Source organism: Gastrolobium bilobum, unplaced genomic scaffold, assembly GCF_033153095.1.
Source record: "Gastrolobium bilobum isolate Gb01-03AN ecotype WA unplaced genomic scaffold, APGP_CSIRO_Gbil_v1 utg64434, whole genome shotgun sequence".
NCBI classification, from domain to species: Eukaryota; Viridiplantae; Streptophyta; class Magnoliopsida; order Fabales; family Fabaceae; genus Gastrolobium; species Gastrolobium bilobum.
Window position 1 is genome coordinate 139365 of NW_026896291.1, and position 71864 is coordinate 211228.

General features: G+C 37.0%; 6 protein-coding genes and 1 pseudogene across 9 annotated transcripts; 4 read left to right on the top strand and 3 right to left on the bottom strand.

Moving 5' to 3' along the window:
- Window positions 1-8126: 8126 nt before the first annotated feature.
- On the bottom strand, window positions 8127-10416 carry LOC133298696 (transcription factor MTB3-like). 2 transcript variants are annotated; one of them, XM_061498024.1, is made up of 2 exons: window positions 10288-10416; window positions 8127-9969 (listed from the first exon to the last, which is right to left on the bottom strand). In XM_061498024.1, the coding sequence occupies exon 2, from the start codon at window positions 9928-9930 to the stop codon at window positions 8416-8418; it is 1515 nt and encodes a 504-aa protein (XP_061354008.1). In that variant the 5' UTR covers window positions 9931-9969; window positions 10288-10416; the 3' UTR covers window positions 8127-8415. The 2 variants fall into 2 exon arrangements, with proteins under 2 accessions (XP_061354008.1, XP_061354007.1); XM_061498023.1 differs by having other exon boundaries at window positions 10192-10406.
- A 3722-nt stretch (window positions 10417-14138) lies between these two features.
- LOC133298692 (probable myosin-binding protein 4) lies at window positions 14139-16750 on the top strand. Its single transcript, XM_061498017.1, has 2 exons — window positions 14139-16152; window positions 16571-16750. Exon 1 carries the CDS (start codon window positions 14139-14141, stop codon window positions 16116-16118), a length of 1980 nt encoding a protein of 659 aa, XP_061354001.1. The 3' UTR covers window positions 16119-16152; window positions 16571-16750.
- Window positions 16751-17513: 763 nt separating this feature from the next.
- LOC133298693 (cytochrome P450 94A1-like) lies at window positions 17514-19128 on the top strand (annotated as a pseudogene).
- A 1622-nt stretch (window positions 19129-20750) lies between these two features.
- Window positions 20751-21652, top strand: LOC133298694 (uncharacterized). Its single transcript, XM_061498018.1, has 3 exons — window positions 20751-20861; window positions 20931-21234; window positions 21555-21652. The coding sequence occupies exons 1-3, from the start codon at window positions 20751-20753 to the stop codon at window positions 21650-21652; spliced, it is 513 nt and encodes a 170-aa protein (XP_061354002.1).
- Window positions 21653-21831: 179 nt separating this feature from the next.
- LOC133298701 (O-fucosyltransferase 36-like) lies at window positions 21832-30797 on the bottom strand. Of its 2 annotated transcripts, XR_009749843.1 has the most exons (4): window positions 29566-30797; window positions 28553-28802; window positions 27662-27917; window positions 21832-21901 (listed from the first exon to the last, which is right to left on the bottom strand). XR_009749843.1 is itself a non-coding variant. In XM_061498030.1 (3 exons), the coding sequence occupies exons 1-3, from the start codon at window positions 30777-30779 to the stop codon at window positions 27741-27743; spliced, it is 1641 nt and encodes a 546-aa protein (XP_061354014.1). In that variant the 5' UTR covers window positions 30780-30797; the 3' UTR covers window positions 27531-27740. The 2 variants fall into 2 exon arrangements, 1 of the variants encoding a protein (XP_061354014.1); XM_061498030.1 differs by lacking the exon at window positions 21832-21901 and having other exon boundaries at window positions 27531-27917.
- A 16593-nt stretch (window positions 30798-47390) lies between these two features.
- LOC133298703 (cytochrome P450 94A1-like) lies at window positions 47391-49067 on the top strand. The gene has a single exon (XM_061498031.1). The coding sequence runs from the start codon at window positions 47475-47477 to the stop codon at window positions 49011-49013; it is 1539 nt and encodes a 512-aa protein (XP_061354015.1). The 5' UTR covers window positions 47391-47474; the 3' UTR covers window positions 49014-49067.
- A 1909-nt stretch (window positions 49068-50976) lies between these two features.
- On the bottom strand, window positions 50977-56350 carry LOC133298697 (flowering locus K homology domain-like). 2 transcript variants are annotated; one of them, XM_061498026.1, is made up of 7 exons: window positions 56289-56350; window positions 55554-56080; window positions 53831-54071; window positions 53291-53439; window positions 52796-53074; window positions 52497-52691; window positions 50977-51328 (listed from the first exon to the last, which is right to left on the bottom strand). In XM_061498026.1, exons 2-7 carry the CDS (start codon window positions 56064-56066, stop codon window positions 51152-51154), a joined length of 1554 nt encoding a protein of 517 aa, XP_061354010.1. In that variant the 5' UTR covers window positions 56067-56080; window positions 56289-56350; the 3' UTR covers window positions 50977-51151. The 2 variants fall into 2 exon arrangements, with proteins under 2 accessions (XP_061354010.1, XP_061354009.1); XM_061498025.1 differs by lacking the exon at window positions 56289-56350 and having other exon boundaries at window positions 55554-56274.
- Between the last annotated feature and the right edge of the window lie 15514 nt (window positions 56351-71864).

A 71864-nucleotide genomic window follows, 5' to 3' on the forward strand; every position in this document is an offset into this window, starting at 1 on the left:
CATTGTCATATCCAAGTCAAAGCATCAAGCTCAAGTAAAGTTCCAAGACACAAGACATGAAGCTAAGTCTAATATCATATTTAGAATATATCTTTAGGACTTAGAATATATGTGAGGGTATACCGTAGATTGGATTGCATGAGCTCAAAGTTTTTCTCAAAGTAAACGTGTTTTTCGAATTGCATAATCAAAACCTTTATATACTTGAAAGAAATTTGAAAAACCCATGAAAAAGATCATTGACATGTTTTATAACTACAAAACATATTTATCAAGTCAAGATCTTTCATAAAAAGTGGTTGGAAGCAAGTTAGAACAAATTTGAACTTAGAATTTGCGGAATAATTTTGCTGCTGCCTTCAATAAAATTTTTCGTATCCAAGATGATGGATTTAGATCTTGTGTTCTTCATAAAAATTGTAGATCTTTCTTTTATCTTTCCAACGAGACCAAGATCGCATCAATCCGACAAGAATAGCTCAAGTTATGCGCAAAATATGAAACAATATTATTGTTGTTGTATTTCCAACCTTTCTAGCAGGTTAGGAATCGATTCCCACTCTCTAGAAAAGTTGGGAATCGTTTCCCACTCATTGAGAATCGATTTCCCCTGCGACAGAAAGCCTATAACGGCTATAAACGGCTAGTTTTGCTAAAAATCACTATAAATACATTCCTTATGACCCTAAAACGTTAAGATCACTATTCCTACACATCCTAAGGATGATTTGAGAGCTTCTACACCATCATTTGCATATTCTTTCATATATTTCAAAGAACAAACATATTTGAGCTCATATCTTGAAAATCCATATACCCATAGTGCTTCAAGTTGTATATCCACACTTTGAGAGTGTATATTCATTTCCAAATATTTCTCTTTTTATATTCTTGAGTTGAAAGGGTTGTGAGACCCATTGTTTGAAAGGTAGTCAAATACCTAATTAAATTTGGAGTGAATTGTAAGGTTGCCAAGTATCCATAAACTTGGAGATTGTAAGGTATCCAAGAACCTGAAGTCTTGGAAGATTGTAGAGGTTTGTCAAGCACTCGTGAAGCTTGACCATTAGTGAAAGAGTTGATCGAGCGGCTTCAGTCTGGATGTAGGTCACAAGTGGTGGTGACCGAACCAGGATATATTGTGTTTGCAATTTTTTAAACTCTAAACTCTTTATTTATAGCACTTTAATTACTTCCTTGATATTTTGTATGTGCTAGAATAAGTTCTATAATTGTGATATAATATATATTATGGATTGTTTGAATGTATTGATTAGTTTTTCACATATCAAAGATTGCTTGAAATAATTATTTAGAAACTAGAAAGGAGTTTTTGCGAAAATCTTGTAATACTCAATTCACCCCCTCCTGAGTATGGAAGCCATATTCCTAACAATAATTTAGCGATTTGGATTTATTATGGACCTATGTAAGAGGGACACACTATAGAAAAGGCAATTGAAAGAGGAAACTAAAGTAAATAAAGGAAAGTACCAATCAAGGATGTCAATTCTAATACGACAACAATAAACTTGGACATGAGCCCTCAGAAGAGTCAACTAAGGTCCATAATTCCACTACCAACAGGTAAATCCTTTAAATAAGAGGTAAAACCTACAGGTATAACATATTCTTTCTCTATTATTGTTATGTTGTTATTGTACACACACCACTCATTTGGCTAACACCGACATTCTTAGTGCACAGTGATTTGTCCTACTCAAGGGTGTCTACCCCTTAGATATATGAAAAAGCCCTTAGATTCAATAGAAACTCACTAGTCTCTGACTAGACATATAGTACAAAACAACGTTGCTAGTAATAGTGTAAAAATATAGCATATTACTGCTTTATATTTTTAGAAAAAAATTGCATGACCTATCGGTTTAACCAATTTAAAGAAAACCGGTCAGGTCATCGATTTTTGCCAAAAATGACTAGGTTGAATCAATTCTCATCAGTTACCTTATATAGTCGATCCATTGACTCACTCGAATAGATTGTATTATTGATTTATTGGTTTCAAGTTCAACTGACCGGTCAGTGGCGAAGTCACGTTGAAACCAACGATAGTGCCAGCTTGTTGTGGGTTGCAAGCACTCTGATGTGGTCGAAAGTGTTTGTTTTGTTGTTTTGAAAAAATTCACAAAGCAACAAATGAGGAGCTTTCTCTGGATAGCATGTGTGACATGTGAATTATTAGTTGCAATGGCATTCTGATATACTGCAACTTCTTCATATCCACGTGTATCAACGCTAGTGGTCCCTAGTTTCATGGAGTCAGTTAGCTTCTGTTTACAGTATAGTTTCAATTAGTTATAGATGCTGTTATAGTTAGTTGTATATCTTCCATATAGTTTTTATTCTTCTCTCCCTTCACCGTGTACTATATAAATGAACTCATGAGTTCCTGGTTCATCAAGATTCAATAATATGCATTTCACTAAAACCTTCTCTGATAAGATGGTATCAAAGCTTCTCGAGAAGCTCTGATTCTCCATTGTCTAGATCAAGCTTTTCTTCCGTTTTCTTTTTGATTTCTTGTTACTTCATCAATGGCGAATCAGAGCCTAGCCTTTGATTTTGTTTCAAATCCTTCTCACCCATACTACCTCCATCCAAGTGAAAATCCATCTCAAGTGTTAGTATCAACCTTACTTGATGGAAGAAACTACCATGTGTGGTCACGGGCCATGTCAATGGCTCTACTGTCAAAGAACAAAATTGGCTTTGTTGATGGAAGCCTACAATCACCTCCAACAATGGATCCAACATATGCTGGATGGCAACGATGCAATACCACAGTGTTGGCCTGGATTCATCACTCCATTTCTCCATCGATTCTTCAATCGATCTTATGGATAGACAAAGCAGAAGATGCTTGGAAAGACCTGAAGCAGCGTTTCTCACAAGCAGATATCTTCAAGATCTCAGACTTTTAAGAAGATATATATAAGTTGAGACAAGGAGATCGAAATATAGCTGATTATTTCACACAGTTGAAAGGTTTATGTGATGAACTGGAGAATTTGAGGCCACTGCCTGCATGTCAATGTTCTATGTCTTGCAATTGCCCTGCACTCACCGAGATCCGAGTTCGTAGGGATCAAGATCACACTATAAGGTTCTTGAAAGGTTTGAATGAGCAATATGCTCATGTCAGATCTCAGATCATGTTGATAAATCCTATGCCTGATGTAAATAAAGTCTTCTCCATGCTGGCTCAACAAGAAAGAGAATTTCATCTAAATATCTTAACTGATGATGCTTCAAAAATTTTCTTGAGCCAATCGGATGAAAACAGAAGAGGTTCCTTCCAAGGCAGAGGCAGAGATCGATCTAACTACAATGGAGGTAGAGGACAAATGCGTGAATCAAAGTATTGCACTCATTGCAAGATGAGCAATCACACTATAGAGACATGCTACTTCAAGCATGGTTTTCCCCCAGGGTACAAAAAGAGAATGGCAAATTGTGCTATGATAACAGAGAATGAGGATCAAGTCACTGATATGCAGAATGTCACTATGTCTTCCAAGCAATTTCATGATCTAATGCAGACAATTCAATGCTTCAAGGATTCAGCCAACATTTCTACTCATTTGAACTCTCCACCAAACCTTACACCACACACAGAACCTAGCCATCTCAATCTTGTGTCCACTTCAGCACTAAATGCTACCACCAATAATTCTGACTCAGGTAATCAGTTGCACTGGATCATCGATACTGGTGCAACTGATCACATAACATCCTCTATTTCAAACCTTGTTTCCTTTCATAAAATTCATCCTGTGTCTATCAATTTGCCAAATGGCTCCAAAGTTGTTTCCTGTTTTGCAGGAAATATTCATTTTTCTGCTGATTTTATATTACATGATGTGTTATATGTGCCTGAATTTTTTGTCAATTTGATTTCAGTTACGAAATTGATTTCCACTTTACATTGTTATATCATTTTTTCTAATTTTTCTTGTATTATTAAACAGATCCATACCAAGAAGGAGATTGGTATAGCTGAACAACATGGAAACTTATTTGTCTTGGTCGATCCTCCTCATACCACAGCATCAAATAATACAGAAAGGAGTTCTACTCCTCATAAACCAGCATGCCATTCCATTAGTTGCAAAACCGATAACCATCTACTTTGGCATCTTAGACTAGGTCACATTTCCTCCACTGCCTTAAAACAAATGTCTATAAAATTTCCCTTTATTCCTTCTACAGTTGTATCCCCATGTGATGTATGCCATTTTGCTAGGCAACGCAAATTGCCATTTCCTGTAAGCACCTCTAAATCGAATAAATGTTTTGATCTTTTGCATATGGATATTTGGGGCCCTACACAACAAGTTTCTGTACATGGCCATAGATATTTTCTTTCTATTGTTGATGACCATTCTAGATATACATGGGTAATTTTTCTTAAATCTAAATCAGAAGCCAGATCTGCCATACAAAATTTTATTGTCTTTCATGAAAAACAATTTGATACTCATATCAAATGCATTCGAAGTGATAATGGTGCTGAGTTTCTTATGCACGAATTCTTTAAAACCAAAGGGATTTTTCATCACACTACTTGTGTTGAGACTCCTGAACAAAATGGCATAGTGGAAAGAAAACATCAACATATCATGAACATAGCTAGAGCATTGTCTTTTCAATCTAATGTTCCAAAACCATACTGGTGTTATATTATTGCTCATTCTGTTCATCTTATCAATAGACTTTGTACCCCACTCCTTGCATCCAACACCCCATATGAGATTCTACACTGTAAATCACCTACCCTCATTGAATTAAAAACATTTGGTTGTCTGTGCTATGCATCTACATTACATTCTCATCGCACAAAATTTGAAGCCCGAGCCCAAAAATGCATTTTCCTTGGATATCAGGAAGGAACCAAAGGATATCTTCTCCTTGAGCTGACTTCCCAAAAATTATTTTTATCACGAAATGTCCAATTCTATGAACTGGTTTTTCCTTATACACAGTCCTCCTCTGTCCATAACCATCATTCTCCTATACTGCCATGTGCTTATTCTCCCATTTTTGATGATTTCCTTCCATTCAATCATGTCCCTCATATCCTTCCCATTCCAACTACACAACCATCATCTTCTGCTACTACACAACCATTACCTTTAGTTTCTAACAATGATGCTGCTACTCACCTTCGTCGATCTTCCAGGACAAAGAAGCATCCAAATTATCTTTTGGACTATCACTGCAATCATGTTGTCTCAGCTATACAATCTCCTTCAGGTATTCCCTATCCCTTGTCCAATGTTCTGTCATATGATAAATGCTCTCCTTCTTATAAACGTTTCTGTTCTAACATCACTACCATCACTGAACCCAAATCTTATACTGAGGCCTCCAAATTTAAATGTTGGCAAGATGCTATGGATGCAGAATTATCTGCATTAGACATGAATCACACTTGGAAGCTAGTACCACTACCCCCTGGTAAACATACAGTTGGTTGTAAATGGGTATACAAGGTAAAACATAAGGCTGATGGCACAATTGAGAGATGTAAGGCAAGATTAGTTGCCAAAGGCTACACCCAATTGGAAGGGGTAGATTACTTTGACACTTTTAGTCCTGTTGCCAAGATGACTACTATCCGCACTCTCATCTCCATTGCAGCTGCTAAGAATTGGATCCTTGAACAATTAGATGTCAACAATGCATTCTTGCATGGTGACTTAAATGAGGAGGTGTTCATGGCTTTACCTCCTGGCATTAAGGCACCTTCAGGAACTGTTTGCCACCTTCATAAGTCGCTCTATGGCCTCAAGCAAGCTAGTAGGCAATGGCATTCCAAATTGACTACTTCCTTGCTCTCTCTTGGCTACTCCCAATCTGTTGCTGATCCTTCCTTGTTTATTCGTCGTCAGGTTGATAGCTTCACTGCTCTTCTAATTTATGTAGATGACATTGTTCTGGGAGGTGATAGTGCTACTGAAATTCAACGGGTCAAGTCTGCTTTAGACACTCAATTTCGCATCAAAAACTTGGGTTCTCTGCGATTCTTCTTAGGACTGGAAATTGCACGCAACAAGTCTGGGATTGCTGTGAATCAGCGAAAGTATGCGTTGGAGATTTTGTCTGACTCTGGTCTTCTTGCTGCTAAGCCTTCCTCCACTCCAATGATCCCTTCTACCCGTCTCTCTCGCACTGCTGGTCCTCCACTGTCTGAATCAGATGCTTCTTCTTATAGACGATTGGTTGGACGCTTACTGTATTTAACAACCACTCGTCCTGACATCTCTTTCCCAGTTCAGCAACTAAGCCAATTTGTCAGTGCTCCCACTTCAGATCATTCTACAGCGGCAACCCGAGTTTTGCGTTACATCAAAGGCTCTCCAGCTACCGGTTTGTTCTTCTCTTCCACAAACTCTCTCAAGCTCAGTGGTTTCACTGATTCTGATTGGGCTTGTTGCCCAGATACCAGGCGCTCGATCACTGGTTTATGTGCTTTTCTTGGCTCCTCCTTGATCACTTGGCGTTCCAAGAAACAATCCACAGTATCACGTTCCTCTAGTGAAGCTGAGTACCGTGCTCTTGCATCCATGACTTGTGAGCTTCAGTGGCTTACTTATTTGCTTCGTGATTTTGGCATAGCCTGCTCTTCTCCTGCTCCTGTTTATTGTGACAATGTGTCTGCTATTTATCTAGCCAAGAACCCCACTCTTCATGAGAGATCCAAGCACATTGAGATTGACATTCACGTCACTAGGGAGAAGCTTCATTCTGGTCTCTTGCGTTTGTTTCCTGTTCCTTCTGCTGCTCAGTTGGCTGATCTGTTCACTAAAGCTCTCCACCCAGCACCCTTTGCTGCTATGATTAGCAAGCTCGGTCTCTGTGATATCCATCGTCCTGCTTGTGGGGGGGTGTCAAATAATACAGCTTCTTCTGATAGCATGTGATCCTATTAGTTGCAATGGCATTCTGATATACTGCAACTTCTTCATATCCACGTGTATCAACGCTAGTGGTCCCTAGTTTCATGGAGTCAGTTAGCTTCTGTTTACAGTATAGTTTCAATTAGTTATAGATGCTGTTGTAGTTAGTTGTATATCTTCCATATAGTTTTTATTCTTCTCTCCCTTCACCGTGTACTATATAAATGAACTCATGAGTTCCTGGTTCATTAAGATTCAATAATATGCATTTCAATAAATAAAAATAAAAAATAATAATAAAGAACATTTATAATTTTTGATGATGTTGTCATTGTTACCATTTTATGTATCAACAAAAAATTTTGGCACTGCTTCATTTTTGCTTTTGGCTCTGCCACTGTGACCGGTTAAACAGTTAGCTCTACGCCGTAAAACCTTCTCTGATACACAATATTTTATATTGGTTAACGATGACTTAATTCTTGGGCAACAAGCTCCAAAAATGTTGGTTAACGAATTGATAATATCTTTTAACTTATAGTAATAAGTGGTTATTTGACCAAAATAAGTAGCACTTTGCTTCTCTTCCAAAACATTTCACCAATTTTCCTCTTTTTGACTATTGACCGACGCATATACTCGAGTACATGACCTTATATTTAAGTATATTTCATATTATGGATTTTTTTGAACATTTACTCGAATATAGAATCCAGATACTCGAATATTTGTTGTTCCACGCAATATATTCGAGTATATGGGTCATGTACTCAAGTAAATGTTCAAAAAATTTCCTCCTAAAATTTTTAATGTGTAACTCTCGAAAAATTGTCGAATAAAAAAAACACCTGATTCGTACACTCGACTCAAAAGTTATAGCTTTTCAAAATTTTACTTTAAAATTTTCAAAATTTTGTAATGCCAATAGATTTTGTGATACCTACAAAGCTCCCCTTCAGGTTACTCGAGTCATGTCCACAATATTATGAGCATATGACTATAGAAACTTGTTTGATCCATAAAATCTCATAAAAAAACTGTTTATGTGCCAATAGTTTTATGGTTAAAAAATTTCCATAAGGTCTTAGTGCGCAGTTAGGGATGATTGTGAGTATTGCAGAGCGGGAAAGAATCGTGAGTTTGAACCCACGATCCGGGCTCATAGTCTATGGCGCTGGTTGGATGTATGTATCCGAGTGAGGGGGCCTTAGATCTCAGTGGGCCTAGTCTTTGGGCTTGAACCCGGTGGGCCTAACCGGGTAAAACTTGGAACAGTATATTACATGAATTCAACTCATAAGCAGTAAGTTTTTATACACGTAAACACATAATTCAAAGGGATTCCACTAGACCCATATCTAACAAATTAGATTCTACTTAACAAAGTGCCCTAAAAACACTGACATGTTATGTTAGCCAGCATGACAACCATATAATTTTTTGCCGTAGTTGGAATTGAGATGCTCCACATAAAATATAATTTCAAGTTTCACTATCAATTTTTGGAAAGAGATGCTTCAAGCTTTTCTTTCAACTGTACAGCAGCAGCCTCCCCAGCTTGAGTTCTTATGGAGAATGTGTGTATTACCTTATCCTGTGCAGTTGAAACACTAGACTCTTGAGCTACAATTTGATGCTCTCTGAACATTTTAACAACTCCAGAAACTGGATGAATATCCAAGGGGCAGCTCACTCTAACAACTGCATCATCCTGTCTAGACTGAAAATCAATATCTGGAAATGGCAACTGGTGGTCCTTATTGTTAACCATGTCTTTCTCAGCTTCCAAAACCTTGATCTTCTTCTGGAGATCAGTGATATGAGTAATAGCATCACCAAGCAGAGATGCCTTGTCCATTTTAGATATATTAGGAACAACAGCTCTTAGGGCATAAAATCTTTGGTTAAGCTTCTCCCTCCTTTGTCTCTCTGCTTCAACATGATTCAGTGGCTCCTCTCTCCCATTGGCAGGCTTTCTCCCTCTTTTTCTGGGCTTCCGCTCATCTAGATGAGGCGAGGATGAGTCTTCAATACCCATATCTATACAAGAAAACCTTGCTTGAGGATTAAAATTCCCAGGAATCATTTGATTTAACTGAGGGAACAATTTTGCCTCATTACTGTCGCCTATACATCCATTGGAAGAATTTCCAAAAGCATGGTTTGCCCCTAGTGCTTGTACTTCATAGGAGTCTGAAGTGAAACCAGAATCATCTTCCACCTTTGGGGAGAAACTAATAGTTATGGACTGAGATTTTGAATCCCCCAGGCTTAACTCATGCCCAAAAATCTTGGGTAATACCTTTGACTGTCCAGGACTAGATTCCCCAAATGTTGTTCTGACCATCTCCAAAACACCCTGCTCTTCAGGCATCATTTCCATGGCACCAAGCTCTACAACCCCAGCCTTGAAAGGTACAAAAACAACTGTCTGAAAACCAGCCAATTTCACCAGAAATAATCTTGATTCATATTGGTTTAAACAACCAGCAGTCTCAGAAGCCCAAATTGATTTACCACACTTAAAAGAACTGGCAGGGCCAAACTGGGAATTAAAACCAAATACATAATACATTGAGGTCAAGTAAAACATATGCACATCTGAGACCCTATCCAACCTTGTAAAAATGGCCTCTTTTGAGTCAGATCCACCAAAGCAGGCATGAAGCTTCTGCAGCACCCGCCTCTTGGCACCATCCTTCTCCTCCTCCTTCTCATTCCAATGACCCCCTTTGGGATTTTGACAGTGTCCATCACCCCATTTCAAGGCATAGCCACCAGATTTCAAGCCAGCAACTTGCCAGAAAATGGCGTAGTCCCACTTGGAAACATCAACAAGGTGGCACAATCGCTGGTGGATACCACCCAATTCAGGACATGGTTGAACAATAACGTCGGAAAAGACATCATTGGAAATCGCCGAACTAAAGAAGGCAACAGCTTCTGTACCCAATACAGATTCCAACAGAGCCTTGTCCTCTTCGTTCTCACAAAATCTCTCAGCCGTCATCTTTCTGTTCCTTTCCCACAATTAATATATCATGAATCTCTACAAGTTTAAAAGAAAAAAAAAATAAAACTCAATAAAGATCCGAACTTGAGCCTGAATTTATTCTAACTATTCATCAACAAAAAGATAAAAAAAAAAAATTTAGAGATAAGCTTCGAAGCAGATGCTTGAAAACATCCAACGCAGATACTCGATATATAAATATTTTTATACTCAATAAATATTAGAAAGAGTCTAAGCTGGTGTTGAGCTCAAGCTTACCGGGCACACACAATCTGAAGGAAAATTTGATCAGAGAAAGGGTAGTTGGAACATAGAAACTCAGCAATATGCATAGAAAGAAAGGGCGAGGGTTACCTGGAACATGTAAGTGTGATACTTCAAGAATCAACAAGAGTGACAGAAATTGTATAAATCTAAGATTCAGAAGAAGACGATTTAATTTCACTGATTTCTAGCTCCAGATCTGAAATGTTAATACTGTAGCTAACTTTTTTTAATATTTAATATATTTCTCACATGGACGTTTGGCCACGACACCCTTTTTAGTGCCGAGTTGGCCACTGCAAGGGTGTAAATAGGCTAGACTTTATCTTCAATAGGTCAGGTTTGTATAAAAAATATGGGATTTAGCATGGTCTGTTTAGTTTGTGTAGGTCTCAAATTACACATCTGGTCTAATCTATATTTAAAAAATAAAAGTCTTGACCTAGCCTGTTAGTCTGTTTAAGCCTATTAAATATTCAATAATTAAAAAATAACTAAAACAATATTACTTTATTATTCAAAATTATTATTTTAATAATTTTATTTAAAATAAATAATATGATATAAGTAAATAATAATTTTATTTAAAATAAATAATATGATATAAGTCGGCCTGTAGGCTTATAGATCTAACATGTACAAAAAAATCTATAGCCTGTTTTCTAAATAGATTTTTTTTAAAACCTAGGCCTATTTTATTTTACTATTTAGGGGAAAGTTCACCAATGCCACTGTGGTTTACTCTAGAATCACTTATGTTCCTGTAGTTTTTTTTATCACATATACCCGGTGATTTGTAAAATGGTATGTTTTTGTATCTCAAATACCTCTGGTTTTTTATTTTTTACAAAGCACAGGAGCATATGAGATAAAAAAAATCACAGGGGCATTAGTGAACTTTTTCCTACTATTTATAATAGGTCAAGTCTGACCTAATATAAGCTAGGCCGTAGGTCCCTATAGGCCGACCTAGCTCATTTACACCCTTACACGCTACTCATTCCGGGTTATATAACTATGTATTCAAAGAAGTATTCAAGTTGCCCATGACACCCTTTTTTATCATCATTAATTTAATGATTATAGTTTATTAAAAATTAATTATTAATTAATTATTAAATTTTAATAAACTTAATAAATTATAACTATTATATTAACAGAAATTAATGATGATTAAATTGGTTATAAAAGTGATAAACATTTTTAATAGTAAATATATCTTGTCTCATAGTTATAATATTAAAAAAAATTGTTATTGATAAATTTTTGAAAAAAAAATTAATAATATAATTATGTACTTATCAAAATACGTAATTATAATAGTATCGTCGAACCGAGTACTCTATTCAACCCATTCATGTATGATGATGTTAATCAACTAGTCTTCATTGGGAACAGTGGACAAAGTGTCACTGTTGGCAAAAAAATTTACCAAACTGTCACGTCAACAGTAAATTTTACCAAAACGCCACGTGACATATTTCGCTACACTTGACTTAATATATATTTAAATTAAAAAGTTTGATATAAATCTATTGAATTATTTAAGCCTATCTTTATATTTATTCAGAATTATATAAATATTAGTTTATATTTCAAAATTTATTTTATTTTATTTTAATTAAAATATAATATAAATCCACATATAACTTTAACTTTATAATAATATAATAATAACCTATTTTTTAAACATGTTTTTTATTTTTTAAGTCTAAGACGTCAAATATCACCTTATGTCTTACGCTGTAATAGTTCGTGTAAGCCATTTATATCCATAGCCACGTAAAATCTATGCATCAAATTTTTTCTATAAATATTCTCAACATGCTTATTCATACCTGTTTGTGAGGTATTTTGACGGTATTAATATTTAGTAAAAAAAACTATTAGTTTAATTATTTTTAAAATTATTTTCTCATATAATGCAGTTAGTTTCGTGGGACGGAGTTGCCAGTTTATTCCTCTACGAGAAGGATGCTGGACTTAATTTACATAATCAGAAGTCTCGCACGGGGGAGGTGTGAGACTCATTGGTTCGTTGAATGAAAGTGTATCTACATTCATGTACCCAAAACAAAGTGTATCTACATTTTGTTACACAGATTACTAAAAAAATTTAGTAGAAACCTTTGATCTTAGAGTATGACTTTAAAAGTTATCTTCCCGTTAAAACAGCGGATGCATTAGGTTATCTCATAAGAAGAAAGATGAGACTAATCTTCCATCAAGAGACAACCTTTTTCCTCATACTCTAAAGAGGTATTTGGTAGATGAATTTTTTTCAGAATGCTAAAAAAATGATATATGGAATTTACTAAAGTTTTCCAAGAATCGAATCGTGAACAATGCAAATGGCGTTCCAACTCCCCAGTTGAGCTACCCTGAGAATTTTACTAAATCTTAAGTAGTACATCAATACTCAAGATATTTTCAAATTAAAGGTGGATACCGAAAGGTAACATTATTTTTCACAGACATTCCCACTTTACTATCAACGGTCACTGCGCGCCATTTCTTATTTACTATTTCATTTCATTTGTATTTTAATTTTAATATCGGTTCTGTCTTATCCGTATTTTATTTTTTTTACTTTTTTATTGGTCAGAAAGAAAAACTCTGCCATTTTGTTCCGAAGTTACCTTTGTAGTTTGTACCTCTTTTCTCTACCTCGCGTCAAGCTGCAGAAAACAGGATTGCCACATTTTTTTTTCTGTATTTACCAAATTAATATCATTATTTTATTTTATTTTTTGAATTTTCCATAATTTTTAATACAATTTGGGTGGACTTTTGAGTTTTATTCTTCTAGGCCCCAAATTGCCGAAGATTGTTTGCTTTCTTGCACTCGTGATGAGAATCAGATTTTGTTCTCTTTATTTTCATCTTCAATCAGGATTCGTAATCCTGAAAATAATTCTCATTTTATGGTTCCACAATTTGCTCGTTGGTTCATAACTGTAACTAAATTTGTAGTTGTTAGTTGTTAGATGTTAGTTGTCAGTTAATTATGCGGCACAGTGGGGTTGGTTGAAATTTATTTTCCATTTATGTTTTCGGTTATTGATTCTGTCAACGTAGTTCGAAGAGGAAGTGTAGGTATTGGAAAGTGTTGGGTAAGGGTGGATGATGCCTTACCTAGAGCCGCGGCTCGGCGGGCTAACCCGTCAAACGGAGCACGGCGGGCTGAGTTTTTCAGCTCATTTCAAAAGCGGGACGGACTCATTTTTTGGCGGGTTGATGGCGGGTATAGGCGGGCCAAGGCGGGTAAGTGTAAAATAGGCTCGAGCTGGCGGGCCAACCAGCCCAACCCGCCAAACGGGACGGAGCGGGGCGGGCTGGCTCATTTTTTGACGGGTTAATGGCGAGGTGGGGCGGGCCGTCCACTTTGCCACCTCTAGCCTTAGGGCGGCCTACGTTAAAAAATTTCACAAAATTTAATTAATTATTAATTAAATGGGGATACGATCGAACACTGTATCGAAACTATGATATTATGTAAAGAATCAATTCAACTCAAGTCAAGCTTAAGCTGCTCCGTGATGCTACGATAATGGTTTCATTTTCATCATTTCCTTTCTTTCTTTCTTTCTTTCTTTCTTTTTTGTTGGGTTCCTAGGATGGGAAGTTGTGAGGATTTCAAGTCCACTGGGTGGTCACATTTATCTTCCAATTCTTGAACATGCAAACTCTGGTCGTGGTTGCTTTTTTTGTGTGGTCTTCAAAACTTGTGTTTGGTGAACTTGTTTGATGTCGTTCTTGGGCAGTATACGATGTCTTTAATTTAATGGTGGTTGTTTATGACCTGCTTCTGGCGTTTTAGCCCTAGCACGTTGGGATTTGTGATATAAAAGATGCTACATTAATCTTGGTATGCAATTTTCTGCTTTGAATTGAATGGCTGGGACTTGATTATGGATTTGTAGAGAAAATTTGTGGTGGAGATGGCAACAGGTGGAAATTCATATGTCAAAACATGGAGGTATCAGGGTTTTATTGTCCTTCTTACATCTGCAGCTTGTGAGTGGTTTTTGATATTTCTGTTGCTTGTGGATGCCTTGCTATCATATCTGCTTACAAAGTTTGCAAGTTATTGCCAATTGCAAGCACCTTGTTTGTTATGCTCTAGGCTTGATCGTGTCTTCTTAGGTGGTGAAAATTCAGAGTTCTATCATTTTCTACTTTGCAGCAGTCATAGATCAGAAATTTCATCTCTTATATCATGTCAAATTCACAATAAGGTTGCTCATGGTCATGGGATGTGTGATGATTGCCTCTTGTCTGTCACCACAAAGACTGAACCGAACCCAAAAACCCAGAGGTTGTTGATGGGTAAATTGGGTGTGGATCTTGGTGGTTGTGGTTTCCAAAGCCCATTGCTAAGCAAAGCGTTGTTTACTGGCTCTAAGGGCTCAAGGACATGTACCTGTTGTGGTATGCTTTGGAAGTTAGAACAGAATACCCCAAAATCTATCCTACTAAAATCACCGGGGAGAGCTGTTCATAACCAATCCAGTTTTGAACCATTGTCTCATGTTGGGTACACTGAGGTGGAACTCACTTCTGATTCTGAGTCTGACTTTCCATTTTCTGATGATGATGGTGAAGGTAGTGTGTTTCGTGAAAACATTGAAGCCAGCAATGATCCTAGAGCAAAGTGTCTTCCGAGTGATCTGAATCCAGCAAATCCAAACAATGATTCCCTCAATCCTGTGCCTTTGCTTTTAGATCCATGTATGGTGCCTCACATCAGTAATCACCATGGTGTGAAGTTCCTGAGCTCCGATGCTGTTAATGTCCATGGTATGGATGAAGCTGAGGCTTCTAGCTCTGATGGAACTCAGGTACTTCAAAAGTCAGCCTCAGTGGGATCTGGCCTTGAATCTATGGATGGAAGCAATATCTCTGAAATTGAAGGGGAGTCCTTTGTTGATAGATTAAAGCTACAGATTGAGTATGACAAAAAATGCATGAATGCTTTATATAAAGAATTGGAGGAAGAAAGAAATGCAGCTGCAATTGCTGCAAATCAAGCAATGGCTATGATTACAAAGTTACAGGAGGAGAAGGCTGCATTGCATATGGATGCTTTTCAATATTTAAGAATGATGGAAGAGCAGGCAGAATATGATGGAGATGCATTGGAGAAAGTTAACAATCTACTGGAAGAAAAAGAAAAAGAGATAAAAGATTTGGAAGCAGAACTAGAATGGTATAAGGAAAACTTGACTGACGAACCTGTGGTCCAGAGTATTCACAATGAAATTTGTGATTTGAAAGGAGACAACATCACTGTACAAAATGTTAGTGTACCTGACATCACAAGTACTGTGGAAATTTCTTCTGATGCAAAGATCACCGAGGTATCCAAAGTCAGTGATGAAGCTGTGGTTGTTGAAACCTCATCTATAGAATTTGAAGAGGAAAAGCTAGACATTTCACAATGTTTGAAAAGCTTGGAAAAGAAGCTTCATCAAATCTATTGTACCGGGATTTCCTCCAATATGCCAAATGGTAAATCGAATCAACAAGGATACTCTATTGTGGAAAGACCTCAATTAGATGGTCTGATTGAAAAGACTGATTTCTCAAAACAGAAAAATATTTGTACAAATGGAAGTGTTACTGATCAGGATGACTCAGTTGCTTCAGATAGTGATGATTGTTCTCTTGATAAAGAAAACATTCTTTCCACCTCTGTTGGACCAAAATGTTCGACGCCCAGAAGAAAAGTTGATTTGGTTTCTTTAGAAAATGAAATATCAGACCTTAATGACAGGTTGGAAGCACTCGAAGCTGATCATGATCTTCTTGAGCACATATTAAATTCTCTTCGGAATGGAAGCAGTGGACAACAATTTATTGAGGATATAGCTCATCAATTGCATGAGCTACGGAAAATTGGGATAAGATTAAGGTGGTAAGCATATAAACAGAAGTCCTTTTCCTTTCTTTTAGGTATACTTTGTCTACGCTCATTTGACTAGATCTTTAGTATGAACCAACCTGAAATCTTCTTGATTTTCTCTGAGTAACACATATTGTTCAATGATTGTGAGGTTTATTAAAAACTTCTAGAAATTTTCTTCGTCTGATTTAAGTGTCTGTCTTGCTTTAAAATCTAACGACAGTAAATTCTGCCGAAGGTTGTAACTCTGCATCCAGCCAAATTCTTAAACTTGGTTTTTGCAAGTTTTAAGCTAGGACGCTAGCATTTTAAGAGATTCCAAGGGATCTTTTAACATTTTAAGAAATATTTTTAAATTTTCTAAAATGAAAAACTAATGTATTGTGAATTGAAAGTCTATTTAGCAATTTAAAGTCTCTTCTTGATATTCTAACCACTTTCTTTATATAACGTTTGTAATTTTTGCAGATGTATGCAAGATCAGAATGCAGCTTAAAGAAAAAAATTGTAGTCTATGCCACTAGGAAATGTTTGGGCAAACATGACAGAATCATATTTTACTTATTTGGTTTGCCTGCATATTATAGAGAAACAGGACAGAATCTCAGGCATGGGTATCTATGTACCTGCTTGGAACAAGATTATAGAATACATAATAGGAATAGTGAACTTTGGCTTTGATATCTTGACCTGTGGGTATTTCTCTGTCCTTAGTATTTTGTTAATTAGTCTCATTGTATTGACAAGACACTAACACAAGTGAGTAGTTATTTCTGCAAGTTAATGTTAAAGAAAACACTTGCTCTCAAATAGATCATACATATATAAAACTTTGAGGGAGGATATCCCACACATATAAACACATGAATAATAGATCATACATATATGAGAATGAATTTTTTGTGTAGAAATTTCTTATCTTAAATATTTAAAGCAATATTTGACATAATGTAAACAATGCAGACACGACTTTATATTCAGTTGAATATAACTTCATTTTATTTTCAACGACAAATGAGAATGGAGTTATATTACTTTCTGTATCATACTCGCCATGTTAATCAAAGTACAAAAAATATAGCACAGCGCACGCGGTTGCCGTGATTGCCTTTGTCAGATGACAAGTTAAAAAATGACGGATTTGCTTGCGTAAGTAAATCACTATTCTAACTGAAATACGGGTAACTAGTAATCCAAATTCCAAATCTATCTGCACATCACCAATGCACGCTGGCTATGGGTAACGAGTAATCCAAATAATCTACAATACAATCCTATCAAATATCTGCATCATGCCACAGAAAAAAACATATGCACTTAATTTCTCATACAAAAAGATACAACTGAACATTGAAAAAATGCAAAATGCATCATGCCACAGACACAGTATATATACACTTAACTTCTCATTGAAAAACCTACAGATACAACTGAACATCTCCACACTACAGTTTAATACTAATTTCCAATATTGTAAGCTGTTATACTCAGTCAGAACTAACGAGAATGATTCAGATGCTTTTGCAGTTGCTACCTCCTTTCTTCATCTTCTTCATCCTTCCAGTGCTCTTTTTCTTCTTCCTCAGACCATCTTCTCAGAAGAAGGAGATAGGTCCTTCACCCACCGTTGCACTCCCAATAGCGTACCCACTGATTGGTTCCTACTTAGCCCTCAGAGCACAAGGCAACCGCCATTTGCAATGGTTATCCGATATTGTCCAAATCTCACCCGCTGCTACATTCACCCTCCACAGCCTCTTGGGCTGCCGACAAATTATCACCGGCAACCCCGCCACCGTACATCACATTCTCTAGACAAGGTTCTCCATTTACCAAAAGGGAAACAACATTCTTCAAACCCTCTCTGATTTTCTTGGCACTGGAATCTTCAACGCCGACGGCGATAACTGGAAGTTTCAGAGGCAAGTTGCCAGCCACGAATTCAACACAAAGTCACTGCGCAAATTCGTCAAACATGTGGTGGACGTGGAGCTCTCTGACCGCCTCGTCCCCATTCTCGATTCAGCAGCAGTAGCCCAAGACCAAACTCTTGATTTCCAAGCCATCCTTGAACGATTCGCGTTCGACAACATTTGCAAAATCGCGTTTGGGTATGATCCAGAATACCTAGCGGCGTCCGTTGAACGTAGCAAGTTCGCACGAGCATTTGAAGAAGCAACAGAGATCAGCGGCCAACGGTTCCGCGAACCGTTACCCATTGTCTGGAAAATCAAGAGAAAACTAGACATAGGATCAGAAAAGCGAATGCGAATCGCGGTCTCGAAAGTGCGTGAATTTGCCAAGAACATAGTGAGAGAGAAGAAGCGTGAGCTGAAGGAGAAGGCTTCGCTTGAATCTGCGGACATGCTATCGCGTTTCTTGAGTTCGGGTCATTCCGATGAGGACTTCGTGACGGACATAGTCATAAGCTTCATATTGGCCGGAAAAGACACGACGTCGGCGACGCTCACGTGGTTTTTCTGGTTGCTGTCGAAAAACCCGCGAGTGGAGAACGAGGTTGTGAAAAAAGTGACGGAAAAATCGGAAGAGACGGTGTACGATGAAGTGAAGGACATGGTTTACACACACGCTGCGTTATGTGAGAGCATGAGGCTGTACCCGCCAGTTCCAATAGACATCAAGGAAGCGGTTAACAACGACGTTTAGCCGGACGGAACTGTAATCAAGGAGGGGATGATGGTAGCGTATCACGTGTACGCAATGGGGAGGATGTGGGGTGATGATTGGGCTGAGTTTAGGCCTGAGAGGTGGTTAGAGAAGGCTGGTTCTGGTAAGTGGAGCTTCGTTGCGAGGGATCCCTTCAGTTATCCCGTGTTTCAAGCAGGTCCCAGGATTTGCTTGGGGAAGGAAATGGCATTTTTGCAGATGAAGAGGGTGGTGGCTGGCGTCCTGAGGCGGTTGTGGTGCCGGCGGCGTTGGAAGGGATGGAGCCCAACTTCATTTGCTTCTTGACATCCCAAATGGAAGGTGGATTCCCAGTGAGGATCCAAAAAAGGGTTGGCTGACACATGGTCAGTACACAAGAGTGTTTTGTTTTTTCACGTTGGAATGTTTGTTTAAAGTGTTATGTATTTCGTGATGAGAATGGCAATACAGTTGTCTGTACTCTGTAGGATCCTAGATTAAATGGGTCAGGTCAAGCATCCAAATAAATTAAGGTTGGTTTTTTTTCCATAAATGAAAATAAGTTATTTATTTGTATTGAGATCAAAACGCCGTTATTTTTTGGCAGAAATTAAGATAATTTTGTAATTTTAATTTATTCTAAGGTTATAATAGTCTTTATGATTATAATTTTTTAATCTTTCAACTCAAAACGATATCATTTTGAGAGTAAATGTAGATAACTTATCTACATTCACTGTAAAAATATTAAAGCCATAAATTAAATTATATAAATTATTTAGATTTGGTTTCTTCTATATTTAAAAATTAAAAACATGGCCAATAAAGATGGGCACAATTGGCTAAGGATTTGGTTTGTACTCCACAAAGGTATTGGTTCAAACCCCACTCCCAATACGAGAACCTTATTGGTGGTTTTACAAAGTGGTTGCAAGTACTACGCAAGAATGAAATCGGGGCATGTGACCTTCGGGTCACAAGAAGCTACCTTACCGTTGCTTTAAGGCTCGCTCTCAATCAGGGCACTGTCAAATGAAATCAGAAAGATGAGACAGACAGACATGAGCAGTAGAAAATCCCTGATTAAGACAGCAAAACAGATAAATTAACACGATTGACAGGAGGTGGAAAAGAACTGATTGCAAGTACTACGCAAATTTAGCAATAGTATACGGTTGAAGAGCTCTCCAATGAGAATAATTGCGGAATAAAACCCAGAAGAATGGGAAATTAGGCAAAGGTAAAACCTGCAATGTAAAATTAAGAACAATGGGTATCAATAGAAGCAATGAAAGAATTAAATATTAAAGAGCAATAATACATCAGTAGTTAACATTCACTCAACACATTCGTACGCTAAATGCAGAGGTCAATGGAATCAACGAAATTGAACCATATAAGTATTTCCGGTGGATAATTGTTCCCCTGTAAACAGATAACAGTTCACATGCAGACAATGATTAACATTTAGAATTAAGAGTAAATACTCTTTTTGATCCCTAGCAATATTAGCGAAATCCATTTTAGTCCCTGACAATGTAAAAGTACCAAATTGGTCCCTAAAGTTATGAAAAAAGGGCCACGTTAGTCCTTCTGTCAACTCCTCCGTCACGGTCAAACTAACGGTGCTCATGTGGCACGTTATCTGCTGACGCGAACTCCACGGTGGACACGGTGGAAAGCTGGACGACGACGGTGGACACCCATGGAAAGCACGACGTCGTTTTACTTGAATGCAATTAATTGATAAAACCCAAATAATGAACCCTAAAATTGAAAAAAACCCAAATGCCTTCAATAGAACCCTAAACCGGAAACTCCATCCCCCAAATTGATGAGCAAATCTGTAAACAGCAAAACGCCGCCAGAAAGTTTGCACTTTGATGATTGAAACTCGACGAAAGACATTAAGCCATCAACCGGATTTCTGGGCGTGGGAGAAGATGAGTGTTTCTTCTGGCATGGGGGGTCAAGTGGGAGTAAATCAATGGGGGGAAGAACAATGGCAAGGACCACTGGTTGGAGGTGCAAATGTGGGAGACAAAGTATTGTCTATACCTCCAAAACTGAGAGGAACCCAAACAGGGCTTTCCTTGGGTGTCCTAACTTCAAGGTACGAATTTGTAATCTACTCCTTTATTGAGTTGGAACACTTGCTAACCATGGTGTTTATTTTTTTCAGGTGAAGAAGCCCTATTGTGATTTTTTTAGATGGGTAGATGACATGTGTAATGAACCCATGGAACTGGAAGAAGCAAGAATTCACACTGTGGAGTTGGATGTTGCTGAAATTAACTTCAAGTTGAAGTATGTGGAGATGATGATGAGAGAGCAAGATGTGAAGATTACTGAGCAAGGAATGAAGCTTCATCAGCAGGAAAGAAAACTGAATGATGTATACCTGAAGATGGTGGAGGAGTTAGTTAGGATGGACAAAAAAATTAGGACAGTTGATAGGTCAGCTAGGGTCTTAGGTGCTTGTGTGGGTATGATCATGATCTGTATGTTTGTTGTTAGTGTGGTAAAAGTGAAAAAAGTGACCCAAATGTATTTTTGCTTCAGTGAATTGTAATGAGTACTCCTTCATGTTGTTATACAAATTATGTGTTAGTTCAAATTTGTTTGTGTGTATTATCATATGGCCTATTATAAAAAAGCCTTGAATGTATTCCTTAATATATTATGGCATTATATATTATTGCATAGTTAGGCATCGAATGAAGGATAAAAGATTGCTACATTGTATCACAAACAGATATAGATTGCTACTGATATAGACACATAACTCATGACATTGCTGATACAGAAGTTGCATACTGTTATGCATATTTTGTTACTGATTGCAAAACACGAGAACCAATTAGGTCCCTGGCAATGTTAGTCGAGGGTCGTTTTGGTCCCTGACAAAGTGCACGGGGCACTTATTGGTCCCTGATTCCAGAATTATAGGACATGAGTTGTTGATGTCCAAATCAACAAAATGCAGCACTCATTTTAAAAAACAGTAGTGCATTACATCAGATACACTTGCTGTCCCTGACTTATATGCTTTTGAATGCAGTCCAGATCAACAAAATAGAAGTATCACAAAAATGCAGCATGTAGAGGTCCAAATTGGTCCCTGACAATGATTGTCGGGTTCCTAATTGGTCCCTGCATCCAGAAAATTGGACATGATCTGTTTAATCAGTAACACAGCACAAACCTGCACCAGAATGCAAATATGGCAGCTAAATGACCAACAACAAGCTAACTCAGTTAAAAAACATAAAATGGACATGAACTTATCACATTCATCAACCCTGCCACATAACATGCATGTCTAGAAATAAACCAGTTACATATAATTGTCTTCCTACAACTACAAACCAGTAGTGCATTACAAATAAAAGCCAACTGATAGAAATTACAAGTGAGGCCTATAAATACAATCTTGGCCATGCATCAAAATGATTACATTATATCTGTAAAAGGCCTCCCAAAAAAAATGGCCAGAATGTACAAAAAAAGGGCATTATATCCACTCATTTTCAGTTGGCTCATGCACTACTCCCTTGTTCGTCTTCATCAGCAGCTCATTTTCTTGAGGATCGCCTTGGTGGCATAAAATCAGGTGTTGTCATGAAGTGCATAAATCTGCTTCGTGTGCCAGTGCTGGCTGCCTTAATTGTCTCTTCAGTCAACACTGCATTTGCTTCTTCTGGATTTGAAGGAGGTGGGCTGCATCCTCTCAAGTTGATTTGTTGTGCCTGAGAACTACCAATTTCTGACGGGCCTCCTTGACTTAATGGGATTTCATTTACTGAGTCTGTGTCAATCCTCACAGATTGTGGTCTTGCTTGGCTCTTGTCTGTTTTGGAAGCTGCTGGCCCCTTACAACTCTTGCCATAGTGTCCAGTCTGACCACACTTACTACACTTGGCTTCATATGTCCTTTTAACTTTCTTTGTCATGCTCCCTTGGTCTTCAGTTGGGTCCTTCTTCCTGTGTTTCTTGGGTCGCCCAATTGGCCTTTTCAGTTTTGGTGGAAGAGGTTTGGGTTCATCAGATGCAGGCCAATACTTGTCCGAGTTCACTGGGTTTAAGGTGTGCTCATATGTGGCATGCAATGCATCAACTGTAAGCCATTGATGGACATAGTTCTCGGCTGGCTCGTTTTTGTGACAAATTGCTGCTATAGCATGCTCACAAGGCAGTCCAGTCAACTGCCATACATTGCATGCACATGTATATGTTGTTAAATTGACTCCAACTCTATCACCTTTCCCACTGACCTCATACATATCTTGCTGCAGATTTCCAGTCCAAGTGGGTGTCCATGAATTGCTAAGAACCTTTAACTGATCCAGTTTCAATTGCTGAGCAGGAGCTATTTTACCCCGAACAGTTCCTAACACCCTCTGATGTGCAGCCATCCTCCTCATAATGTAGCATCTCAGTTCCTCCAATAGAGTGATAATCGGTTTTGACCTATATCCAACGATCTTGGCATTCCATACCTCTGCCATGTTGTTTGTGATATTATCACATTTAGACCAGTGGCTGAAATAAGCTTTCACCCAACTTGAGGGCTGGATGCCATCCAAGTACTTCCATGCAGCCTCATTCTTTACTTTCAACCGTGCCATGCATTGCTGGAACTGGGGGACAGTGGTGCATCTTGAACACTCCCAAACCATGGCTCGAATTGCCTTGTCTTTCCATTGCTTTATGAAATTCTTCCAAACGTGCTGCACACAAAAACGATGATATGCACAAGGCATCACCTCTTGCAGTGCTGGAATCAGCCCCTACACACAGACACACAAAAAAAGGTATCACAAAAACATATATAGATTGCCACAAAGTGTTGCTGACTCAAATAGACGAGGATCAAATAGGTCCCTGGCAATTGCCATCGAGGGTCGTTATGGTCCCTGAAAAATTGCACGAGGGACTAATTGGTCCCTGACATTATCAGGAATGCACTTAACATCAGAAATGCACTAAACATCAGCAATGCACTTAACATCAGCAATGCAGTTAAAAATGCAGTTTATGTAATCATGATAGGGTTAATAAGCAGGTAAATAACAGCAGAAAAAAATCATTCAACAATTGGATCAATCTGAATACTTAAGCAAGTTGAAATGAAACAAGCTTAACACACCTTCTGTTGGTCAGAAATAAAATTCCATCCAAACACTGCGTGAGGGCCAATGTCTTCCTGTAATAGGGTTAAAAACCACTTCCAGTTCTCTTTTGTTTCACTATCAACAATTGCATATGCAATGACATAGAAACTTTTGTTGGCATCCTCACCAACTGCACTTAACAATTGACCTCCATAATATCCTTTCAAGAAACATCCATCCAAACCAATTAAGGGCCTGCAGCCAGCTTTGAACCCTTTCTTGCATGCATCCGGACAAATGTACAACTTAGAAAATATGGGAGAGGAGTTCGGATCAGGTTGTGGGATCACTTGCATTTGACATGTAGACCCTGGATTGCTTCTCAATAGCTCACCTAAGTAGTCTCTCAATTTTGCGTACTGTTCTTTTTCGCACCCTTCTATTTTGGCCTTGGCTTTCTGAAGTGCTTTGGTCACTTTCTTCAAATGGACATGAACTTTGTACTCCTCTTTCATGTGGTCGTAGGCCTCAGCCCTTGTCATGTTCGGCTGTGTCATTAGCCTTTTTTCTAACTTCTTCGCAACCCAATCCCTACTTGCCCCCTTGTTTCTAAAAAGTCTGCAGCAAGTGTGTATGTTATTAAAAGTCTTGATTTGGAAAGCTTTCATTTTGTTGTTCCACGAACAGTAAATCGTCCAATCACATTCATCATTACTACACTTTGCTCGGGCCCTTACTTTGTCATTCTTCAGCCACTTGAATTGTCTTCCTAGATCAATACTGTAGTCTTTGACAGCATTTTTAAATAATTGAAGACTCGCAAACTCCATTCCTACCTCTAAGTGCACATGACCAAACTCCTCATGCACATTAAATTTTGGATTGACAACATTTTCATCCTCTTCAGCACCACTTGAAGGAGGCGTGTTCAACTCTTCAGAGTTATACCCATACCCACCCTCCTCGAAAGACATTGACTTCTCCTCCTCTTCCATTGTATCTTCCCTTGCCACATCTTCAACCTTCTTTTTTTTCGTTCTCTTTTGCTTTTTTTTTCCAGCAGCTTTACCCTTCCCCTTGCACTCCTCTTCACTCTCTGTTTCTGTATCATACATAGGTGGAGGAGGATTATTTGCCTCATCCTCCACACTATCTTCTGAATCAGTAGAAAACCCATCACCACTGCCACCCTCATCCTCCAACCCATCACCACTGCCACCCTCATCCTCCTCTCCACCACTGCCACCCTCATGTGCATGTGCAATAACTTCTTCTGGTGAAACATAGACAGGGGTTGCAATGCAATCTTCAAAACAAATTTCTATGAGATTGCCATTACTCAATGCAGCCTTGACCATCTCCACAATATCAGCGTCCGTATTCAAAGGCCTTAAACCTACATCTAAATCCGTTGCGTTTGGCATGAGCCACAACATTTGCTTACACGTCTCATACCCATAACCCTTGAACAAAGTATCAAGGTCACGCAGGTTGACGAAGTCAGCATCCATCTCAGGTAAGTCAACCATTTTGCCATTTACATAGGTTAGGACCCCTTTATCATCTCTCCTCAACACACCCCCATGATGATACCTTATCACTATGTATTCATCCATCTGGAAAAAAAAGCAACACAGGGCTGTAAATTACAATATATTCATGCGAACATCAGGGGCCACAAACCAATTTAAAAAACGGCAATAACCATGTACATCAAACTCATCACTGCCGAGAGGGGGGACAAGCCAATAACGTGGAAAAAAATTGCACCTTTACAAATTATGCATGCTCTAAAAAATTGGTGACCACAATGCACTAAAAAATGGCAATATACTTTACAAACCGGTAGTGAAGGGGACCACATACATAAATGGGTATTTTTTTTTTAACCCTAACCATGATAACTCACAATGGAGCGCACATGGGGGACCATTCTCCAACAAAGAATAGACAACATCAGGTGATGGGGGACCACAAATATTGAAGATTTCCTAAAAAAACACTTACCTGCATGTAAGAAAACCAGCACACTCGAACTTCCCTTAACCACCACAGGACCAGCCTTTCGACAACCTTCAAAGTCCACGCTTGATTGCCTTCCCTGCAACCACCGTCTTCGACAACCCTCACCGTTCAACGAAGCTTCCAGTGGAGGTCAACAATGGTCTTCCAATCATATGCAATAACTTAGTGAAAAAAATGAGTCTCCACGGTTACTTGCAGTGTTGGTGCCTCTTCATTTCTGAAGAATAAAACGACGTCGTTTGTCCTTTGGAAAGCTTTACTATCCTTTTCATTCAAAACGTCGTCGTCCAGCTTTCCACCGTGTCCACCGTGGAGTCCGCGTCAGCAGATAACGTGCCACATGAGCACCGTTAGTTTGACCGTGACGGAGGAGTTGACAGAAGGACTAACGTGGCCCTTTTTTCATAACTTTAGGGACCAATTTGGTACTTTTACATTGTCAGGGACTAAAATGGATTTCGCTAATATTGCTAGGGACCAAAAAGGGTATTTACTCTAGAATTAAATCACAAGCAGAGTAAATTCCACGTTAAGGAGAAAAAGAAAGAATTACCTCATAGCAATATGATAAGATACCACCCTTAAGGGCACTTTAGGAAAAGCAATTGATGGGTTATTAGGTGTGACTAAACAGAAAACGGTTATCAAGAAATGGAGGAAAAAGCTGAATAAATAGTAGAGGGCAAGGAGCGTGAGAATCATCTGAAATTAGGAGTGTGGGTCATGGGACTTGGGAGAGTGTACAGCCTCTTCAATTGCTCTACTGTATCATTTCTTTTCTCTGCGTTGTTATCCCTTATCACCATTCTGTCATTGCTATTCCATTTTACTTTACCTTGTATCAGTTGCTGATTTCCAGTGTAGTAGTTTGTATCAATTCTCTGTACTGTTGATATATCAGTGATACACGTTGTTTTCTCTTTAAATCTAAGTTTTGTATTCTGTAATTTCTCTATTCTTGGGGTGGGTTGTATCACAATATGTCTTAGTCTTCGACGAACAAGTTGAGCATTCAAACTGCAAATACATTGTAATTGTCATAAAAGCTAAAATAAGCAAAACTGTCATGCCAAATTTTCTTATTCTTTTCATCCACATCATGTTCCCACATGTGCTTTTCAAATGGAAATTATTCCACAGACATAAAATAGGGAATAAAGCTTTAATAAAATCTATGAATAATTACAGAAAAGCAACTCTGGTTCTGTCAGACAGGGATGGATAGCTGCAATATTAAAAATGAAATTCTAACCAAGAAAAAACCACCGAGAAAAGCCTCATATATGGAAAGCAGGCACAAGTCTGTCTCTCATTTCACAGTTCACAGTGTTAAATATCAAATATGGTTTTAAGTATTTTGATTCTTTCACTTTGATATATGAATCAACAACCAAACTGCCAATAGTAATAGTCCACAGCAGTCTCCAATTATGTTATGATATAGTAGTTCTTCGCACTTCTTCATAACACCAAGTTGCCCCTTTTTCTATTGCCTAAAATGAAATGAGTGAAATCATATGAGGTAGAGTTTGACTAGGGAGGAATAGTGCCACAAATCTAAGATCATTCTTATTAATACAAAGGTTCCAATGATAGGTTCCATTTACACTGAGAAAAGAGAAATGGGATGTTGAAATGCCACAATTGCTTTGCAGTCAATTCAAGATCGATGTGTAGATCTTACAAATTATAATGATTGTGATAAAAGAATATATATAACAAGCAAACCTTATCAATAAAATCGCTAATTCTATTATTATACATGAGTACTCACATTGACAACCAATAAAACCTATCATTGGCCAAATACGTGTCTGGCCCTGAGTCACAGCACAAGAAAACCGTCTTTATCTTCATTCATTTTCCGCTACAACATTTGGTTCTTCACCTTGGCAAAGGTACTCATCACACAATGATGCTGATCCCCAGTCCTTTCTCAGCCGCAGGATGTCTTCGGTGAAAGTGGAACCGGAGGCTCCAATGAATACACTAGACATGGCACATATAGTCTTGTCCAACATAGCTTCCACCTTCAGTTTTAAAATATTCATAATGCACGTCAACAAAAAGATATTAAACAAGAGCAGTCAGCACATAAAAAGGATTAGAGCAAGTTGTTGGGAGGAAAGAACCATGTAATTAGAAGTTTGCAACTAGGATTAGAGTATTTTATTATAAGCCTATGCAAATTTTTCAGTGATTACACTAAATAAACAGAAATTGTGGCCCAGTGTTTTTAAACCTCTATTCCCAAGCTGAAGCCAATACTACTGCAGGACAAGTGGACAACTGAAACCAACAAAGTTGAATACCATAAGGCCTAAAGTTCTTAAACTTTCATTCACCTGAAAGTAAAATGTTGATGACTTGAATGATAGAATGGGAATTATTAAATTCATTTACTAACTTCAAAGGGTGTCTTAGAGCTTCGGATAATGTCAACCTTAAGGCCAAAAGAAAAGGCCAAGAATCTTTCCAGAAAATGCAGCACACAATTGAAAACACAATGGAAGCATGACTAAAAGATATACGTAATCTTATTAACACTTTTATTAATTTATTTTTAACAATCGAAGGACCAGATATGAATGGTGAATTGAGGTCATTACAACGCTGACTTAAGTTTAAAACCACATGAAAATAGAATGAAGCACTGTCATCTCACCTGTGAATCTCCCTCAATACCATGCCTGTATAACAAAGCATCCCATTTTTCTGCTGAATTACGAGCTGGGCGTATTACAAGTGGAACAGGCCTGTCATTCAGCACAACTAGTGACTGAAGCAGACCAGTTTCACTTTCTGCTGCATCCGTAGAAAGATAAATAACAGGTGCATTGGCCCTTTCAACCACCCTCAAGATGCAATCTGCAGCTTGAGGAATGGGGTAAAAGCAACTTGGTTTTTTAGCATTACTGTAAACATTAAAATGGATCATTAGAGGCAATATGATGGGAAAAGGAAAAAGGGGAAAAAATTGCAGGACAAATTCTCTGAGGCAGATGCCTTACATGCATAGATTTTAGCAGGCAGATGCCTTACATGCATAGATTTTAGCATTTAATTCAAGGAGATTACGTTGAGCATGAAAATATATATATATATAGGGTCAGGATCATTTTACACCAGTGTAAGTTACACTCTTAATCTTGATCGTTGATCCTATTTCTATCTAATGGTTCTAATTTATTAGATATTTGAACCGTTAGATTCAAGTAAATCAATGATTCAGATTTGGTGTAAGACTTATATTTCTTACATTGGTGTAAGAATATCCTGCCCCATATATATATATATACTACAATAGTCATGACTCATGAGGACAACCTCATACAATAAAAGTTTACACACTAGGCTGGTGTTGTCACCATAGTTGGTGCTGTCATCATGTGACTCGGAGGTCACAAGCTCCAATCATGAGATCAGCTTCTTCTTGCAAATGTAAGGTAAGACTGCCTATTGTAGACCCTACTCAGCCTGGGAGCTTTATTGGATCAGGTTGTCCTTTTCTTAATCATGTTCATGAGCCATGGAATTGCAGTTAGCAATTCACTTGTCAGAAAACATGCAGATCATGCAGGAAAAGTTTACAGTTAACATACCATACTAAAGTCATCAATTTATATGTCCATTATCAGAGATTAATTAAAAAAAAAAAAAAAGGAAAAAAGAGCGCACCAGAACTTCAAAAATCCGTGTCTTCGAAAATGCAATGCAATGAAGTTCCTTCCCAGGAATGTCTGAATAAAACGCTGAGCAGTAAGCAATATAAGGCGGTTAGGCTCAATCAGAGTTTTGCATTTGTGAGCAATTGGCCCACCTGGTTGCATCACCCATTCTTGCTCCACTTCAGCATAGAACACATCCCCAATTGCCATAACATCAACATCGTACGAAAACTTAGACACAACATCCTGAACCGTCTTCTTTTTTGGATTCCGGGTATCTTCATCATCCCAAACAGGCTCCGGTTTACTCATTGACAAACCCAAATAACTCAACTTCTTCATCCACCCTTCATCTAGAAAACAAGGTTGAGGCCGAGAAAAATAACACAGAAACTTATCAATGTGCAAATGATCCTTCTTAACATTGGAAAACTCTTCAAAAGAAATCACCACTTTTCTTCCCAAGCATTTATTGATGCGATCAATATCCACAACTCTATCATACTGGTAATCCACTTTGGAACTAGGAATCACCAAAACCCTATTAAGAAGAGCAGCAAAAAACATGTGCTTCTCCAAGCAAATCAGATGGTTTGACATCTGACCTGAAACGCATATAGCAAGCAAAAATTTACCATCTTTAGGGTTCCACTCAATGGTTCTTCTCTGTGATAAATTCTGATCCACTGTTCTACACCTATCATAACCGACACCACCCAAACTAGAGTTTCCAAAATCAAATTCAGGTTCAACCAAGTTCCCTGTCCTATAAGGATTCAACAGAACCTGCTGAATCTCTCTGTTGAGGGAGATCTGCTTGAACAGCGCAGATTTCAGATCCTCGAAGCCATTCGAGTTCAGAGCATTGGATTGGAATGTGCGATTCCAAGCGGTTAAAAGCCCTAACTGCTGTTGGCGCAAGAGGTAAATGGCGCGCAATTCAGATTCCTTCACTGAATCGAGCTTGATGGAGGAGGAGGAGGAGGCGCCGTGGAGATCGGCGACGAAGTAAAAGAGGAGTACGATGAAGAGAGCGAGAATGGCGATAATGTACCTCTTCTGGAGCTTGAAATCGAAGCGCCGGAATCGCGAGCTGGAATCTTCGATGTGGAATGCGGTGGTGGCGGTGGTAAGAGGAGGAAGAGGAGTCCGACGCTTCCTCTCGTTCTGGTCGATGAGGTTGTGGCGGTCATCTTCTTCGTCGGAAGATGAACCCATCTGCATTGCTTTCACGGCGGCGAGTGAGTCAGGGACGCAAGGATGAATCCATCCAGCAAACTTTACTCTTTCTTGTTAGTTTCATTTTTATTTTTATTGTTTGGCACAGCTGCTTAGATGCAAAGGAATAACTGCACATAAAAAACATCTATATAACCGATATTACGACCAATCATATATTAAATTTTTTATTTTATTTGAGACAATTTTTGTAGGAAGATTTTTTTCAAAAAAATTCAATAAGTTTAAATTTTGTAAAGTCAAATAAACAGGGTATATTTCTTTATATTCCTAATCATAATAATTGTTTTTTTAATAGTAATTATCCAGAATTTGAAGAAAAAATAGATATATTTGATACAAAATCATTATTAACTGAAATTTGTTTTTTTTTTTTTAAGTTAATCAGTAAATTTTCCGAAAAAACGTATCATTTATTTTAAAGGATGTAAAGTTATATTGAGAAAAAGAGATAGATAAAGAGAGTGAAAAAAAAAAGTGTGACTCTCACCTCATTTTAAGAGTGAAATGATATAAATTGTGTCATTATTATAAAGGATAAACACTTTTCTCTAAATCTAATGCGTCAAATAAGCTATTATTATTTAATTTTTATTTTATTTTATTTTATTACATTTTAATTGTTTTCTTTTTTACTAGATTCACCTATCAATGGCGAACCTGTCCATGTGGGCTAGTGCAGACAATAACTTGTTAAAGTAATTTTTTTTTATTAAAAAACTGATTTATTTTGCTTATAGAGTTGTATAGTTAAGTTAGTTTTTTTTTTTTGGTACATTGCCAGGAGGTATTCCCATTCAACCTTCTCCGGGCACCATGCCTTTGGGGTACGGCCCGTTTGGACTAGCCCCTCATTATAACCGTAGGTGCACTAAGCTTCGCAACCGGAGAAAGGACGAGACTAATCCCCCAACCGAAGATTTTTTGTCTTATCCTCTGCCCCCAAAGATTTTCCAAGAACCTGCTTTAGTTTATATTTACTAACTTGTTACTTTGTCTTGTCATAATGGTTGGATATTGTGGTCATGTATCTAAAAATCACATTTTCAATTCTTATATTTAATCTTTTGTAAATGCAAGATAAGGCTATCTACCGTATATCCTTCCACATATCATGTGCATGACAAGAGTTTTTAAACAAAAATTTTCTAAGGCACTGCTGTCGAACACCTGCCAATAAATGTACAGACATAAATATAATTTTCTGAATCTGCCACTTATATTTTGTTTTTAAAAGTGTAAGTTCAATAGTATTTTGGTTTCACTCGGGATTAGTTTTGGTATAACATGAGTTTTTTTTTAGATTATGTTACTTTATTGATTGGAATAATCATTGGGTTTTGCATCTATCATTTAACATGACCATAACAACTTTCCTACACACACAATATTTTGTGGGACCCGCAATTTTTGAAAAAAAAAAAAAAAAACTCCGACACGCAAAACGAATCTCTATAACATAACACAATCATTTTTCCTACAACATAACTCTTATAAAACTCATAATCATTTGCGAAGTATTTTAGTTCAATTCAGATGAAATTGGAATGACGAAAAAAAAAAGTTGATGCTGTCACAATAGCTTTTGAAATTCATGCAAATCATTTTGAACTTATTTTCATAAATTAAAACTAATAAAAATTAGTCTTTTAAAAGTTAAAAATAACTTATGCATCTTGGAAATGTTTTTATCGTAACTTCTAACTAAATTAATATTGACGAATGATAAAAAAAATATTATTGTAGAATTTTTTGCAATATGTTTTTTTTAAATGTCTATTCAAAAATTTTAAAAAGTAACTTTCTTTTCTTCGGATGAAATAAAAGTATTAAAACTATATACATGAAGAATTAAGAAGCTACCACCAAACATTTGTATTAATTGGGGCAGGATCCTTCCAGCTTAATTAGTAATTTCAAATTTTAATTTAAATATATAATTATGTTAAAATTTAATATGAAAAATTTCATTATATCAACATCATTGCGATAAAAAGCTTTTTACAGTTTTGTACGGTATAAATTTTTTATCTCTACAACGATATTTTTTATAAGGATAAAATTTATAGTCTAATTTAATTTTTAAATGGGGTTGATTGGAAGATAGATAGGATGGAAAACACATAGGGGAATCAATGATGAAAAAAATAACAATAGGATGGTAAGTGATTGTAAAGAAAATCATGAGGGAATTTTTAAACTTTTCCCTAAATAAATTAGATTTGGTTTTATCTATATTTAAAATTAAAATGATTGCCCTTATTTTATTATTCTATATAAACTTTTTAAAATTTGAAAATAAAATAATATTATTGTATAATCATTAAAAAAATTTATTTATTTTGTTTAAAATCAAGAATACTTGATATATCAGATATAGTAAAAATAAATATATGGTTTTGCTTTGTGAATGGACTTTTTTTAAAGCCTCCACTTATTTTACAAAATATATTATGTTAAGCCTAGCAAGACCATATTCCCATTTATATACGTAATCCGAGGGTAGATGCTTGAAAATATATTGAATAGTTGTTTTTGGTCATCGCAATAGTATACCTTATACAGTACATCAGAGATATTTGGCACGCAGGTAAATTTTAGATTTTCGAAAAATTGACTTTGAAAATTATATTTATTTACGTTTGGTACGAAAATTATAAAAAAAAAAATTCTGAAAAAATTAGCTTTCCAAAAAAATAATTTGTGCAGCAAATCCTTCCTTTTAATATCATGGGGTGGGTTGTATTTTTGAATTCCCACCTAATGGAATACTTTTCAACATTTTTCGGCCTCACTGTTAGGCCGCTTCTATGCATCTTTTCTTCTAGGAGCGTCAGCCGATTCAGCCGATTCGAGTTTTGGCATTAAAAAATTAAGTTTATATTTAAATGTGTCAGTCTGACTAAGCCTGTTATGAATATAACTATCGGCTTATGGCCTGATTTATTTACTAAAATAGAAGTCTGATTTAGCTTGTTAGCCTGGTTTAAAAGAAATATGACAATAAAAATTTATCCAAACAAAATATATAATCAACCACACTAGTAGAGGTGGCAAAGTGGGCGGCTCGGCCCACCCCGCCATCAATCCGCCAAAAAATGAGCCAACCCGTTCCGCCCCGCTTGGCGGGTTAGCTCGCCAGCTTGACCCGCCTATGCCCACCATCAACCCGCCAAAAAATGAGTCCGCTCCGCCCCGCTTTTGAGATAGGTTGAAAAACTCAGCCCGCCTTGGCCCGTTTGGCGGGTTTGGCGAGTTGGCCCGCCGAGCTGAGTTTGTTTTGCCGGCTCTACACACTAGTAATTCCATAAATATTCATAAATTCAATATATATTAAACCAGCATGATATAGAACAAAATCATTCAAAAAATGTGTTAAACCAATAAAATGAGGTGAAATAAATTAATGAGAGAAGGTTATTACAAATAGTATAAAAAATATAAAATAAATATTTATATACTAGGCCTGCTTGAGATGCTCTAAGGCCTTAGAGCCTAAAAACTTTTTATTGAACGAGTTTTTATACAAATCTAATACTAGTTCGAACAATCATTTGTAGATATGTAAGCTCAGAACTTAATAGCTTCTCTCTTCCTGCTTCCACTCAATTTTAGCGGACTTTTCAGATTTTTTTAGTGTTCAAATTTAAGACTTAAAAGAGGTTAGTTTTGCTTCTGCGTCCTTCATCTTTCTATTTTGGGTGACGATCAATTAGGGCTTTCGTGTTTGATGCGATTTATGATTTGATTTTTATATAGCAAGTTGTTTGAAAATGGTTGACGCGGCGACGGTGTTGAGCTGTGACAAGGGGATGATGCAGACATTGGGGAACCACAGCAACAAGCACCACAAATTGTTTTTGTTTGACATGCATCTGGTTGTGGCACGTCTCTGACTCCAAACGCGTTTGTACTGTCACCAGTTCACCACGTCCAAATTCCATAACCTCCGCTCCTTTCCCTCCTCCCCTGCGCCAGGTTTCCTCTCCCATTCGCTTCGCTGTGAAGTGTTCTCCCATTCTCTTCATGCGTTAAATTTGTTTTGCAAATGTTGCACCTTCTTTTCAATCAAAGCAACAGGGCTCATGCAAGAAAGCTTTTATTTTTTCAACTATCTTGCAGAAAAAATTATAATAGTAAATATTATTTTATCTTTTTATTATTTTACGAAATTGGTTTCTGAGATACATAAACGTTGCAGGTGAAGGTAGCCACGGCAACAATACCAGATCTGCTTGTGTTTTGCATAACTGTTGTTGTCTCAACTTTTGCTTTCCATAACAATACTAGTTCTTGCTTTTTGTAAACAGATAGAAACAAAACTGAAACAGAGTAATAAGCAGTTCTACTTCTATTCTACAATAATATGATCTCAATATATAAAAAAGAGAAGAAAACAAAGAGAAAGTGCAAGATTATGTTGACAGAAATGCGTTACTGCATGCTGTGCGTCTGGACGCGGCGCTCCAGTGTCCAGAGCGGTGTTGCAAATAACGCGATACTGACACACATGCGTGTCTCATTTTTTGGCACATCAGACGTGTGTGTGGTGGGTTTTAGACGCAACCTTAACGGAAATAAATGTTTTCATGTTTAAAAAAATATAATATGATTACAGGGGATAATTATAATCATATAAACATAAATTAATCGTTGTGATTTAATAGTTATTCATTTTAATATATTTTTTTTTCTTTTCTTACATCACTATTGATCACTATTGATTTATATTTGTATTATTATGATTGCTTACATGATCCTATGATATCTTTTTTAACATGAAAAAATCCTCTTCCAAACATGCACACATCTAAAATGCGTTTATCTATATTATTTCGATAATACATTTAACCAAGAAACTGAGTGGAATGTATAAAAAATATCATTAGTACGATAATGAACCCCTATTTTTTGTGCGCTTCGTGTCACGGTCACTGTTAGGCCGATGCTTTTTATTTTTTTATTTTATTTTTAAAAAATATAAAGTAAACTAAAATAAGCAAACTCGTGATGTTTGCAGCATAGGCTAACGACTTTCTCTTTCCTAGAGTAGACGACGTACTTGATGTTGAAATAAAAAATGAAAACAAAAATGCAAAGATAAGAAAATTAATAAAAACGATCAGGGAACAAGTTTTTATAGGGTTTTTTTTTTTTTGAGTAGGCTTAGCAGCCTTTTTTTGTTTTAGTGTTATATAACATATTCTGTTTATTCATTTTTTTTTAAAAAGGTATAAAAATTTCCAGTTCATGATACATTCAAGTTTAGTTTAACATTAGTCCAATTAAAATTTTATTCAGATGTTATGGTAATAAAATAATAAAATTTGTTGTGTACTAGTTAGATACTTAGATTTAGCTTACTCTTATTTCAATGAGAAAATTTGTGTGGTATTGTATACTAACGTATTTCACAAAAATAATGCTAATAAAAATTTGTTTAATTTCATTGAATGAGTTCTTTTAATCTGTGTTGTTTTACATGACTTTGGGAAAGCATTGTAAATCAAAAAATGATTTTACATAAAAAAAAAATTCCTTGAAAATAAATCTATGCAAGATTTGCAATGTTGATTGTATATCTTGTCATCCTTATGTGTTGTGCCTTTCGTAAGAATACATGTATAGCTATATATTATCTTGTATCCTGTGCAATGTGAAATTATTTTAAAAAATAATTATTTTCAAAATCCTAAGAACGATTTACAATATTGATTTTATAGTTCACCATCCTCAAATGTTGTAAGTTTTGTAAGAATTTACATGTAGTTGTACTATCTTAAATTCTGAGCAATGATGAATTCTTTTTTTTTCAAAAAAATTATAGTCTTTCTTAAAATTATTTTCAAAATTATAATTAACCAACACACAAATATTTTGTACAGAACCATGTAGCTTTGACTCTTCTCGTCAAGTCCAAAATAATTTTTCAAAAATTAATTTTCTTTTTCAATAATCAATTTTATTTAATTCTTTGAGGTGAAATAAATATTTAAAATTTTATCAATAATTTGCACAATTAATATAAGGTAATCGTTGTCTATTTTCCCTATTCAATTTCATAATCTAATTTTTCTATTCGTAATCGACTCTTGAATCTATTTCGATTTTTAAAGATCAATTTTTTTTTAATCAAGGGATTTTTTTTAATATTTTCCAAATAAACTTTTACAGCAACTCCATTATTTTTTAATTTTTAATCTTTTACCGTTAGGTCACGATTCGGTTGTGCCATCTAAAATGTAACATTCACTTGAAATATCAAAATATTTAAAGTAAAATGATTGAACTAATAAGGGTAATGTTGTATCCCTGGGATAGGACAATGTCCCATGTGAACTTGAACTCTGAACTGGGTATGATGGTTCTTCTATATTTTCATCGGTATTCCAGCAGTGAGTCGTCGACACTCTTTCTCTCCATGTTCCAGAAAGGTAAACTTTTCAATTCAAATTAAACAATTGAATAAAACTTCGTTCTATTAAATTATGGTAATCCAGTTGGTTTATAAAAGTTGGAGCAGATGGTGTTCTGGATAGCCGACTCACATGGGCTTAACCGTTAGGCCCAGTCTAAGGAGTCCTCTTCTAGAAGGCATCATAGGATGCCCCCTCTTCTCCATGTACACCAGCTGCCCCTGCACAAGGGCAGGGGTTCAGCATGCCTAGCCTGAAAAGGTTTTCAGGCTAGGCTAGGCTGACTAGGTTGACTAGAGCTCTTGCTCTAAATACCCCATCTCACATTGATGGAAAGGATCCTCTTCTTCTCCATTCAGCTTCATGCGCTGCCACCATGAGAACAACCCTAGCCATACACACACACTCTCCCCTTAAACATATACATGGAAAGTTCCATTAGTGCCTTGGTCTCTACCATAATTACTATGGACACTCTTATATCAATATACTTCATCCTCACGGGAGACATCTATATACCACCATGAGTACCTTGGGAGCGTCTGTGCATATACAATTCAAATCCAAGCAACCTCCAATATTCACCGCGGGACCCACGAAACTTTTGAAGCTGGCAAAGACCCACGAAGTCAAGGACTATGCTTTTTGAAGCTTTGGAATATATTCACCGCGGGACCCATCAAAGACCCACACCATCAATGGTTTTAATGGTTTGCTCACTATCAATTTCTGCCTGCACTTTCGTGAACATAATATATATATATATGTATTGAAAGACTAACTAAGTGTAACTAACTTCTAACAAGTTCCGTATCTTTAGCTAGTTAGTTTTAACTTACCATTCAGTTAGCCTTGAGTCTTGTATATATATTGGTTAACTCAATGCAATTCATTAAGAGATTAATATCTCAGTTTATTCAACATACAGCTTCTCTCTGTTTTCACTTTTCTCTCAATCTTCCTTTCTTCTTTCCTTTGTATCTGATACTTTACATGGTATCAGAGCTTCCTTTTTTTTTTTGATCCATGGAAACCAACGCTTCTGCAACAGAGACTCAACCAACAGAAACTCAACCCGTTCAACCTGCTCAGAATTCTGCAGATAGTACTAATGCTGTGTCACAATCTGCTCTTCACACCTTCTCCAATCCAGTGTCATTCAAATTGGATGAAGGTAACTTTCTTCCTTGGAAACAGCAAGCCATGGCAACAATTAGAGGATTCAATCTGCAGAGGTTCATCACCAATGAAGCAGATCAATCTTCACAACAAGATCAGTTGCTAATGTCTTGGCTTCTTGCATCTATGTCTGAATCCTTACATACAAGGATGGTTGGGTGCCAATCCTCTTATCAAGTCTGGATCAAGCTAGAGGAATTCTTCACCTCTCAAACTCGATCCAAAGTAAAACAATTGAAAATTCAGCTAAAGAACATCAAGAAAGACTCTACTGTCTCAAACTACATACTTCAGATCAAGAAAATAGTCGACTCGTTAGCAGCTACAGGTGCTTCAATTACTCCAGAAGATCACATCGATGCCATTCTTGATGGTCTTGGTGAAGAATATGATGCATTTATCACATCTGTCATTTCAAGATCTGATCCATACTCTATAAATGAAATAGAGGCTCTTCTTATGGCTCAAGAAGAACGCCTGGAAAAACACAGAAAAACTGATGTTGGCCTGATGCAAGCCAATCTGGCGCAAATGAATGTTAGAAAACCTTATGGATCACATGCTGGGAGGTATCCTTCACACTTCAACAGAGGAGGTCGCTTCAATAATTTTAGAGGCAGATATGGCAGATATGGAGGGAGAACACACAATCTGCAGCATAGTGGAAGACCTCAATGCCAGCTATGTGGCAAACCTGGCCATACAGCATGGGAATGCTACAACAGGTTCAATCAGGGATTTCCAAATCCTTTCAACAGCAGGTCAGAACGTGGTGAATCTTCACTTCCAAACTTGCAAGCAAATGTTGCAATTACTGGAAACAGTCCATCTGCTCATCAAGATGACAGCACCTCTGAATTCTATTCAGTCTTTGATCCAACGTGGTATCCTGATTCAGGAGCTTCAAACCACTTCACTCCTGATGCATCAAACTTGCTGTCAAAGACTACATACAAAGGTTCAGATACAGTTCAAATAGGTAATGGATTAGGTGTGAAAATTCAGCATGTTGATAATTCAATTTTACAATCCTCTTCCAATTCTTTATCCTTTTCTTTACCTAATCTGCTCCATGTACCTGGTCTTTCGAAGAACCTCCTAAGTGTATCACAATTTGCCAGGGATAATCATGTTTTCTTTGAATTCCATGCTAATAATTGTTTTGTGAAATCTCAGGCTACCAAGGAGATTGTTCTCCAAGGAAAACTTAAATGTGGTCTTTATGCCTTTGATGGAGCAAATTCAATAAAGTCTTTCAAGCACTCAGCTTATCAAGTGCAAACTGCAGATCAGTCCATACACAATAAATGTCATTCTGATTCTGGTTCTGTATTAGAACTATGGCATAGCAGATTAGGCCACTCTTCCTTTTCAACTGTAAAATCTGTACTTTCTCATTGTAAAATTCCATTCAATAATACAAAACCACCTTTGTGTTGTGCATGTTGTATGGGAAAAATGCATCAACTCCCTTTTACTACCTCTAATACTGTCTATCACACACCACTCGAATTGGTTTATACAGATATTTGGGGTCCAGCTCCCATAGATAGCACAAATGGCTCCAAATACTATATATGCTTTGTTGATGCCTTTAGCAAATATACATGGCTATATCCTATGAAGTCCAGATCACAAGTGCAATCTATATTTCCTCATTTCAAAACTATGGCAGAAGTTCAACTCAATACAAAACTGAAATGCTTGCAGACTGATAATGCCAAAGAGTATCTTGCTCTCAAACCTTTTCTTCAAACTCATGGAATTATTCATCGACTCACATGTCCCTATATCCACCAACAGAATGGCACCCCTGAAAGAAAGCATCGCCACATTGTTGAAATGGGATTATCCATGTTAGCAGCCTCTCATTTGCCAAAGAAATATTGGGAGGATGCCTTCATTTCTGCCTCTGTCATAATAAATCTCCTACCTTCCTCTAGTCTTCAAAATAAATCACCATGTAAGGTTCTGTTTAATAAGGAACCAGATTACTCCTTCCTAAGAATTTTTGGCTGTAGGTGCTATCCATATCTAAGACCATACAATTCTCATAAAATGGACTATAGGTCTGCACCAAGTACCTTTTTAGGCTATAATCCTTCATACAAAGGATATAAATGCCTTACACCATCAGGTAAAGTCATTTACTCACGTCATGTGTTGTTTGATGAACAACAGTTTCCATTTAATCATCCACCTTTATCCACTGTACCTTCCACAATACCTACTTCCTCTATATCTACTCACATGTCAGTTCCTTGTATTCCCACTGTTGCACCTCTCATGTCTTCGAATGACACACATGCTGAACTATCTACTAATTCTATTTCCAATGATACTGTATCAGCTACTGTACCAGCTATTCACACTTTTTCAACTACTGCACCTGTTACTGACCTTAATTGCAGGTTCCCATGTGCCTCACCTATTGCATCAACTACATCTCCTCCAGTCCTTGCAGCTTCACCTAGTGCATCTACTGCCTCTCCTCCAGTAGCTAACAGACATCCTATGACTACTCGAGCAAAGGCAGGGGTTTTCAAACCAAAATTATTTTCTGCTTCCCTTGAACCCACAACTGTAACTCAAGCAATGGCAGATCCCAATTGGCTTCATGCTATGCAAGATGAGTATGATGCTCTCATCAGAAACAAGACTTGGGATCTTGTATCTCTTCCTTCTGGCAGAAAACCTATAGGGTGCAAATGGGTTTTTAGGATAAAGTACAATCCAGATGGTTCTATACTCAAATACAAAGCAAGGCTAGTTGCTAAAGGGTTCCACCAACGTGAGGGTGTGGATTATACTGAAACTTTCAGTCCTGTTGTCAAGCCAGCCACGATCAGAATTGTTCTTACTCTTGCTCTTTGCAAAGGATGGCCTATACGTCAGCTAGATGTAAATAATGCATTCCTCAATGGTGATCTAGCTAAGGAAGTTTTCATGTCTCAACCACCTGGATTTTCTGCTTCTAATCCTTCTCTAGTATGTCGATTGGGTAAAGCCCTTTATGGGCTCAAACAAGCCCCTAGAGCTTGGTATGAGAAGTTAACCACTACTTTAATACAACTTGGTTTTACTGCCACCAAGTGTGATTCTTCCCTGTTTGTTTCAATCACTGCATCAGCCACGACTTATGTGCTGGTCTATGTCGATGACATTCTCATCACAGGTTCATCTTCCATTGTTATATCGGCACTCATCAAGTCTCTCAACAATGCCTTTGCTCTCAAGGATCTAGGCAATCTTCACTATTTTCTTGGTATTGAAGTTAAGACTTCATCCCATGGTGTACTTCATTTGACTCAATCAAAGTATATAGCAGATCTGTTAAAGAAGGCAGGAATGACAACTTGTAAATCTCTACCTACACCTATGGTATCCAGTTTGAAACTCTCTTCTAGAGATGGAACTCCTTTCCATGATCCCTCTTTATATCGATCCATTGTAGGTGCTCTCCAATATGCAACTGTAACTCGCCCTGATATTTCCTTTTGTGTCAATAAAGTATGCCAATTTATGCAGTCTCCTCTTGATAATCATTGGCAAGCTGTTAAACGAATTCTTCGATACCTCAGTGGCACTCAACACCTAGGACTGGTTATTTCTCCTTCCTCACACATTCACCTTCAAGCCTACTGTGATTCTGACTGGGGCTCTGATATAGATGACAGACGCTCTACTTCTGGACTTTGTGTCTTTCTTGGGGGGAATTTAGTGTCATGGTCTTGCAAGAAACAACAAGTTGTGAGTAGATCAAGTACAGAAGCTGAATACAGAAGTCTAGCTGCAACAGTTGCTGAGATCATGTGGATCAAGTCCCTACTATCTGAACTCAGAATCACTTTGCCACAAACTCCCAACATCTATTGTGATAATCTAAGTGTTGTTCTCCTCACAGCCAATCCTCTCTTTCATTCAAGGACAAAGCATTTTGAATTGGACTTGCATTTTGTTCGTGAGAAGGTACTGGACAAATCGATTTCTGTACATCATGTCCCATCCTCTGATCAAATAGCAGATGGACTTACAAAGGCAGTAACAAGATCAAAGTTTCTTGAACTAAGAGACAAGCTCAGTCTTCGATCCTTAGATACTGAACTTGTGGGGGAATGAAAGACTAACTAAGTGTAACTAACTTCTAACAAGTTCCGTATCTTTAGCTAGTTAGTTTTAACTTACCATTCAGTTAGCCTTGAGTCTTGTATATATATTGGTTAACTCAATGCAATTCATTAAGAGATTAATATCTCAGTTTATTCAACATACAACTTCTCTCTGTTTTCACTTTTCTCTCAATCTTCCTTTCTTCTTTCCTTTGTATCTGATACTTTACATGTATAAAGTTCGATGAAGGTAAGATACTGCAGCAAGTATTTCGTGCCTCAAAGTCAATCACGCCTCCCAAGAACTGAAGCGTTGGTGGTCTCTACTCTCTATAGGGCTCGCGTTGTGTATAGTCATTGTCACTACAAGAAGTTTAAAGCGATAAAGCATGTGAATTGCCTCTGCAAAGAAAATTACCTACACGACGCTTGCTGTCTTCGAAGACCGTGCTGTTCATAAGATAAGAATAATGCACTTATTCCTTTAAGGTGGTGGGCCATGCATTGAATCTCTATACAAAGAAACACGAAGCCAACATTTCACTATACCCATCACGTGATTTTTAGCCTCGAAGCCCGTGCTAGAAGTCTTCAATTTAGAACCTATTCAAAGCAAATTGATAAGACAAAACAAGTACTGTAACTTGATGGCGGGACCCACGAGCTTCTAGGTGTGTTTAGTACAGGAGAAATTTTTTGGTGATCGGGAATCATGATTAATGGGAATTCAGTAGAAATTGAGTTTACTTGGAATCTTACGAAAGATGTGTTTGGTTCGCCAAAATATTACCGGGAATACTGGGTAAAAATTACTGATTCCATATTTGGTTTAGAACGAAATATGACTTGGAATATGAGGTTATTTTACAAAAATAACCCCAAACTATTTTTACTTTTGTAATTGATAGATTGGGTCTAGATTTTTATGTGTATTGAGGTATTTTTGTCTCAAAATTTATTGTTATGTTTTTCCTTTACTTGGTATTCTGAATTACCATATTATTTTTGGTAATCTGAATAGTGACTTTTCTTTATAAATCAAATTACCGGTAATCCTTGGATATCCGGGAATCGTAATTTATTCCTTCTACCAAACGTGGTAATTACATTTACCAAAGAAGAATTACCGGTAATCCTCTCCAAAAACTTGAACCAAACACAGACCAAGTCAGAAAGTTACATCCTTGAAATCCGTGGAAAACTGTTGAGATATATAGTCCCACATTGATTAGATAAGCAACTAATGTGACCTTTATAAGGCCTTGGGCACTCCCACCCTTTGAGCTAGCTTTTGGGGTGGTGTATCCCAAGGTTCTTTACATGATATCAGAGCCTCACCGTCACCCGCTTTAAAAAGTGGAATTAAAAATAATAAAAAAAAGCACAAAAAGGTAAACCAAAAATGGGCCTGTGCAATTTCCACGCTTCAAGCCTAAAAAAACTCTTGTGTGAGGGGGCGTGTTGAGATATATAGTCCCACATTGATTATATGGGTAACTAATATGACCTTTATAAAGCCTTAGTCACTCACATCCTTTTAGCTAGCTTTTTGGGTGGTGTATCCTAAGATTCTTTACAAAAGCATATTAAATTGACAGATCAAATGTCCATCATCATCTTGAAGCGCGCGAAGATTTTCATTTTGATATTGGCTAGCTGAAACCTTTTCAATCTCTCGCCTGGAAGTCCAAAGTAAATTGACAGAAAAAATCTCCATCATCACATTGAGGCGCGCGAAGATTTTCATCAAGATAAATATATATATATACATATATATATATTTTTCTTATGTTGTAGGAAAAGACTGGGACCCCACATGTAAGAGGAGAGAGAAAAAAAAGTGGTGAGACTTTTCCATTCATATATATACATATATATATTCAAGACTCACTTTGTCCATTCAATCAATCATCTTCTTTGTGGGCCCGCCATTGTCCAAGCAAAGTGAAGCATTTTATCAAGGCAAACCAAACCAAAATTTGTGGGACCATCTTCATTCAAATTTTCAAAGAAGAATAATATTATCCAGCATCCAGACAAAGACGGAATGAGCTTTCACACTAACCGGTTTCCCAGAGCTCACACGGGTAGGATGACCAATATTTATCAACATATTCAAAGCTACACTTACACGCCAAAGTGTCGAGCGAGACTCACACTATGAGGTTTTATTATCAAAACCTAGTAGTAATATCTCTTCACTAACATATATATATATATGTTTGGTACAAGAGAAATTTTTTACTATCCGGGAATCATAATTAATGGGAATACAGTAGAAATTGAGTTTACTTAAAATTTTACGAAAGAGGTGTTTGGTTCGCCAAAATATTACCGGAAATATTGAGTAAAAATTATTGATCTCATCTTTGGTTTAGAACGAAATATGACTTAGAATATGAGGTTATTTTACAAAAATAACCCCAAACTATTTTTACTTTTGTAATTGATAGATTGGGTCTAGATTTTTATGTATATTGGAGTATTTTTGTCTCAAAATTTATTGTTCTGCTTTCCTTTTACTTGGTATTCTGATTGGTATTCCGAATTACCATATTATTTTTTGTAATCTGAATAGTGACATTTCTTTATAAATTAAATTACCGGTAATCCTTGGATATTTGGGAATTAATTTTTATTCCTTCTACCAAACGTGGTAATTGCATTTACCAAAGAAAGATTACCGGTAATCATCTTCAAATACTTGAAACAAACACCCCCTGAGGTTTTATTATCAAAACCTAGTAGTAATATCTCTTCACTAGCATATATATGTCTCTCTCCAACCACATCATTATAAATTTTATATGATTATAAATTCCATATGAGTTGCTTAATTAATTATGAAGGTCGGGATGGTTCTCACCCCCGGTGTACTATGAAGGCCGGGACGGTTCTCACCCTCGGTAATTATGAAGGTCGGGACGGTTCTCACCCCTGGTAAACAAAGTCCGAGATGTGTTATCCCTCGGCAAAAGTCCTAGATGGCCGACGTCTCATTTAGGCACATTTTTATCGTCATTCACACACTACTATACTAGTTGTTGCAGGATTTAAATTGGAGCAACCGGACGTCAAAGACCCAAGTCACTGGACATTATTTATTGGACGTTCATATCGCCGTGCTTTGTTGTTAAAGAAAGGGATATACATATTTATCATCTATGAAGACTCTCAGTCTCTCTCTCGGAGCACATTATCTTCTCCAGAAGCTTTCATCTACTACATTATTTGTCACTAGCGAGATTTTCTGAATAAAGGAGCATATATATTTATCATCAGGATCTTCATCACCTCTCTCTTGGAACAATTATTCTCTCCAAAAGCTGTCATTTACAACATTATTTTATTATTATCATACGGTCAAGACATCTTTATTTCAGCTGTTAAAATCTCCAGGCTTCTTGACTCCATATGGGCGTTATCTATCATACATTCATATCGCCAACGAGTTTTATTGTTGAAGAAAGAAGTATACATATCTATCATCTATGAAGACTACCAATCTCTTTCTCTCTTGGAACACACTATTCTCTCCAGAAGCTTTTATCCACAACATTATTTGTCACCAGCAAGTTTTATTTCTGAAGAAGGGAGCATACATATCTATCATCAGGATCTCCATCACTCTCTATTTTGAAAGAGAGTGATGCTCTCCGGAAGATCTCATCTACTACTTTATTTATCTCACGAAGCTCAAATCTGCAATCATGTCGACTTTATTTTATCAGATCATCAAGATGGAGTTCAGATTCCAGTTATCAACATCTACAAGCTACTTGATTCAACACGGGCTTGCCAACTTATTCTTACAATTAAAATTGTCACTACTTCAACAACATTTGAAGACCTTCCTCAACAACAAGACGCATCTTCGAAATCAACAAAAGTTCAGCACAATTGCAAGTCATAATAGAAGATTCTCTTGAAGCACTTAAGCATCGCCAACCAGACGGTTGATACTCGATGACAACAAATAAACAACTCGTGAAGGCTGACGTATTATCGATCGGTTACATTGTATCCTACTTGGAACACTGCACACTACAAGCAACCGGCTTAAGCTGCCATACATCTTGGCACCTTTGCTTCGCAAAGCTACAAAGCTGGGGGCTTCTGTTCTGGATAGCCCACTCACATGGGCCCAACCGTTAGGCCCAGCCTAAGAAGCCCTCTTCTAGAAGACATCATAGGATGCCCCCTCTTCCCCATGCACACCAGCTGCCCCTGCACAAGGGCAGGGGTTCAGCATGCCTAACCTGAAAAGGCTAGGCTGGCTAGGTTGACTAGGGCTCTTGCTCTAAATACCCCCTCTCACATTGAGGGATAGGATCCTCTTCTTCTCCATTCAGCTTCATGCGCTGCCACCAGGAGAACAATCCTAGCCATACACACACACTCCCCCCTAAAACACATACATGGAAAACTCCACTAGTACCTTGGTCTCTACCATATACTTCTCCCTCACGGGAGACATCTATGTACCACTATTAGCACAGATGGAAATAAAAAATGTGTTTAATTTTCTCTAATTTAAAATCTTAATCCTCGATTAATCCTAAATCGAATTAACGACGAATCAATCAATTGATTGTAATATCTTTTTAAAAAGAAGAAGAAGAAAACTTCATTTATCTGTATTATACTTGTCAATCTAGCACAAATAAATATTGGAACGTTCATAGTCGTTGTCGTGATTGACTTTGGCAGGTCATAAGTTAAAAATATGACGGATTTGCTTGCGTAAGGAAAATAGGAAATGCCATTTCTCGCTGAGTAATACAAACAATAAAAAACACAAAATCTATCAAAAAAATCTGCAAGTGCGAACGTCATGCATAATGTCACAGACACTATATATACACATTTAACTTCTCATTGAAAAGCCTACAGATAAAAACTGAACATCCCCACCAATCAGTTTAATACTAATTGCCAATATTGTAAGCCGTTATTCTCCGTCGTAACTAACGACAATGACTCGTATGCTGTTGCAGCTGCTACCTCCTTTCTTCATATTCTTCATCCTTCCGGTGCTCTTTTTCTTCTTCCTCAAACCATCTTCTCTGAAGGAGAAGAAGGAGAAAGGTCCTTCACCCACCGTTACACTCCCAAAAGCATACCCACTGATTGGTTCCTACTTAGCCATCAAAGCACAAGGCAAACGCCGTTTGCAATGGTTATCCGATATTGTCCAAATCTCCCCAACCGCCACCTTCACCCTCCGCCGCCACTTGGGCCATCGACAAGTCATCACCGGCAACCCCGCCACCGTACAGCACATTCTCAAGACCCATTTCTCCACTTACGAAAAGGGAAACAGCCTTCGACAAACCCTCTCTGATTTTCTTGGCAACGGAATCTTCAACGCCGACGGGGATAACTGGAAGTTTCAAAGGCAAGTTGCCAGCCACGAATTCAACACAAAGTCTCTGCGGAAATTCGTCGAACATGTGGTGGACGCCGAGCTCTCCGACCGCCTCGTCCCCATTCTCGCTTCAGCGGCAGCAGCCCAAGACCAAACTCTCGATTTCCAAGACATCCTTCAACGTTTCGCGTTCGACAACATCTGCAAGATCGCTTTTGGGTTCGACCCAGAATATCTAGCGCTGTCCGTTGAGCGGAGCAAGTTCGCGCAAGCCTTCGAAGAAGCAACAGAGATCAGCAGCAAACGGTTCCGCGAACCGTTACCCATAATATGGAAAATAAAGAGAAAACTCGACATAGGATCGGAAAAGAGACTGCGAATCGCAGTCTCGGAAGTGCGAGAATTTGCCAAGAACATAGTGAGAGAGAAGAAGCGCGAGCTGAAGGAGAAGGCCTCACTTGAATCTGTTGACATGTTGTCGCGGTTCTTGAGTTCGGGTCACTCCGACGAGGACTTCGTGACGGACATAGTCATAAGCTTCATATTGGCCGGAAAAGACACGACGTCGGCGGCGCTCACGTGGTTTTTCTGGCTGCTGTCGAAGAACCCGCGGGTGGAGAACGAGGTTGTGAAAGAAATCGGAGAAAAATCAGAAGAGCCGGTTTACGATGAAGTGAAGGACATGGTTTACACACACGCTGCGTTGTGTGAGAGCATGAGGCTGTACCCGCCAGTGCCTATAGACACCAAGGAAGCAGTTGTGGACGACGTTTTGCCGGATGGGACGGTGGTGAAGAAGGGGACGATGGTGTCGTATCACGTGTACGCGATGGGGAGGATGGAGAGTGTTTGGGGTAATGATTGGGCTGAGTTTAGGCCTGAGAGGTGGTTAGAGAAGGTTGATTCTGGTAAGTGGAGTTTCGTTGGGAGGGATCCTTACAGCTATCCCGTGTTTCAGGCGGGTCCCAGGATTTGTTTGGGGAAGGAAATGGCGTTTATGCAGATGAAGAGGGTAGTGGCTGGCGTTCTTAGGCGGTTCAAGGTGGTGCCGGCGGTGGCCGAAGGGGTGGTGCCCAACTTCATTTACTTCTTGACGTCCCAAATGGAAGGTGGGTTCCCGGTGAGGATCCAGAAAAGGGTTGGTTGACTTTGACACACATGTTTAGTACATAAACTGTTTTGCTCTTTTTGTTGGAATAAGTGCACGTAAGCTTCATTTATGTAAAATATTTTAATTCTGATTTGATTGAGGCTGGTTTACCTTGTAAGGGTCTGATTTAATTCTATTAATTTACTTAAGTTTATCAAGCTTTCCATAATTATCAAGAATTAAAATATGAGTGAGGATATTCTAACTACCAAAAACTTTTATTACTAACTTACCACCCATCACGTTACCATTGGATCAAAGAGAGAGAATGTTAAAAAGTTTTTAAAAAGAGAGAAAATGTTAATTTAATGGTGATTAGATAGGTAGTAAGTTGGTAGTGAAAATTTTTGGTAGTTAGAATATCCCTTCTCTTAATATATATATATATATATATCGATTCATTTTTTCTGTAGTCAATGTAGATAAATTATCTATTTTGAGCCCAAAACTATGTCGTTTTAGGATGAAAATCAAAATATTGTTGTAATTATAATTTATTTCAGGGTTACAATAGTCTTTCTCATTATTATCTTTTAATTTTTTAACTCAAAATGAGATCGTTTTGGTATTGAATGTAGATAATTTATCTACATTTTCACGGTAGAAATATTAAAATCTATATATATTTACATTGATTATAATTATTTCATTTTATTTTAATTAAATGTGTAGGGAGGTTTCTAAAAAACACTTCAATTTAGTGTGATTTTATGTAATTTCCCCCCAAAAAAAAGTTAACTTATAAAACCTTCTAAAAATATATCTATGATAAGTTTTTTAAGACTTGGACTTGTATTATTTTTTAAAACATTTATGTCTGGTCTAGCTTAAGGCAGGCCGGACCCGTAATCTCGTAACGTAGCTGCTGGTTAAATATACGGAATAAATGTACGGATTATTATTTCCCATAAATGTTTTAGTTTATCACAACAGTGTTTTTATGTCTTGTCTAACTTAAGGCAGGCAGGACCCGCACACATATAAACACGAAGTGTAAGTAAGCTTCATTTATCTTAAATATTTTAATTCTGATTTGATTGAGGCTGGTTTGCCGTGTAAGGGTCTGATTTAATTCTATTAATTTACTTAAGTTTATCAAACCTTCCATAATTATCAAGAATTAATATATATATTTATAATTACATTATAAAACCTTCTAAAAATAGATCTGTGATAAAAAATTTAAGACTTGGACTTGTATTATTTTTTAAAACATTTATGTCTGGTCTTAACTTAAGGCAGGCCGGACCCGTAATCTCGTGACGTAGCTGCTGGTCTAATATACGGAATAAGTGTTTCAGTTTTTCACAACAGTGTTTCAATTTTACCTCCGCACACTGATATAAGTTTTTTTTTAATACAATTAAGAATTGAACACATAAGTTAATACAATTAATCCAAATTTCACACCACTAAAGTAATTTAATACAATCTATCCAAATTTTTCACCACCGGATGAATCATAATGGCTTCGGTAAGAGGTTTTTGTACTCCAATACATTCAAATTTTTCGCATTAAATGCTTCTCGAGCACTCTTTGGTCCACGAATTGTGAGACTAGATTAATGGCAGAGGAAAAGGCTGTTTTGTACTTGTATTAAATTGTGATAGTAGGCTAATTTTTATTTTTTGAAGAATTTGATTCAAAATGATGGTGACGGTGAACTTTAACTACAAGCAGGGGGAAACAGAAAGTAAGCTATCGCTTCGTTTGTAGCCTATTTTTATCTATCCTAGGACGGGAGTTTATTCCTCTACTAAGTCTTCATTATTCCGGGAATAAGGAAGATATTTTTCCTAATATAGGGGGAGTGTTGAACTGTTCAACCTGATTTTGGATCAAAGGATGAATTTGACACACGGATTAATTCAAATTCAAGCGCCCATAACCTAGCCAGATTGTCAAAGGAAAAGTGGATGTAACACGGTAATGATACCATTCACGAACAAATCCAAGTTTAATAATATATGAATGTCCAAGCGAAAACATAAACAGGACCATCAATATGACAACCCCAGTCGCCGGGATAAAAAAAATCCTAATACAGCATATACCCAAAATATATACCCCCGAGAACTAGAACTGAATTTAAAGTTTACACAAGGCTCTTCAGCCAAAATTGATTGTAAGTTACTTAGTAGCCGTAATTGGTACCATATAAAGGGCCATAATCTGCAGAAGGCGCATAGCCTATATGACCATCAGCGCTAGAGGGTGGAGATGTATAAAGAGGAGCATTAGTTGGATAGGCATTGTAACCTGATCCCCCCATATGATCCTGTTGCGCATTTGCAGCTTCAGCCATAAAATTCTGCATCAAATAGATTGTGGGTCAATTCAGATAAATAAACTAAGGGAAAAACAAGAATCATGTTGTAGGACAATTCTCTTGTCTTGCTATAGAGACAATAAATGTGGAGTCTACCATGTTTAAAATAAAAAGAAAAGGAAAAAAAATGAAGCACAAATATCGATGTATGTGCAAATGCAACATGACAAATGCAAAACCCATAAACTAAACCAACAAAAAGCACGTTTCCAGCAACTGCTACTTCCCATATCACTCTGTAACTTCCTGAGATATGCTTTCACTGATTCTATGTTATTTGTCAATATTAAAAAAAAGGAAACTAAAAAATATAGCAAGAACTCGCATGACAATGACAATTGCAATCTTTTACAACAGCATAATTGTAATGGAATACATGAGTAGGAAGACACGCATATATATTAAAAAATTGGACTGCCAATGAGGGTTGGTACATCTGGTTGAACTTTCTGCCCAACCTAGCCATGGCTTGGGTTCAATCCTCAAGTTTCACTCTTTGGTAGGCAATATGTAATCCCACATTAAAACCCTTATTGAGGTAAGTGGCCTTTCCTGGCCTTGCAAGGAAGTGTGCTCCTTCCCCTAATCTAAACTTCTTTAACAAAAAAGAAAAAGGAAAAGATTGGAGAATGAATGACTTCAGGATTTGTACGAAGTAATCAGTTTTAGAGCTAGAATTATGTCCAATGAAATCAATAGTATTCATGGATTTACAGAAATGAATCACAAATGCTCATTTTAAGCCACTCTGTAATAGCGTTGCTACAGCCTACAAGTAATCAAAATTGTTTGAACAAACAGATACCAATTGATCATCTTTTCCTTACCAAAATTCATCAATTTATTGTCTTTGATCTGAAGAGCAAAGAAAAGTATTCATAACTAAAGATGAGTTTGAATAGCAAGAGCATGGATTATAGCTGTGCTAGTGTTGGTGTCCGAAGTAGATGAACCAGCAATCATAGTCATTACCAGCACCAGAGAATTGGGGAATGGGGACACCAATTTTAGGATGTAGTTTGTTTGCCACAGGATTAAAATCTCCATGTAAATCAATATAATTCAGGCAGTTCCCCATAAACTTTGGCACTTCGCCAACAACAATACAGGTAACAAGAAGAATACAAAATTAACCTTTAAAATCAAATACCTGAACCAGCTGTTGGGCTGCCTGTATTTGTGTAGTCGTCCCACTTATCTCGACAGTCATCTCCCCTGGCACACCCCTTGTCTCCTGAATTGTAATACTTGCTCCACTAGCACGACGTATGTAGCTGATATTTGTGCCTGATGCTCCAATAACAGCATCTGCATATGAAAGAGGAATTTGCATGTGCTGCGTGACCTACACAGTACAAAGGAAATTACATGAAATCACAATAAAACAAAATGCATTAAAAGTGAATGACAATCTCTTCGAGCATTCTCATGTTAGGCAAAGCAAAACACCTTAGTCACGGCCGATTGTTGTGGTTGCGTGCTTGACGAATGAATTCCCATAGAAGCATCCCTTGCATAGGCAGGTGGTGGACCCTGATGAAGGTGCTTGTCCATGGAAGGCAGGTCAGCAGTTGGGTAATAATTATCATAGTGATGTGAAGGCGGCATGTATTGATGATTGGGTGCAAAAGAAGGTCCACCACCAGGAGCTGGAAACCCTTGAGGAGGAGGACCCCAAGTTTGGTGTGGTGGCGCATTCTGGTTAACTCGAACATCTGGCCTCTGCATCTGAAGTTTCGAAGGATTAAGAAAAAAAATCTATTACAGGCACTGAATTATGAGCAAAGATGGTGCATATGTAACTTGAAAACAACAAAAAAGAACACACTAAAACTTTTCCATACACAAACAATATGGATGCAAAAGCCAGGAGACTGGTAATTTACATTTTACATCTTTTAGCTTTGAGGAAAGAATTAAGAAAATAAATAAAAAATCACTTACCCGCGTTTCAAATACTCCAACTATGCTGCGGTCAACCAAGAACTTACGTAAATGAATAGCAATAAGTTCAACTGCCTTGTGAACTCCAGCAGATTCCCCTTGTATTTCAACAATACTATCATCTGGCAGAGCAAAAACTGGCAGGTTTTCTGTTTTTAACAGATATAATACATAATTCAGGTACAATAAAATTTAGTAATCACAAAGTTCTACAAACAATCTAATAGTTTTCATTCAAATTTGGTTAAATCGTGTTTCTTGTATATTTGTTCATGAAGTAAAAGCTAATAAATGAGTGCAGTGTTTGACAGTAACAAACTCTACTAGCAGTATAAACCTAGTGCAACTGGGAGGGGTTGATCTAATGACAACATATGCAATAACAAAGATTGAATACAAATTGGTAGAATATGCCTAAGTCGACCCAAATAAAAGACCTCTACAGAAAGGATAATGAAAAGCAAAATGTATAGATAATTGATTGCCAACACAAGCAAAGCAACATATCCAGATGCAATTTACAAACAGAAGTGAGCAAACCTGATCCAAGAACACGTATAGTGCAACCAGAGGCATCTTGAATGGATTTTATTGTGGAGCCCTGTTTCCCAATCAAGCTTCCTGCTTGAGTATCTGCCACTAGAAGCCTGGTGACAACTGAGCATCCAGCACCATATGTGCTATCTGCATCTACATTGATAACTTGTTTATGAACCCTTAGCAAACCATCAACAGCAGGTGGTATGAGACGATCTGGCTCTTCTTTTGCAGAAACCATTACCTTTTAAAAGCACCAAAGGAAGAAAGATAATTCAGAAACACTAGTACAAAATGATGGGATCTCAAAAATACCAAAAACAGTGAATTTTCAAATTTTCAAGCATACTAATGTAATCTATTTGACCCATTAATTGATTCATCTCAATGTTCAAAACACATACTTGTTCATTATTATTGTGGTACTAGCAAGTAGCAAACAAAAACATTTGAACCCTGTGAGTCTCTTGTTCAATGAATTAGCAATTACTTTTACAATGACAAACTTCTTCTAAGAGATGTAAATAATCATTAATTAAATATTCTAAATTTTGGGAGAAATTTAATAATACAAACCATGTGACACCCAACTAATTAAATGGACCAAAACAAATTTCAAATTTATAGATTTTACTGACATGGCTTCCTGATTTCATCGGACAGTTTATGCTGCCTTTTTTTCGTTTTTATCATTCTATTTAGTTTAAGAGTGTTTCCAAGGAAATAGTTTCAGGGAGTGTGGCAAGGCACCAATCGACCAAGTTCTGAAGTTACCAGGTACGGTGAAAGCTTCTTGCAACCAAAGTCTGCACAAACTATTTCGGATTGTTAACACAAAAACAACCTTTCAGCACTTGTACATACTCATTGCTGTTTCCCTGCAACTGGAACTTTGGCTCTTCAGTTTGAAGCCACTTTGGTAATTCATATTTGCTGATAACCTGCACATATCCATTCGGTTATCGGGACAAAAGATATCTTTTTCCTATATATTTAACCCGTTAGAAAATTTATTATTTCTTGTGTTTTGCTTGATTCTTGTAAAGAACCACTTCAACCCAAAACCTTAAGGTGTTGAGTGAGGGTATTTTTAATGATTTATATTTATTCTCTAACACACCCCCTCACACAAGAGCCCTTGGAGCTTGAAGTGTGGCTAGTGCATAAGCCCAATGTTTTTGGTTTTACCTTGTGCTTATTTTAATTCCACTCGAAAGTGGGGGCGGTAAGGATTGAACTCGTGACCTTGTGATCACTTAAGCTCTGATACCATGTAAAGAACCACTTCAATCCAAAACCTTAAGGTGTTGAGTGAGGGTATTTTTAATGGTTTATATTATTCTCTAACAATTCTGAATATTTTTATAGTTTCACTTCCTTGGAAAATGTATTTTATTTAAATAAATTCTTCCATAAAGTGTTCATAAATCTGTTACAAGTTTTATCATGGATAAATTGTTAATTTCTAATTTCAAATTAATAATATAAGAAGTTTGTTTGATCAAGTAGAAGTTTTCCATATGTAATCACTAGTTACTTTCCAAAAGATATAGCTCTAATAGTTCTATGAAACCATGATGAGAATTAAAATAAACCAATTGTGTTAAAAGGGCCAAGGAGAACAATATACTACATGAACATGACAAACTTCAAACAGACAGTGATACAGCCAACACTATCCCTCACTGCATAAAATAACAACAGGGAAATTGAAAAGTAAACTCACTGCTCTTTCTGAGGTTCCAGGTGGACCATCAAGAATTTTAATTCGTGCCTTAGTCTCTTCCGTGATTTTCTTAATAAACTCTCCCTTTCGGCCAATAATGCTGCCAACCTTTTGCACCATAACCAACATCCTGAACACATTCTCTCCAGGCCACCCGGGCCACCTTTGTATCTCGTTTCCTTTGGAATCAATCTCGGATCCCTGTTCTTGCAGATGATCGAAGTTCTCTGTCACATCTCCTGTACCATAATGTTCCTCAATATGTTCTTGCTGTGGATAATCAGTGTTTCCAGGGAAACCCCCATCATCATGTTCATGTCCATCAAAACGAATTTCAGGAGGATTGACATCCTCACCCAAATTGATACCACCATGTTCATCAGGTAGCAGTTGAGGAAATCCAGAGTCATCAATCACAGTTCCCACATCATGTTCATCACAATGATTTTGTGGAAAATTGGGGTCCTCAGGCACATATCCCTCATCATGTCCATCATAATCTTCCCCAGCCATCGCACGTATATTTTCTGCAAAATTCACTCGGTTCAAATAACAATACCACCAATTGGATGGTAAACACAATCATTAAATTAAGCACTTGAAAAATCCCAATTTTTCTAAATTAATTAAAAAGTAAAAACTAGTAAACGAATAAATTATAGTTGTGAGAGATGAGATGGAGAGTGTAATGTGAAAAATTAGGGTTGTTGCGAGTACTCGTTTCATCGAACTTACATGATTCGAGAGTGAAGGAACGAGCGAATGAATATGGAGACCACGCAAAATTTAGGTTTTGCAACAAAGATAAAAGAGGGACAACAGAACAACTAGCTGTATTTATAGGGGATAGTTTAGTTCCCAGTGCATGATGTTTGAGATTCAACTTTCAAGTTTGGCGGTTTGTTTTTTCTTTTTTTTTGTTATTTGTAATTGTTTTAGTAATTTTTGTAAGAGGGATACTAAGGGAGTGTATTAGAGAGTGTTTAAAAATTCGATTCGGCAATCGACCCGGTCGAGGTCAGGGGACACGGAGTCACGGGTTCAACCGGGGGTCAAAGGGTCACTACGCTGACCCAGTTTTATATATTAAAAATTTATAAATATATATATCCTATATGAAAATATTAAAAACTAAACCACCAATCATCAAAGATCCGAAATATGCTTAACACAATTCACCAATTACAACCACAAGTCAATATTACACAACCTAATTAAAGTATCAAAACACCAAAGTACAAAACTCGTATTCTAATTGTTGGAGTATTCAAGTGTGATGAGTCCCACATTGGTTGGTAATGGACTAAGTGAAGAGTATATAAGTGGAAGGACCCATGAACCCAATGCCTTAAGGTTTTGGGTTGAGACGTGGTGTCGGACTCACTTGGTGTACTTGGAGTAACTTGGGTCATTGGTGGTGGTCTCCCGCCACGGGCTTCCCCCTGGACCCGCCTGATAGTGGTATCAGAGCCGGGTTGTGCTCGAGCTAGCCATGTGATTGGCTAGGAGGCGGGTTGAGTACTTGGGACAGGAGTACTCAGTTGAGGGGGAGATTGTTGGAGTATTCAAGTGTGAAGAGTCTCACATTAGTTGGTAATTGACTAAGTGAAGAGTATATAAGTGGAAGGACCCATGAACTCAATTCCTTAAGGTTTTGGGTTGAGACGTGGTGTTGGACTCACTTGGTGTACTTGGAGTAACTTGGCTCATTGGTGGTGGTCTCCCGCCACGAGCTTCCCCTGATACTAATAGGGTCACTATGTTGACTCGGTTCTGCCTCTTTTAAGGTCACTGACAAAGGAAAATTTCAAAGAAGTAAGAATGAGTTTTTGTTTTCCATCAACGACTATAAGGATTTCATTTGAACGGGTAAAATTCTTTCCTTTTTTAGAAGATTCACGGCATTGAGGTGAAGATTGAAGAAATCTACGTCGCTTGGAGAGAAGAGAATGATTAGATTTAGGTTTGCAAGCATTTTTATTTTATTTTATTTTAATAAAACGACGTTATTTCTTGGAATTTTTTCTAAAAAAAAAAAAACATGCAGTGACCCCCTTTGACCCCTTTGACCCGGGAGTCACTGAAACCCGACCGGGTTTTGGGGGTCGGAGGGGTCGATGTGCATATAGGGTCCAACTTGTGACCCCAACCCTCATAAGGGAGGGGTCAGGGTTGACCCGGGTCAACCCGGGGGGCGGGGCAGGGTTTTAAAACACTGGTATTAGATTGAGATTTCAAAAAAAATTAATGGATTATTTTTAGATAAAAAAATACATTGGTATTCAATTAGGATTTTAAAACTTAAAAGATTGAAAAAGAGTATTGTGGTATTCGATTATGATTTTAAAAGATTATTTTAGAGTCCGTCAAAACCGTATGCATTCAATCGAGATTTTAAACAAAGAAAAAATAATCTTGTGGTATTCAAAAATCTAACGATTTTAATGGATTGTCTATTGGTGGGATCTCGTGAGACTTTTTAGTGAGAAATATAAATAGGACGTCTCTCTCACAATCTCACCCTAACCCTAGGATTTTTTGAGATTTCTCTATTATAATGTCTTCTTCTTCCTGTGACGAGTTGACCCGCTCAAAATCGAGTTTCACCATGGGAGCTTTGTTCAAGCTCAAAAACAGCATATTCTTGTGCGATTTTTATCACAAAACAACCCAGAAATAACAAACCAACAATATTCTAATATAATCCATCTCAAAAATAGTATATTTTTTAGAGCTTTTAGAAGTTTAAAAAATAATTTTTCAAGTTATGGGTCGCGATTTTTCTTGACACAAAATGGTATGATTTTTGTATTAAAAACAACATAAAACAGTGGGAAAACAACATGGGAACGAAAACGCTCAAATCAATTTTTGTTTCACATCAATAAAACAAGATCAATTTAAAGGAGTGTTCATTTTTTCTGCGGTTACTGCAGATAAGTTATCTGCAGTAAACCCAATACGACATCGTTTTCAGGCGAAAATCATGGTGTTTTTATAATTTTAATTTAATTCAGGGTTATTATAGTCTTTATAATTATAATTTTCTAATCTTTCAATCTCAAAACGACGTCGTTTTAGAAGTAAATGCAGACAACTTATATGCATTAACTGCAGAAATATTTTTATGTTTAAAGAAATATTGAAACTTTCATAATATGAATCCTATATTTCATAATAGTTCATTCATGAACGAAATTCTTTCGCGACAGGAAATAATTTCAAACAAATTTTGTGTCAATAAATGACTAAAAACTTATTTTTTCAAAAGCCCAAGGTTTCAATGTATTGATTGAAAATAATTTGAGAAATTTTTTAAATTTTCATGTAATAAAATCCAGAAATTTGAATTTGAATTTTTTTCAGAATACTCAATGAAAACATACATATGATATATGGTTAGAAAACTATCATCACGTAAAGAAAAAACCCCAAGATTTTCAAGATCAATTGCAAAAAATTATAAACGAAATTTTATTATGAACTTTAGGTTCTTTATGCAAATTTAGAATTATTTTAATAAATAAAAAAATTTGGGTCTTATAATCATATATGCATAGCTATGATACCAAATGAATAAGATAATTTTTAACCCATTGGTTAAACCCAAGAGCAGGAACGAGAAAATGTTAATACATGAAGAACTAATATAGGTTTAGATATGTGGAGAGCTGTTACTAAATAATTTTGAACGTTTGTTAAAAATTATATTATGTTTTACTTATTGAGAAAATTATATTAGGTTTACTTTTTTATTAATATCATTGCATTTCTTTATTAATTTTTTATTTACTCTTGTAATTTTGAATGTTTGTTAAAAATTCATATGATTTTTTGAAATCTTATAAATCCATATTATCTTTTCAAATCTTATAAATTCTATTAATTTTTTTTAAAATCCAATCTTATGAAATCTTGATGGTAAAAAAAGTCTTTTAAAGTCCTTCGAATTCTATATAGACTTTTAAAATCTATAAGATTTTTATCTCAAAAAAATCTTTTAAAATTCCAATCCAATACACCTCTTAACTCTCATGTTATATGAGAGTAGTTCTCTATTGAGAGAATCTAAGTGAGACCCACCACCAATAAAAAGCAAAAAAAAGATGCGATTTTCGAAGTGAGAGAACATGAGATAAATATCTCATGTAAAATGAGAATAATATTTTCCTTTTTTAAATTCTAATTTTATACCAACTCAATATATGCTACTCGAGAATATTATATATTAATGTAATTTTAAATGGTAAATAGGAAAAAAACTGAAAATAATAATAATTATGAAACCAAAACATGGTGAGAAGAATAAACATTAATGAATAAAATTATTTTAAAATGATTAGCCTTTAATTTAATTAAAGTGTTTCGTGATTTCATTATTAAAATTTGATAATATTTACTTTATAAACAAAATCACCATAAAATAAAAGGAAAAACTATTCTTGTGTTGTTGAGAGAAGCTCTCTTTCCTACATATCTATCGATTATCGTATATCTCATTTTTTATTTTTTATAAGTGAGTGGGTCTCATCCATGATTGTGTCTATGGTAAGAAAGAACTACTCTTCTACAATATGTGATTAGTTGAGAGTAGCTATCTTTTCTATATATCTATCGATTATCGTATACCTCAATTTTTAGTTTTTTATAAGTAAGTGAGTCTCACCCATGATTATGTCTATGATAAGAAAGAACTACTCTTCTACGATATGAGATTAATAAAGCCCTAAAATAAAAGCTTTTTATAACATTTATATCATCAAACAGGATTACTTATTACAAATTATGGTTATGCGGAAGATATTTGGAAGACTCTCTTTAGAACAAATTCACAGAGAACCACTTCCATCACCGTATAAAGAAGATCGGTGTCATGTTTAAGGCCACGAGAACGTCGAATGTAACAAATGACAACCGAAGTGGGGAGTGTAATTTCTGACAAAGAAAAAGGTATAAGGGGGCGTTTGGTTGAAGATAAATTTTAAGAATACTAGAGAAATGTAATTACTAGGTATCCAGAGGGAAAATTGAATAGATGGGGAAGTTAAAAAAAAGTAGTTTGGTTTGACAAAATTTTACCAGGGAAATATATGACAAAAAGTGTGTCAACAGTGCTTTACCCGGGTTTTCTCAAAAAATCACCCTCAAATCGGGTTTCTAAACAGTGTAAATTACTATCTTTCTCAAAAAGTCAGGCATTTCACATAGATGGGTTTCTCAAAAAACCTGTTGAACCAAACATTGATTTTCTAAAAATCAAACTTCATTTACCTAGAAAAATCTCAAAATGCCTCCAACCAAACGTCCCCTGAAAGCCTTTTTATTTTTATGTTTTTCCACTTGTCTATTTTCAAATAGTTGCATCATAGGGCTTTTGTCTTGTGAACTTACAATTGGGCTTTGTTCGTCTAATAAAACACCCAGGGTGGGCTCACCTCATAAGGCCCGGTGAACTAGACTATACTTCCTTGCAGTTGCAGCTTATTTGTTGTTTCAACTTCTTGCGGGCTTAGAACTAACAAGTACTGGCGGGTTAGGAGTGCTTACAAAAATATGGTCCAGTAGCTCAATGCTCCACCTAATGGGCAGTGGCAAGAGCACCGTGCTCAAGGATATTTTATTGGAAAGAAAGGAATTTCTCATTATTACACAATCGTTAGGTTACAAGGGATGCCCTTATATTTATAGGGCCAAAAAAAAAGCTATAGATGCAGGCTAAGACGTATACTGAGAGCTCAAACAGAAAAGCAGTTGTAATTGTAAGTTGTAACTGCGTAACCATATCATAATCGTACAGAAAAATAAAAACAAAAAGTAGTTACTTTGCTATTTTTCTATTGTGATTGGTTGCTGCAAATAACACATCAGCATTGGGAACATTGGATGGGGACGCTCAGTATTTGGTGGAGAGGAAGATACGATAGGAGAATATGATTTAGGGGGTGATGAGGGTGATGGGAATGAGATAAAGGATGTATCATAAAGATCTAGGGGTGGTGGAGGAGGATTAGTATCATGAGTAGGTTAGGTGACAAGCATACATGCTGAGAAGAAATAAAAGGAAATTGAGTAAACATCAGTTGCATTACATTTTCTGTGTGATACACGACCTAAACGTCTATGCCATAAAAGGGATGAATCAGAAAACTTGTTCCTAGCAGCAGACACAGACAAATTGTTGGTGACGGATGCAACATCAGCAGCTTAAGGTACTTTATTCTCACGAGGGATATTTTTATTGATTATTCACATAGAGGCCATTCCTGTTGGGTTTAAACTTTAATAAATAAAATAATTAAAAATAAGAAATGAAGGATTTATGTTATGAAGAGGTGTGTCCCTAGGAATTTGTTAGTAGACAATTATTATGCTTAGTGTTACTAGGTAATGTAACACCCCGTGTATACCCGGAATATTAACATTACATCGTATTAAGCGGTGCTTAATTAAAATGCGGAATATTCTTTTTCTTTTCAATTATGACGTCATTATCAATTATCAACTTGATTACTTAATCAATTTCATAAAATATCGCCCGTATGTAAATTGCAATAAGACATCTACTGAAATACCTCAATATATATATAAAGTGTGTATCTAAATCACGGCATTACATCAAGTAATCCGGACAATATCCTGATACATTAATACAACTCCAAAAGACTCAAGACATAACCAAGACATAATAATACTATGTGTCATGGACAATCCCCATGCTCACCAAATAACATAGTAAACAACAAGTCTCAACATAAAACTCCATAACATAAACTGAAGCTATAAGCATAAGCAGCATGCAAATCCAGCATCCAATCATGGCAGCATAATATAACAGAAATCTAACTCAGCTCCGGCCTTCTGCCGCCTGAGGTCTCAACATTACCTGACCCTGAAATAAGCATTCCCCAAACGTGGGGTGAGATCTCTAAACTAGAAATCTCAGTAAGACAAGGGGTCCTCAAGGATCTTCCACCCCAAGCTCACTTACATGTGCAATATAAGTTCAAAAAGCATTTATATCATTATCAGTTCCAAAACTATGTAGTGCAACAGATATCTATGGCATGTGTGTCTATCACTATCTACTGGCCAGAGAAATGTAGGAATACGTTTATTCCCTACATGTAGTACAAGGAACACCGCTTGCACCTCACCCACAGCCTCACCCTCTTGTATGTTCTACATACTCAGGCTTACCGTATAGGTGGAACACCTCCATGCATATCAACAAGGCACTAACATATAATAGCTCAACAGCATTTCCAAAACATCAAAAGCATGTAACACAGCATGCATATACCATATCCCCATGGGACATGGTGGAACCACAACATGGCTAAACCGAGGACACGAAAGCTTACCTCTAAGCTAGCTATCCAATGCCACAAGCTCAAAGTCCAATCACAGCAGATCACAATCTGATATGGACCAAACATAAATCAATAACATATACCACATGCATACAAACTAAAGACAACGCCTTTTCATTACGTTTTCAAGTCTTAAAGCTTCTAACAAAGCCACAAGCCCTAAATCCCATGATTCTGGCTTAATCCATTAAATACAGAAGTTCAACTTCATCAATCTAGGGTCTACAAACCCCCAATAGCCTACTGTATGCACAGCACAACTACTGTTATGCGAAATCCCAGAATATCTGGATACTCCTCGGGACCATATCCGGATATCTCACTGTACATATCCGGATATTCAATATCCGGATATCCAGAATCCCATATCCGAATATACAATATCCAGATATCCCAAACCCCATATCTGAATACATATATCCGGATATTCCACGGGCTGATATTCGGATATTTCACGACAAAATGCAGTTTCTGCATTTCCGTGAAGATATCCCTTAAAGGTTCCCTTTTACCGATTTTTAACACCTAATCATGCATTTCTAGGTGTGTTAAGCCTTACCCAACAACAAGTTATCATCTTTTAACCTTAACATGCATCAAGCTTCCATTTTTAAGCCTTAAAACTCAAGTTAAAGGTTGGTGATCATACCACAGCTCAAAAACAGCAAAGGGAGATGCTCTTGGAGCTCACAACCAGACTCAAGCTACTGCCACAAGAGGATGCACGAAAATGAACACAAGATGACTCTTTTACTCAACAAGAAGACACCTTGAAGCATCAAAATGCCAACAAAAGGTCACACCCCTCAAGAACAGCAAACACAGCTCTTCAAACTCCCTCACACAGGTTCTCTAACTCAGAAACACCACCCCAAAGTAGTCCCAAGGCCAACCCTCTCCCTCACCAAGTGTTTAAATGGAAGAACAAGCCTCAAAGGTGGAAGCTTGCTCAAGAAATGGAAGGGAAGGAAATGGAACAGTGTATAAGGTGCAAGTCAGCCACCAAGTCACGTAGACAAATCTGAGTGCCTAGGGTTATGTGCTAAAATGCATATATATAGTCAAAACTCACTTAAGCGCACAATATTAACTTTAATTGCTACGCTTAGCATTTTAATCCCAAACTTTGGATTCTGAAACTACATAATTTTCTAAGATTTATCATATTTTTCTTATAATTTTCTGAGCAACTTTCCGGTACGCGCTTTTCCAAGTCAGTACCGGTTTCTAGCACCAGTTCTCATTATTTGGACTTGAAAATCGTTTTACAAGTCCTACATATTATTCTAGTAATTATCATGCACTTACATTAATTTTCCGGGATACTTTTTCGGTACCCAATTATACCGACTAGCAGAACCGGTATCTGCACTTTTCTTTCGAAAAGCGACTTTCAGCATTCTTAATCACTTATTATGATTATTAAGCCTCATAATAATTATGAAGGTCAATTATGAAATCATCTCTTATTTTTGCATAATTAATTAATTAAATCCCTTAATTAACGGTGCGGGTTCTTACAGGTAACCTTTTAATTGTTTTAGTCATTTGCTATTAAATAGCACTATGTAAACCATTTCAAATTGGACTTGGCATATACAGTAATAGAAAGAGGTATTGATCAGAAAAAAAAAGAACTCCTCGTGTGTAAAACTTGTGTGTTTGAGTGTTTGAGAGAAACACCATTAGAGGACATGTGAATTACAAATTGGTATTAGAGCTTGAACCAATGGAGAGGAACAATCTACCAGTGCCCCGTCTGACAAAGACGAACTATGAAAATTGGAGCATTCAAATGAAAGCTCTTCTAAGAGCCCATGATAGTTGGGAATTGGTGCAAGATGGGTTCTTAGAACCAGAATCGACAGTAGGATATTCAGCGAATCAAATCAGACAGTTGAAGGCATCAAAGACAAAGGATGCGGCGGCACTTTGTATAATGTTTCAAGCTGTTGAAGAAATTGGTGGCTTGAGAAGATAGGAGAGGCGACAACAGCAAATGAGGCTTGGGATATTTTGGAGACGGTTTACAAAGGAGCTGATCGTGTGAAGCAGGTCAGACTTCAAACTCAACGAGGAGAGTTGGAAGGCATGAAAATGAAGGAGACCAAATGAGTGTCAGATTTTATCACCCGGATTCAGACCGTGGTAAATCAGCTAAAGCGGAATGGAGAGGCCCTGCCAGACTCCAGAGTGGTGGAGAAGATATTAAGATCGTTGACAGACGACTTTGAAAACATGGTGTGTGCGATTGAAGAATCTAAGGACTTGTCTACGCTCTCTGTTGATGAGCTAGCAGGTTCTCTTGAGGCGCATGAACAACGCAAGAAAAAGAAGAAGGAAGAGACACTGGAGCAAGCACTCCAGTCAAAAGCAAATTATAAGGAAGAAAAGGTGCTCTACTCTCAGAATGCCCGAGGTAGAGGTCGTGGAAGAAATGGACGAGGGGATGGCTGAGGTGGTCGTGGCCGAGGTCAGGAGACAAGACATGAGGAGAAAGCTGAGTCTAGTCATCAAAACTAGAGAGGTAGAGGACAAGGCCGAGGTGGAAGAGGCCGATGGACAAACCAATCAAACGTGGAATGTTACAAATGTGGAAAGTATGGACATTACTCAAGAGATTGCAACTCGGACAGATGTTATAACTGTGGCCGAGTTGGGCATTTTGCTAAAGATTGCCGTGATGAGAAAAAGTTTGACGAGACTTCAAACTTCGCTGCAGAATGAGAAGCAAGAGATGGAGGAGTTCTTATGCTAGCCCATGGTGAAACAAGTTCAAAGAATGAGACAAAGTGGTACCTAGATTATGGTGCCAGTAACCACATGTGTGGTCACAAACATTTATTTAAAGAATTAAGAACGTTGGAAGCAAAGCCTGTGTCTTTCGTAGATGCATCGAAGATAAATGTAAAAGGCCGAGGTACGATTTGTTTCTTGCAAAAGGACGAACAAGTTGGTACAATTCGGGACGTGTATTACGTGCCTGAGCTCAAAAGAATATTCTGAGCATTGGACAGTTGATGGAAAAGGGCTACTCGGTTCTTATGACAGACCTAGTTTTGCTGTTGAAAGACAAACAAGGGCGTCTGGTAGCCCGAGTTCAGATGGAGAAGAATAGAATGTATAAGTTGTGCTTGAGCAGCTTGGAGGACGGCTGTTTGCACGCCGAAATCAAGGATAAGATGGAATTGTGGCATAAACGATTTGGACACCTTCATTATGGTGGTCTGACCGAGATGATGAAGAAGAACATGGTAGTGGGACTACCAAAGATTAACTCTGAAGGAAAATTTTGTGAGGACTGCGTATTGGGAAAACATGCGAGGAGCCTGTTCCAAAGGATGGCGAGATACCGGACTAGGTAGCCTCTTGATTTGATCCATACCGACCTGTGTGGACCCATTACTCCAGGGTTCTTTAGTGGTAAAAAGTATTTTGTAACTTTTATTGATGATTTTAGTCTAAAGACTTGGGTGTATTTTCTGAAGGAAAAATCCGAGGTGCTAGAGGCATTTAAAAGGTTTAAAGTAACAATAGAGAATAGTACTGGGAGGTACATAAAATCGGTCCGTTCAGACCGAGGTGGGGAGTACGTGTCGACAGCTTTCAAGAAGTATTGTGAAGAACATGGGATAAGGCGGTTCCTGACCGCACCGTACTCGCCCCTGCAGAATGGAGTAGCTGAGAGAAAGAACCGGACTATCCTGGATATGGTCTGATCCATGTTGAAGAGAAAGAACATGCAGAAAGAGTTCTGGGGAGAGGCCGTACAATGTGCAGTGTACGCGCAGAACAGATGTGCACATTCAAGTTTGAATGACAAGACTCCGCAGGAAGCATGGAGTGGTTTGAAGCCCTCAGTGGGTCACTTTAAAGTCTTTGGGAGTGTTGCGTATGCACACATACCGGATCAGTTGAGGACAAAGCTAGAAGATAAGAGCAAGAAGTTTGTGTTCATTGGTTATGATGAGAAGACTAAAGGATATAAGTTGCTGGATCCTGTCAATAGAAAAGTACTGGTTAGCCGAGATGTGAAGGTGAATGAAGAAGATGCTTGGGACTGGAGTAGTCCATCCGAGGTGAATGTTGAACCTGGGAAAATGACAATTGAGGTCGGACAAACCTCGACCCGCATTCCAGAAAGTCTAAATGATTCTGATAGTGAAGAAGAGTTGAGAAAACCAAGGTTGAGGAGTCTACAAGATCTGTATGATTCCACCAGTGAAGCACACTTGGTATGTTTGTTGGCAGATTCTGAAGAAGTGAGTTTTGAAGAAGCAATCCGAGATGAGAAATGGCAATCAACCATATAGGAGGAGATTAGAGAAATAGAAAAGAACAAGACGTGGGAGTTAGTCGAGCTGCCCAAAGGAAGTCGGCCCATTGGTGTGAAATGGGTGTACAAGAAGAAAATGAACGCTAAGGGGGAGATCGAAAGATATAAAGCCCGGCTGGTGGCGAAAGGGTATAAGCAGAAGGCCGGCATTGACTATGACGAGGTTTTCGCGCCCGTGGAAAGAATGGAGACGATTAGGCTGTTAATTTCTCAAGCAGGTCAGTTCGGATGGCCGATCTATCAGATGGACGTGAAGTCGGCATTCTTAAATGGAGTACTCGAGGAGGAGGTGTATCTGGAACAACCTCCGAGATTCATGAAAGCCGGACAAGAAAGAAAAGTGTTGAGATTGAAGAAAGCTTTGTACGGGTTGAAGCAGGCCCCATGAGCCTGGAACACGAGAATTGACAATTACTTCAAGAAGGATGGACTTGAACAATGTCCGTATGAACATGCACTCTACGTAAAGAAGAAAGGAGGTAAAATTCTACTTGTTGCTCTATATGTTGATGATCTGATTTTCTTGGGTAATGATGAAGGAATGATTCAAGATTTTAAGAAGAAAATGGCGAAGGAGTTCGAGATGACGGATCTCAGTCTGATGAGATACTTTCTTGGTTTGGAGGTTAGACAAGACGAATCCGGGATCTTCGTCTCTCAAGAAGCCTATGCAAAAGGAATTTTAGAGAAGTTCAAAATGAGTGATTGCAACCCGGTTTCAACCCCCATGGAACCCGACGTTAAACTTTCAAGATATGATGGAGGAGAAAAGGTAGATCCGAGTGTAAATCGTAGTCTAGTTGGAAGTCTGAGGTACTTGACGTGTACGAGGCCGGATCTGTGTCTAAGTGTTGGAATAATAAGCCGATTTATGGAAGAACCGAAGTATACTCATTGGAAGGCGGCAAAGAGAATTCTAAGATATGTGAAAGGAACAATTTCTCAAGGACTTCTTTACTCGAAGTCGGACAAGTACAAGATGACAGGCTACTCGGATAGTGATTGGTGTGGAGATGTGTATGACAGAAAGAGCACGGCTGGCTATGTATTTTTTATGGGGAATACGACGTTTACTTAGATAAGAAAAAGTGATTTCCCAACAGACTTTTCTGGTTTCCTTCTATGGTACATTACATTACCATTCGATATGAAAATGAACTCTATTTTAAAATTTCAATATAAATTTCTTGCATTATCCTTTAGTAAATTAAATGAACTTATAACTAAATTGCTAACAACTTTAAGGACTTGCTTGGTTCACCTGATAAGAAGGATACGATAGAATAAATTATCCTATCAGGTTCTTAGTAGTTGTTTGGTGAGGTCAACAGATAGGATAATGTTATCACGTGGGTTCATTTTATTCTGCCCAAAGCCTGATAATTTATCCTAAGGGGGGGCTTGGGATAGAAACCAATAGGATAGGATAGGAAATTTTAATTATTATTTTCCCAACTCATCCCTAGAAAATAATATTCTAAACCCCTTCCCACTATGTCTACCCAAATCTTGACCACTTCGACAACGACGACGTTGATGGCGACTGCAATAACTTTGAAGACTTCTCTGGCTTCGACCCTCAGGAGGAATTGTACAAGGAACAAAACTTCTTTGTATTTTCTCAATTTGGGGAATGATAACAGTTTGAGATTTGGGATCTTTTGGGGTTTTTTTTTATTAAGGGTCGAATTCAGTGATCAAATATTTGGATTTTGCTTTATTGCCTTGTTTGGTTGAAGATGGTTTGATTTCAATGAGGATTTTGAAGGGATAAAGAAGGAAAACTTCATGGTTTTCCCTGTAAGAAAAATCAACGATCCTTGATCCCAATTACAGAACAATAATAATAATAATCAAAATCAATCTCTAGAAAATTAAGGTGAAGCAAGATGAGTTGAGTTTCTTTCAAATTGCAGCTTTATATCATGCTTCTCTGATCTGCGTTTTCATTTCTCTTCTTGCGAAGGTTGCTAGGTTGTGTTAGGGTGGCTGTATTTTTTACTTTCTCTTTTTTTTAGTACATTTTTTTCCCTCTCTCTTTGTATTAAACAAAAAATTAATTTAAAATTTTTTGTTCAAAATTATAATTTTTTGAGTTGTATAAATAAAATTAAAAATTAATTTTTAATAAATTATGTGATATTTTGTTATAGAGGTATTTTAGTCCATTTATATTATATCATGATGATATCAGGTTAACTTTAAACACATGCATAGGATAATATAATCCTATCATATTGTTTATCTAGTGTACATCAAATACATAATAGGATATGAGCTTATCATGCTCATATCATATCCTATTCTTATCCGGTCCTTTTATCCTATCCATTTTTATCCCATCTTGCCCACCAAACGAGCCCTAAGTGTTTAAGATTTACGTGTGATACGAATGTTAGAAGTTTAATTTCCAGTTAGTGCTTCTGTTCCACCCCCACACGTCCCATATAAAATAATAATAACAATAATAATATTGATTGTATATATTGGATCAGTAAAATGAGACAGGATATTCATACTACCAAATTTTTTTATTACCACTCCACTAACACTTAAATCATCATTGAATTCAAAAGTTGTTTTTCTTTTCTCTCTCTTCATTCAACTTTTCTTCTAATCCAATGGTGATTAAAATGGTAGTAAAAAAATTTAATAGTATGAATATCCTACCTCCAGTAAAATACCGAAACCTGATTGGCCATGGATAAAGATTGCAGTAATTTAGCAAATAAAGGGCGCATGGTGATTTCATGTTGGGTAAACATTTTATGGTCTTGTTTCGTTTGGTATGGTGTTATATTGTTATAAACTATGTTGCACTGACGTGGAATATGACATTAAATGATATTCTGACATGTTAATTTTAAAAAATATTAAATTTTGATACGTTAAGACATATTTTGATATTATATAATATTTTTAATTTATGTATTGTAAATTATATTTAATATTCAATAATTTCAAAAAAAATAAAGCTAAACTTATAATACCCATCAATTTTGCAAAGAAACATAAAATATCTCAAATGTTTATATTAAACTCAATAAAATAATAATCGTAATTCAATGAATCTAATAGTTGAAACTCAAAATGCAACGCAACGTAACATTTGAATCTTTACAATAAACATTGAAGTATCGTGAATTATTAGAGTGTCGATGAATCTCAAGAATTGTCGAACACGACACATAATTTTTTTGAAATATCGGTTATAACTTAAAAGCTAGAACCCCAAAGTGGAGCTGAAGCTTTCAAAGTCAGAGTCCGTAGTATGGGCCCACACAACTTCAAAGTCCTAAAGCAACCCAGAAAACAAAGACCAGTCCAAATTTTGGACGTAGCCGCCAGCAGACGGCAGTTCTCATTCACATTTTGCAGCTCTCCAGCGATTTCCACGTGCTTCTTCCCTCCTTTCCCTTCTCAGGTCGCCGTTTCATTTATTTCTCATGATAACGTGTCAAACTGTGGGATATCTAATATGTGGGGCTTTTCATCATATGTGTTTTATTCATTTATGAAGTGATAGAGGGGTATATGTTTGTTTTATAGTATTAGTGTCTTGGCTCTTGAATGAGTGATTAATGGTTATCATGAGAATGCAAGTAATTCTGTTGTTTGGGGTTGAACTATAGTTTTTCAACCCCATTGAGTGGAAATGGATGTGGCCATGTGTTTCATGTTTTCGAGCAATAATTACGTTGCATGGACTTGGTTGTATGCGATGTATGTGTCATTGCCAAATTGGAACCAAATTTCCAATTCCCTTATTCAAAAGGCAAACGAGAAGCATTACAAAAATATGCTGGAGGAATGAAATAAGGTGTGTTTGGTGGAGTGTTTTTGTTTGAATTTCTGGCAAATTGAAGGTGATAATTTAAGTTATCTACGTTTGATAGAGGATTTCTGATAAATTTTTTGAGAATATGATTTTCTTGAGATTTTGTTATGTGAGCAAAATTTAACAAAGAATTTTTTTATTTTTTTTTTGGTAAACAATTTAACAAAGAATTTAATCCAAATGATGATATTTTTGGATTCCCGAAAAAATAGAAAATTTAACAAATTTTTAGCAATATTTTCAATCAACTAAATATGACATCAGAAAAATTAATCTAACATTTTCAAAAATATTTTGACTTGCCAAACAGTTTTTTTGTAACATACACGAAAAAGTCAACTTTCTATCATATTCCTAAAAAAAATCTCCTTTATCAAACACGGAGAAATTTGTAAATATTTTATTTATTTCAAAATATTTATTTATTTATTGTTCATTTTTATAAATATTTTATATGTTTTAAATTTGAAAATAAAAGTAACTCCCTTTTTTCTTTTCTTTCATTTTCCTCTGTAAACTATTAAATTACACAAACATGATTGAAAAAAAAAATGACAATATAATTAATTCTGACCAGAAAGACGAAGTCGGTGGTTAATTGGTCCCATCTCTCCGCTCGGGAGTTAGCTTTGCTTTCTCATGAGTCATGAGGGACACTTGTGCCTAACCTAGCATTTTTATACATTGTTGTTATAAAAGAAATTATACACTTATATTTAATAATTTTACAATTTAATATATTGATTTATGTAATGGAATTATTAAAT

Coding starts and splice junctions, on each gene's coding strand:
- LOC133298703 (XM_061498031.1), top strand. CDS start 47,475: ATGACTCGTATGCTGTTGCAGCTGCTACCTCCTTTCTTCATATTCTTC.
- LOC133298701 (XM_061498030.1), bottom strand. CDS start 30,779: ATGCAGATGGGTTCATCTTCCGACGAAGAAGATGACCGCCACAACCTC. Junction 28,803..29,565: donor CACGGATTTTTGAAGTTCTG/GTGCGCTCTTTT, acceptor TAATGTTTACAG/TAATGCTAAAAAACCAAGTT. Junction 27,918..28,552: donor GTATTGAGGGAGATTCACAG/GTGAGATGACAG, acceptor TTAAAACTGAAG/GTGGAAGCTATGTTGGACAA.
- LOC133298696 (XM_061498024.1), bottom strand. CDS start 9,930: ATGACGGCTGAGAGATTTTGTGAGAACGAAGAGGACAAGGCTCTGTTG.
- LOC133298692 (XM_061498017.1), top strand. CDS start 14,139: ATGGCAACAGGTGGAAATTCATATGTCAAAACATGGAGGTATCAGGGT.
- LOC133298694 (XM_061498018.1), top strand. CDS start 20,751: ATGGCAAGGACCACTGGTTGGAGGTGCAAATGTGGGAGACAAAGTATT. Junction 20,862..20,930: donor TTGGGTGTCCTAACTTCAAG/GTACGAATTTGT, acceptor TATTTTTTTCAG/GTGAAGAAGCCCTATTGTGA. Junction 21,235..21,554: donor GGTCTTAGGTGCTTGTGTGG/GTATGATCATGA, acceptor TTGCTGATACAG/AAGTTGCATACTGTTATGCA.
- LOC133298697 (XM_061498026.1), bottom strand. CDS start 56,066: ATGGCTGGGGAAGATTATGATGGACATGATGAGGGATATGTGCCTGAG. Junction 53,075..53,290: donor TTGGAGTATTTGAAACGCGG/GTAAGTGATTTT, acceptor TCGAAACTTCAG/ATGCAGAGGCCAGATGTTCG. Junction 51,329..52,496: donor CAGCCCAACAGCTGGTTCAG/GTATTTGATTTT, acceptor TATTTGATGCAG/AATTTTATGGCTGAAGCTGC.